Source organism: Malaclemys terrapin, chromosome 5, assembly GCF_027887155.1.
Source record: "Malaclemys terrapin pileata isolate rMalTer1 chromosome 5, rMalTer1.hap1, whole genome shotgun sequence".
Classification (NCBI taxonomy): Eukaryota; Metazoa; Chordata; order Testudines; family Emydidae; genus Malaclemys; species Malaclemys terrapin.
In genome coordinates, this window is record NC_071509.1 from 22,364,993 (window position 1) to 22,437,081 (window position 72,089).

Sequence of the window (72,089 nt, forward strand, 5' to 3'; positions counted from 1 at the left end):
AGTGGGCAGAATGATACAGAGGAATGAACCTAACAAGTGGCATGAAACTAGTGATCAACCTTTTGAAAAGATATAACCAATAACAGTAAACAAAGTATGTGATTTCACCTGCTAAGCCAGTCAGTGGATAGGCTCAGTTGTAGCCAAATTTTGAAGACCCCATGGAGTCTCTACGGCTAAGTCATGCCAAACAAAAGTTGCCTGAAGAGTGCACTTGGTTTATATTTTGGGTTCCCCTCACAACCCAGTTATTTCTGATCACATTTGGAAAAGTCTGATTCCTAGAAGCAGTAAAAGTACTGCATTTTAAGAAAAGGGGTGTCACAGGGCCAGTCACGTAGTCCCTCTCGGTCACTCACCAGACTGCCATGAGGGGACCCAGCCATTGAATTTCAGGTGTTTTAAGCCTCTAGAGTCTAAGCAGAGCCCAGGCATTGTCCTGGTCTTGGGATCCTTAGGTACACTTTCAAGGAAAAGCCTTTGTTTAGCACCCTGTCCTGAGAGTTGAGACCCACTTGGCCCCTGGGCCCAATACGGACTCCCCTGATCTCCCCCAAAACTTAAACACACCCTCTACCAGACTTCTACCTGAAAGTGTGCGCCTTCTGGTTTACCACTTCAAGGGACCACAGGGTAGACGGAACACACCACAAGCACATGGACACTGTGCACAGAATTCTAACATTGTTGCTCTGCACTTAATAGATAAAGCTCAGAGCGTACAGATCATATAGAAAACCACCATCATCCTGAACACAATGCCCCTCACTCTAGCTCACCCAGTTCCATAGAAGTCATCCATCTTCAGGTACACAGGGTTTCCTGCCTTATCAGGCTCTTGCAGCAATTTCTCTCATCTTGAAACTGGCCAAAGACCCCAAATGCTTCGGCTCCTATCCTTTATAACCTTCTAGTTTTTCTGTCATGTTACTTCTGGATCAGCCTCTTCAGGTGATCCCAGATCCTTACCAGTTAATTTCATTGGTAAGTAATCTCTCCCCTGATAAACCAGTTCTCCTGGTAGGATCCAACCTATTGTTTAAGCTAGTCCATTTCAATGGGAGAGCACATAAATGAATGACCCTCTCTTGTAAGCCCTGTATCACTGCCTCTTGGAATTTCAGTCCAGCTTGGAGATGACAGGACAACAGAGAATTAGATTCTGCTGCCAACAAAGATATGTATTTTGAGCCCCCCCCTCCCCACCAGCAAATGGAATTCATATGTTGTAGAGGCACATCCCACAAACCACCATGGGGGAGAGGGGTAAATTAACTTATATCTATTTCAAAATCCTCTTTTGTTCAACTCTATTTTTTCAGAAATAGGAAATGTGTATATATATATATATATATAAATGTGTCACTAAATATTTGTCTATTAAAACACACCTTTCATTAGATAACCTATTTGATATAAACCCAGAGGAAAAAGTAATCTCCAGAGGTGAACTTCTGGCTTCATTGAGGTCAATGGCAAGCTATTGACTTCAATGGGACTAGGATTTCACCTTAGAAATGTAGACCAGTTGCTACTGAATTTATCTAGTCAATCAATTGTTATTTCAAGATTAAAGCTAGGATTTTCAAAGGAGCCTCAAGGAGTTAGGTGCTCAAATCCCATTGAAATTAGATGTGAGTTGGGTGCCTAACTCCTTTCTGCCCCTTGGAAAATTACAGCTTAACATTCACACAGTTGTTAGCTAAGAGAGCTAGACCCTGCTTCTTCAAGGAGATGTCAGGTTTTTCAAATGTATGAGTTTGTTTTCTTTCCTTCTGACCTCTGTATAGTTGGCCTAATGATCCTTCAGTTGCCTGGCTTTCCAGGGTATTTTGGGATATTTTTGTAAATCTCTCAAACATTTGTAGGATCTAGATTGTAATGTTCGTCTGCCCTGAGAAATGGATAACACATAACTGCATCACCCCCAAAAGTAGACAGTCAATAATCATTAATAACAGCTGGCAAAATCAATGGTCCTTTGCATCAGAGGGGTAGCCGTGTTAGTCTGGAGCTGCAAAAAGCGACACAAAGTCCTGTAGCACCTTATAGACTAACAGATGTATTGGATCATAAGCTTTTGTGGGTGAATACTCACTTCGTCAGATGCATGTAGTCCTTTGCAGTAATCCATAGTGGATATAATGTCCAAAATATGCTCTATATCCCTGCCAAAAGTGGTCTGTTTTCATATGATTTAAAAGGAAGTTGAACAGAGGGGTTTATAATGGGAAGTGTCAGGTAACCTTTACTTTAGATGGTGCTACCAGCAAGTTCTTAATGTTCAAATGTAAACACGACAGTAAGAGCCAGCTTTTGCTACCCTTACTCATATTGTGCAGTATCTTGCTCTGCAAATAGTTCCACTAAAACCTACTTGTAGACTAAGGTATTACTCATCCGGAGTAAGGATATCAGACTCAGTCTAGTATCAGAATATTATGGGATTGCTTACTACTAAGGGTATCACAATCCGGCCCTCGATGAGTAGCCCCATTGACTTTAATGGCCCTGCTTGAGGAGTACAGTGACATTTTCTTCCAAAACATAATGATTAGAGACAGGTTTCTTTTTCATTAAAACTTAGATTCTGATGTACAATTCTATGCGGGGGGTGGGGGGGAGTAGGGAGGTGGTCTTTGGTAAATCCCTTGGCAGCAGGATACAGGGGGCCCTGCTGGTGAGAGACTATATGGTCATAGGCTTGCTGCTGTGGAACCTGTCCAATAGGGACTTGGCTGAATCTCAAACACGTTAGCTCTAGACCGCTGAAGGGTTTTTTCCCTGCTGCCAGGCATAACGGTTTGGAAAATGCAATATGACAGGATCCAGCCCTTAACAATTTTATACTCCTGTCTTGTTAACTTGAATTTTCCTCATTGAAATCATCTTCTTGCCTAACACTATTAATGGGATACCGGGGATTTATAAAGTGGATTTATTGTAAGACAAATACAAATACTCCTTTTGCCTTTAACTTACACTATTATACACCAGGGAAAAAGAGGAATTTCTGTCTGAAATCAGTTCAGTATTATCACATGGTGGTTTTTTTAATTGTTTGACATAGTGTAATAATCCCTTCATTAGAAGGAACTTTAGCTTTTTTTTTTTTTTTTTTTTTTTTTTTAAAACGTTTGACTTTTCTAGTTTTATTCATTTGTTTAAGACAGAAGATGTTTGCAACTCTTTAAAGGGCAAATACTGCTCATTGAGCTCTATTGTGTTCTCCTGTTGATCTATGCTGATTGGCAAACATCTCTCTAACACTAAAAAAAGAAGAACAGGAGTACTTGTGGCACCTTAGAGACTAACAAATTTATTAGAGCATAAGCTTTCGTGGACTACAGCCCACTTCTTCGGATGCATCCGAAGAAGTGGGCTGTAGTCCACGAAAGCTTATGCTATAATAAATTTGTTAGTCTCTAAGGTGCCACAAGTACTCCTGTTCTTCTTTTTGCGGATACAGACTAACACGGCTGTTACTCTGAAACTTCTCTAACACTAATATCACACACACGTATCTGCTCCAGAAGTGAAATCCTGGCTCCATTGATGTCAATGGGCTCTTCTGCTTTTACACAAATGAACAGAGATACAGCTTTACTAACACTGTGTGACAGGGCTTGCTCTACTCATCATGCTCAGCGACACCTTCTTGTGGCTCACCTGGGCAATTAGCTCTGCCACAGGGTCTGACACCCTTCCTGCAGTTACTCAGTCCACCATGCCCCTCAGTTACTCCATGGTCTCTCATGCACCAGGAGTTGCAGTGCTTTCATCTTCTTAGCCTTCCAGTTAAGAAGTCATGTTAAAGTTCTCCCCACTTCTGGGGTATCATCAAAGCCTACTTCCAGCCATCCCCAAACAGGCTATCCCTAGTGTGTCACACCCACAATAACTTATAGGGAAACATTGGCCCATGCTCTATGGGTTCCAGTCTCTCAACCCAGCAGCTCTAGGTTCTTACTCTCCCAGCCCTTATTGTTCCTTCCCTCTCTGTCCCTACAGCTTCCTGCTCTTCTCTCTCATATCAGAGAGTACAAATATCCCCCTAAAACCTACCAACTTCCTCTCTTTATAGAGCTCGCCCAGCTCCTTCCCCAGATGGTCTTCATCAGCAATTAGGTTCTAGGCCCTAGGTTTCTTCCAGGTGCAGCCTAAGGTTAATTGGCCTCATTCACACCTTATGTGTGGTGGACACCCCATCACAAACTGCAACTTGCAGAGCATATTTTACACTATCTGTGTACTGGGACTTGTTCTTATAGCTATTTCGAGGGGAAACTAGATGGTGCTCATACCTTATTAAAGCAGTAAATGAGACTGAGGTAAAACCTTCCAGGATGAACTAAACCCTGGATATATTTTACTGTAAGGGTAGAAGCATTGGACCCAAGCAACACTATGGTCCAGAGCTATGTGGGCATAAGTATTGAAGATCAGATAATGCTCCTAAACTAGGGCTGGATTAAGGCATAAACACTATTGGCCCAGCTACAGCTCCTGAAGTCCTATGATTACATCAGAATCTGAGTTTTCTTTTTTCAAAAATAGTACATTTCTAGCCCACCTGAATGCAAAGAAAAATCTTGAAAATGTGAACCAAGCCTAGCGGACGGAGTGACATCTGCCTGAATCTGCAGACAGCCTGCAACAACAGCTCTGGGGGTTCAAACTGCCCTGGGCACCTCCACAGGGTATTAATGCCAGGACTTGAGGGGCCCCTAAACAGGGCTCTGTAGAAGAAGAGTCAGTGATCCCAGCCCACCCTTCTACCCCTAAATAAATACACCCCAGTTGCTTGGGTAGGTACTTGGAAGGAGTCCCTTGATACCATGCTTGCCTCTCCCAGGAGCATTCCCTGGTTTTGCCCCAGCTGATGCTGAGGGGAGGGGCACCTCAGCTGCCAGTCCTGGGGGAAAGGGGGTTCCATGCTGTTGACCCTGCCTCTTTGGGAGGGTGGGGCACCCCTGCTGTGCCCACTCCAAGTAGGGGATGAGACCACAGCATGGGGGTAAGGTTGTTGGGGCAGGACCACAGGGGTGCCCATATCATGGTGACCCTGTGGCCAGGGCCCCCATCATAATCAGCCCTGCCCTAAACTCATCTCTCAGTCTGTGCTTGACACTTGCAACTCCCATTAACACTGATCTGATTGTTGTCCCTAAATCCCTACATACTCAAATCATGGGGCGCATTCTTCCCTTAGTTAAATGGGTGTGCTTCCCCCTCTCCCCCATAAATTCAATAGGGGATGCAGCTGGGAGCCGGGTGGATATAATCCTGCACTGTGGTGTCAATCTGGAGGAATTCTATTGAAGTCCCTGAAACGAGTGCAGCTCTGTAGAGCAGCATCCAGCCCCATGTGGCTGACTGAAAAGCAGGCTGAACTGAGCGATTCCCATCGAGGGGCCTGATCCAGCGTCCATTGAGAGGGAAGGCTAAACTCCCATTCAGTTTGGGGCCAACAAAAGGATGGGGCTCTGGAAATCATTTTTTCATTCATATAGGGGACAATTACGGATGCCTCTTTGCCAATTGCTTTTCTTTGACATTTTTATAACTCAATAATTTCCAGTTGTGTTCCCATGTTTGCCCCTTTTGTGTATTGCTTTCCTGTTTTTGAGTGCATGCTTCACAACATTTAAACAAGCACTAACAACAAATTACCTGCTCAACTGCGTTCTGTGAAAGGGGGCCCTGGAACTTATTTACAAAGGAAGCAGACGTGGGAGGGGGGGGAAGTAGTTACCAGTGGCAGACTGCTGGCGTGCTTTAAAGCACGCATGGTTTTTCCAAGAATAAAAGGCTTGCTCGGTATTGGGCTCCAATAGAGGGTTTCTCTGCGTCTTATTCGGGAGGTGCCTCCTCCTCCTCATTTACTTCTTCTTCGCAACTCCCCGGAGAAATAATGCATCAGGAGTGGAGTAAAAAAGTGTGTAGACAAACTGGTTGATTTTAATATAAAAACCGCGGATTTTTGCTCCTGGGTTGTTTGGGGGAGGTTGGGGTTGGTTGGTCCCTTCCCAATATGAAATACTTTGACTACGTGATTATAATCGCTGAGCTCACCAGAGCTCTGTGTTTTTATTTTGAATTGTGATTTTGAAAATGACACTTTCACTCTTTTAAATGCCTCTAGCCCCGTGCAAAACAAATAAAAAACAGACAGGATCTCAGGGGGGAACTGTCTCCTCATCAATCCTCCTTTGCTAAAAGTGTCCAACTGTTTTAACACATAGCACGGTTTAGTATATTTCAGCTCTGAGTTAATATATTTCCGTCTTCACTTTTAGCCCACGACCTGCTTTGACTGAGACATTTTGGAAAGAGAAAACGGCTGTGTGCTAGCAGATATTTTGCCGTCGTTTTCAGCAGATGGCTGAATGGAAACAAACTTCGAAAAACGCAGCTCCACCTAACGTAGATACCAGCGCTTCGTGTCATAATAATAATGATACGAATGCCCATGATCTTCACTGTTAATAATTAAAATTGTACCCATTGTTCATTGTATTTCATGTACTTCATTCTTCAAAAACAGCGAAGCCACCAACAGCTTTAGAACATGTTTAATCTCATTTCATTGCTTCTATCAAATCCTGTATTTCGGAAGGGTCTAATATTTTGTCCGATCGATATTGAACCAGTCCATATTTGGGGACACGTAGGTAAATTTCACTCCGAGGCCTGCAAATAGAAATTACAAATAAAACGAATATTTTTTCTTGTGCGGTGAATAAAAGTACAGTATTTTGATGCAACCTGCATAGGCATAGCCTCGGAATTCAGCGCGGATCAAATTTAGAGACTGGGTGTGTGTCATTCTTCCCCCCCCCCCCCCACTTCAACAACAACAAAAAACAGTTCATTTTTTTAAAAAAAATGTATTTAAAAAAACAATTTGTTTCCAAATTTTGCAACCCAACCCCTCCGGCTTTCTCGGGACAGCAAGGTGTTAGAAGATCAAAGGAAGATGCTAATGTCACAGTTGGCTTCTAACAGGGAGGGCAAATGTTTAATACCAGAATTAAATTGTGTGCCATTGGGGTTGGGATCGGCAAGCCCGAGTCCTCCACATGACTCAGTGAGTTGGGTTTATTCATATGAACAAAAGCCCGAGGGACCATGCCCGGCAGGATTATTACATTGCGAAGGATCCTGATCATTCATTTTATTTTCCACCCTGCGTCTGTGTGAGTGATGGGCTATAACAAGACTCACTTGTCGGAAAAGTGAAATGGGTACCTAGTGGCAGAATAGCTCAGATGTCATCTACTATGATGTAGCAGAGAACTTTGTACATCTTGGGGCTTGTCTACCGCGTCTTACTACTGGTCGTGTTTATGATCACTACGAACTAATAGGCCTTGCTATTTGGAGCACGATTGCTGTACTGAGCAGCGAGCAAACTATATCACTCATTAAGATACTGCACTAACTCTGTTGCACTAACACAGGCAGCGTTCAGACGTTTTGAAGATGTTCTGGCTAAACACAACCACCCCAGCCCTGTCTTTAGAAAGTCCCCTTTCTACAACTTTCTTCTGTGCCACTAGATCATAACTATTCTGTACATTCCTTTCCTTCTCGCCCAGGCATTCCTTACCTGTTCCCTCTCCTCCCCCCCTCCTGTTTTGTGGTGATCCGTTTAGATTATAAACTCTCCGGAACAGGGATCCTTATTATAATAATCGGTGTGAAGTGTCTTACACACTTGGAGGCACTGGATAACTAATAATAATCAATGCAAGAGAACCACTAGTGATTTATCCTTTTCTTAAACCAGATTCTGGGACCCTTCTTACTCAGCCTCAGTACTTCCAAAGGACTATTGGTGGAGTGAGGAGCCACGCACTGGGAGTAGAGGTCTCAGAGCCTTATCATAAGAACCAAATGTCTATTTGGTAGGAACTGATGAACCGCTCATTAACATTGGCGAGAGGTGAGCTGCAAGTACATACAGTTCTACTAGGATCTGTCTATCACTCTGCATGGTGTAGGTTTGTCCAGCTGCAAGTATCCTACGGGGTACCCTCCTTTCTCTCTGTGTTCTCACCCAGAATCAGGCCGTGTTGTAAATGATGGGAACTAAACTTTTCCGCCTTCTGTAGATTAACGTTATGTAACGGTGCAGGACTTAAAAAAAACTATAGGGAAGACCTGTATTGTTTGTTAATCGAGTTTTATGAGCCTTTTGCCAAAGGCGAGGTATCCCAAAGCATCTGCTACCTTCAGCGGGGGCAAAGGAGATACGGAAAGATCCAGGAGATTATTCGGCGAATGTATGTAGGCGGGAGTCTATACAGATTCCCCCAAATAGCACGGGAAATATAAACTGCTTTAGGATTTCAGACGCCAGAGTCCTGTTTTCTAGACCTTTATTATTATTATTTATTATACCGGGCTCTGTAGCAGACAGTGACAGATTGATAAGAGCAACGGGGTTTCCAGGAATCTTGGAGCGAGATCTGGTTTCAAAACCCTGAATTTCGCTTAATCTTTGTCTTAATCCGGCCAGATGCGACTTTCATTGTCCAGGGACAGTAGAAAATAAGGGGTTTGGAGATCGCGTCCAGGAAGAGGGAGTACATCTCATGGGCTTCTCTGCGATCCGAGTTCGCTATACGCCAAGGAATTTAAGAGGCCCTAAATGGAGGAGTTTGTTTCTGTTACACTCCGAAGCTAGTGACTAGCAGCAGCAGTAACAAAAAATCCTTTTGGTTTTGTCACAAACATTATTTCAGGTCTGCGGTAGGATGGAAGGAGAAGGGCCCTTGCCTTGCCATGGAAGAGGAGGAAAAGGCGATTGCGTGAGCAAAAGAAAGCAAACAGGAGGGCAGCCCTCCTCCAGGCAATCGTTCAAACAAGCCTCTTTCCGCTCTGCTGCCGCTTCCCCTTCATTGCCATCTCATTAGAGCTCCTTCAGCCACAGCCACGCCCGGGCTTCTCCCCGATATTCAAAGGCGGGCTTCCTTAAACAACTCTCAGCTGTTCCTTCTTCTTCGGCAGCCTTCCGCATGCGGAGGAGGGAGGGCAGCAACAGCGATGCAAAACGGACAAATCTTGCTTTGGCTCAGGGTGGGCGCGTGATAGCAACTTGTCTCCATTGCCCCACGCGAGAATGGGGTGCAATGGGGGGAGGATTCAGTCTTGAGGGGCTGTAATTCAAAACGAGTCTTCCCAGTTTGGTTGAAGATACAGGGTGTTGTCAGTAGAGCTACTGTCAAGGGCAGGGGCTGAACATGTATGTCAGGGTGAGCATGATTTTACCCTGCCTATCTACCCCACACATCTGCAGACTACTAATGTGACAGATCCCCGCAGAAATGTCTATGCACAAAACGCAACAGTGTAAATCAAATATATCCTGTAGCACGTATTAGAATATACATCATGAACTATAGGCAGTGTATGCTGGTTACTGTGCATTAGAAGTATATTTATTGTACTGTAAAAGGCATATTCGGAAATACATTCTATAACATGGTAGAATAAATACAGTGAAATATACATACACTGTATTAGTAGTATTTTTTTGTTTTATAGTATGTATATTAGGAATATATAGATAATTATATATAATACATGAGATATATGCATATTTGTGTGTGTATGCGATAGATCATGGACACAAGGGATCCTCTCTGCCAGGTTCTTGAAGTCAGTAGCAAAACTCCCATAGTTTTCAATGTATGGAGGAGAATTGGGTCCTAGACTTGAGTGTGAGAATTTGTTGGGCGAAGTGTCTGCCCTGTGTAAACTACTGCTACAGAATTCTTGTTCGTTGCTTTATAATTATCTATTTCTAGTCTAGTTTATTGTTAAAAGCAACAGAGGGTCCTGTCGCACCTTTAAGTCTAACAGAAGTATTGGGAGCATAAGCTTTCGTGGGTAAGAACCTCACTTCTTCAGATGCAGATGTTTATTGTTGTTACTCTGTAAATACTTTCCCATTACATAGTCCCTATTTTGTGCCTTTTAGAAAATCTCGCTCCACCCTATTTTTGTTTTCTGTCGTCTAATAAGCAAAAGTTTTAGCAGATTTTAATTTTTCAAGTGCAAAATAAAACAGTTCCTCTTTGCGGAGCCTTTATTAGGCTACCGTTTGCAAATGAGCAAGAGGGTACAGCTTTTCTCATTAAATAAAGGAGCTTCGATCATTCCTTTTAAAATGTTTCTTGATTAGTTGCCCATCAAATAATTTAAAGCAACGAATTTGTACGTCAAGTCAGTGAAGGGTTAATATATAGATTACGAAGAGCCTGTGTGTATCAGCATCACTCAATCTGATGTGGCTGAAGCGATATAGGGCCCGATTCTGATCCCACAAAAGCCAATGGGAGCTTACAATTCGGTCCTACCAAAAGAATGGGAATGAGGTGGCGGGAAGGAGAGGGGAGGGGAGTTTCCAACGGAAGAGCATTAAACAGTTTACAATGAATAAAGACACTTAAATGCCACAGTCGTGTCTGTGTCAGAGACCACTCATCCCTGGGCATCTTTTAGACATCACTTTTCTGGGAAAAAGAAGCAAAATAAAACTACTCAGCACCTTCTCTGGAAATTAATGGCAAACAAAGATTTTGGTTTTTTTCATCTTGGCTTTCGACTTGTTTTGTGTTTGTTGCTGCAAAAGAGCAAACCATGGGCTCACCCGCTTTCCCGGAATCCTTCCTTAATGGGTGATATTGATTAGTTGTCCAGCGTAGCCTAGATATATATTTAAGTTTGCCCCCCTGTAACTGCTCCAAGCCTTTGAAATGCAAAGAGTTTTTAACAGCAATTCTTTCCAAACCAGACACTGCTCTCGAGACGCCCCTTGCTAGGGTTTAGGGGGTGCATTTGCCGCAATCAGGGCAGGGTTCAAAACAAAACCAATCCGGCTGCCGTTTGCGTGGAAAGATGGGGACAGAGCTTGTGTGGGTCGGGTAACCGACTGATTTCAGGTATTCATTTGTTTGTAGTCGTTTGCATCAACTTTATGGTCCTGTCCACCTCCCCCCCCCCCCCCCCCCCACCGCAGGATGCCCCACTCCGCAGCATGCAAATACCACCATGCCGCTGACCACCAACTCCCCACCCCCACCCCCGCCACACACACACACACAATGCAATCTAGGGGAAGGGCCCGGAGCGAAAGATCCTTTCTCTCGAGAAAGGCAAGAAATCCAGAACCGAACCCAAACGATCCACTCCGGCAAGGAGTGCCGAAAAATCTCCCCCATCGCCCAGGCTGTCCGTAACTGGGGGAAAGGGGGCTTTAGGAAGGGCCCCGCTCCCCCTTGCGAGACCCAGGACCACAGACGCCTTGGCCTTTGTTGCCCGGCGGCCTTTTACCCACCTTCTCCTCCATCAAACTACTGAGCGCCAGTGGCAGTCCAGGGAGCTGTGGGGTGGTAGCCGGCCGTGGATTTCAACCCAGGAGAAAATGGGAGCTAGTTGCATCCACACAGGTAATTTCTGTGAAAGCAACAGAACAAAGGGCTCGAGTCCCGTTAGGCTCGGTGGGATGACAAAGCATGTGCCGGCTCTGAAGCTGAATAAGTCAGGTCTGCCACCCCCACCCTCCTCTGCACTTTCTGCACCATCTACTCTGCTAAACCTCAAGCGGGCTGGCTTTGGGGGCAAGGGACAGACCAGACCCTGCCTCTCGTTATCTGTCTCTCTCCTTCTGAGTTCTCTTCTAGGGGGAACCTGGCGCACAGACCCAGCAGGGGCCGGCTCATTGCTTGATCCCCTGAGCGCTTGGCGGAGAAATGGCCGGTCTGTGACATGAATGGCTCCCCTCTGCTTGTATTTGTTTCCATGAAAAAAAGCGTTGAGCTTTGCTGGGGGTAAGATCTGGGGATGAGGACGGGAGGGGGGACGCAGACACCAAGGATCTGCACGAGTAAAGAGAAAATCTTTCCTGAGTCTTGCTTCTTCCTTCCCCCACCCGGTCCTGCAGCATTGCTGCTTGGAGCTGGGCGACGCTCGGAATCAATACTCGACCTCCTTGGGTCAGGGAGGTCCCAGCCCAAGGTCTTACTCTGGTTAGAGAGAGAAAGGGGGAACCCCTGGAGACGCGGCTCGAGACATATGGATCAGCAAATGGAAGGGGCAGGTGCGGGTCCAGCCCCAGCGCAGGGGAAGAGAAGGCTTCCTCTTAGATCCAGACCACGGCCTCCCTAGCATAAGGAGTACCAGCTTCTTTGCCCCGCGCCCGCAACTGCTGGGTAAAAGCCACGTCTGCACGCTGAGGGGCACTCTGTTGCCCTTCGGAACCCAGGACTCCTGGTGCATCATTGAGAAGCACCTGGGTACCCGCCGGTTCTGTACTCCACGGGGCCCTTCGGCGCCCAGAGGCACTAGCCATGCATCACCCTGGGGGTACCAGTCTCTCCCCTCCTCCACCACCCCAGCCTGCTGCTTCTACTGAACATTGGGCCCCAAATGATCCGTTTTCGAAGTATAATCTGTGGGGTGGGTTGGTTTCTTTCTTTCTTTCTTTCTTTCTTTCTTTCTTTCTTTCTTTTCCCACTTTTCTCCATCAAAGCGCAACGCCAAGCTTGGCTGGTGGTAGAGGGTAACTGACAAGGGAGAGATGCGAGCCCCCTGATTAGCACAAGTTCAGGCAAAAATCTCTCCCCTGGCCTCCCTGACAACATCTCCGGTTGGAGAGGCCAATAGTAGCTGATCCAAGATGCCAAAGTGCAAGTTACTCAGAGGTCGATCGCTTCAAGTTTGTCTCCCCGGAAGGGATACAACCCATTTGGATTTCTCCGCCTGTTGTGTAGAAGGAATCTGCCATTACTTCAGTGTTAAAACTGATTTAGTAAACACCTTCATTCTTTAAATAGCAGAAGTGAAAGGGCGTTAGCTTTCTTAGTGGGATGGCACTGAAAAGGCATTAGGGACTCTCTGTGCCTGCTATTTATATATGATTGAACCAGTTAGTATACAGGCTGTAGTATCATGGTATTCAGAACTGGCGCCTTTCTTGTGATAGAATGCAGAAGACAAACCTATTCAAATCTGATCATATCATGCTAGGGCTGGAGAATTCAGCGCAATCACTGTCTAAAAATCCGATTGATAGAAATGTGCTCAAACCATGATGAAACTCCATCAAGACGTTCAAGAGGCGGTTAGATATTGAAAACAGTCTCTACAATGGCTATAACTAAAAGGCTAACTACACACAGATATAGGTGATCTCCAATACGCAATACTCACACCGTAATGCAACGTGTCTGCCTTTGATATGAACTCATTTTCCAAGTAAAATGCACATATACTATCAGTCACATTTAAAGCTATTGAGAAATGCTATTATGTTTTCTGTAAATTTCATACTGGTCGGTACAATCGAGGAAAAAATTTAACTTTGATTGTTAAGAGAAATACAAATCGCTGGAATTTACACTGACATATACTTTGTTAATGTAGCTATTAGGGCAGTAATTCGATTCCTAGGGTGGAAGAGGATATTTACAGTCAGTTTTATTATAGGATAATTTAAAAAAAAAGAAGCAGTCTCGTAAAATCAAAGTTTATCCATATTAAGTAAAAACATTAGAGTTAATAATAAACTCTGCAACTCATCGAGCGCCACGTGGGCCATTTGACGAAATCCTCATCTCTTCTATGTTGCAGTTTAATGATCAGTAACAATATAGGGCAGCACTGAAATGCTAATATTTCCCATTCTGTCTTTGATTTTTAAACTGCAGGATTAAGGGAACATAATGCTAGAAAATCATAAACAGATGTCGTTTAAGATCCTGCCAAAAGCTCTTTCCTGAGTTCAGTACTGTCAATGTGCGCCCTAGAAATACCTTTGAGAATAGAAATAATGGAGGGAAAGATTTTTAAATGGAAAGAGAGTATGCAAAAGAGGGGGGGAAATCCAGTTTATACATACCCGAACAGAAACAAAGGCAACCCAAGTGTTTGTGATGAAGAGAAAATGACTTATTGCCAGGTAAACCGTACCAGAGCGAGGCAGAGTTAGTTGGGTTTTTGCGGGAGACTAGCTTTGAAAATGTAACGTTCATATTTTGTTGATTCGGGATTAGAGCCCCTAAATCGTGAGCCTTAGAGCTTCGTGAAAGGCATAAGAGAGAGGTCAGTTCTTTTAAAATTTGCTTTTAACGGTACAGAACATCTCGCACCTCTGACCTTATCTGCTTCAGCAAATGGTTCGAGTTGTTTGATATTTATAGCTCCCCAGTAACCCCGCGCCGGTTTATCGTATGAGCCACACGATATGATTCAGAGCGTTTGAGGTAGAGTCCAAATCCTACCCCACTTCCACACCCGTAATTCCCTTTCAACGTGTAGGGGGATTCTAGACCAGATTCTTCATCCTCCGTATTTGCACCGGCAAAAATCTCTCCCCTGGCCTCCCTGACAACATCTCCGGTTGGAGAGGGCAATAGTAGCTGATCCAAGATGCCAAAGTGCAAGTTACTCAGAGGTCGATCGCTTCCAGTTTGTCTCCCCGGAAGGGATACAACCCATTTGGATTTCTCCGCCTGTTGTGTAGAAGGAATCCGCCACCACTTCAGTGTTTAAACGGATTTAGTAAACACCTCCATTCTTTAAATAGCAGAAATGAAAGGGCGTTAGCTTTCTTAGTGGGATGGCACTGAAAAGGCATTAGGGACTCTCTGTGCCTGCTATTAATATATGATTGAACCAGTTAGTATGCAGGAGCTCGACTAGGTTTGCAATTAAATAGGGGCAGGTGACATTCTGTTTTGGCGCAATGTCTCTGTGCGGGGGAGGGAGAGAACTAAAAGGAAGTGACCCTAAACATGTTCATAGAATCATAGGACTGGAAGGGACCTCGAGGGGTCATCTAGTCCAGTCCCCTGCACTCATGGCAGGACTAAGTATTATCAGACCGTCCCTGACAGGTGTTGTATTCTTTAGTGAACATGTATTAGGGGTAGAAGGGTAATTGGCTATCAGGCTGGGGCGTTCCAGGCAACTCAAAACCTTTTAAAAATGCATCTGTTGATGTGAACATGTTTGTAGAGGGGGAGGGGAAGAGGGGGGCTATCTGCAATTAGAAAGAAGAAGGTTAATACTTTGCAAGGTTTCAGGGACTTACTTGCTACAATTATTATACAACAACGCTGCGCTCCTTCTTTTGTAACGTAATGGGTAGAGAAGTGGCAAAGAGATTTAAACCGAAAGCCATTTATATTTAAAGACACAGTATATAGGAGGGCGTTCTTCTTGGCATCTACGAAACGAGGACAAGGGGAACAAACAAGTTTGTTATTGTGTCAGGAACGTACCCAGCTTTACCGTGGGACATCTTGACAATAACATCATGATGCCTGATTGAAAATGTTACGGTCCCACTGATGTTATGTGCATTATAGAAGTAACATATGTCCGTGATTCCGTTCTGGATGTAGAGACAGAGATGTTTTTCTTGCCGTTACTATTTTTTCCTTCTGACACTCTGCACCACGTGTGCCAAGAACGAGCTATAAGGCTGATCCTGATTACAAAGAAGTCTACCCAGGCCTCAGGAGATGCAGCTCCTTTTTCATGATGTTGCTGGGGGCCGATATTGGGTGCTGGCTTTTCGGGCTCGCACGCCTCTTTAAGAATTGCTCGAGAGGCAATTTGCTGCGATAATTGCCATCGATCTCATGATGACTTCCTTTCCGTTTTTGTTTTAAACTCCCGTGTGTACCAGTCCGAACTGCAGGTTGCTAGTGGTGCATTAGGATGGGATTTGGAGGCTGGGAGCAGGTTAGGGATTGTAGAATTGCCAGGTTAGGAGAATCATATACTTCGGGTTTTTGTGTGTTTCCTGGAGGAGGCATTATCATTTATTTAAGCAGCCGGTCAGAAGTAAATCTTGTGTAATAATTCAGCCAGTATAATCTCTTAAACCTTGGGGGCCGGCCGTTTTTCAGAAGGCTGGCGGTGGAGAGCACGTGCATTTCTGCCAAGGCCTTGTCACGCAATTGCCTAGCGCAGCGGGAGTTCACATAGGCACGGAGAAGCTCTCAAAGCAACTGGTTAATTGTCACATTTAATAGTCTCCGGGAACATGCGAGGAGAATTGAATAGAATTAATGTAATTTCTAACTGGATAAAAAACTCTGAAGAGATCCTTTATTGTGGAATCTGTTTCCTGGCACGACACAAGGCTGGCGGGGACCATGGCCTAGCTGATGAGTATGGAGTCTACTGAGAACAAAAAAAGTCTACTACTAAAGTAAAAGAAAATAAACCAGAGAGCTTAACCTGCTGCATAAAAGCCACGGGGTCACCGGGAAGCCAGCATCTTGCACTCCAGTCTCCAAATGCACGTACAACTAAGAGGGCAGAAAATGCAATCATGTGAAATTTCAATATGTTCAGGTGATCATAGGAATTAAAAATTAAAGGGCTGACCCAACACCCTTTGAAAGCTATGGAAAAATGTCAATTAACTTCAGTGGAAGCTGGGTCAGGCACTAAGGCCCAGACTCAGGAAAGCATTGTAGCCCATGCTTAACTTTGAAATCAATGATAGTATTAGTCTTGTTAATACTTTTAACATTGCTAATAAGCTTGTTGCTGAATAGGGATGGGATTGGCTACATGCTCAAATCGAAATAAGAAAGAAAGATGAAGGGAGAGGGGATGTGGAAGGGAAGGAGGGTGTGGGGGAGACCCGGTAAGAGGGACAGGTGTGGAGTGAAGCTGAGGTGAAGACATGGTGGTGGTGGTGGGGAGGTTTGGAGCAAACAGCCAACTAGCACAGGGCACAACTGCTTCTGCTCCTCCTAGCTGGTGTCTCTGGCTGGTTCCTCCGCTGTTTTCCCACAAGCCAGCTGGGGAGGGACGGGAAGGGGAGAGGAGAAGGCAACAGCTGTATCCCAGTGCCCAGCCCATGTTAACTTAAAAGTTAACTCTCGTTCATTGGAAATAGGGGATCTATGGGCAACCCAATATTTTTGTGAAATATTCTGAATTTTTCAGTACAATGGGCCTTTTGTGTGTGTGTTCATAAGGGAAAGGTGGTGATCTCTATTTCAGGTAGCTGATCTTTTTCAATGAGAATATTTCCTACACTTTTTTTATCCTAATGGTCATGCTAGGCAGATAGAAGGAAACACACAGATACTTTAATAGCTGGGCATTGACAAGTAGCCTAATTTGATTTAAAAGGAAAGGAAAGACATTCCTGATTTATGATTTTCTTACTTGTATTGAATTGCATTGTAATTGCTGTGGATTATTATTAAAAACACAAGCAGGGGTTCAATCTAATTACCTCTCTGTATTTGAAGCCACTGGGGGAGACCGTGGCTTGCTGCCAGCTGTTGATACTCCGCTATACATCTTCTATTGCGGGGTGGCCAAATTGTGGCTCGTGAGCCACATGCGTCTCTTTTACCATTAAAGTGTGTCTCGCTGAGCCCTCCCCCATTCCCCCCCCCCATTCTCCATCTACCAGACTGGGGGCGGGGCTTGGACCTCTGCCTTGCAATAGGGTGGTGATGTAGGGGATTCTGCCCAGCGGGGAGGGGTCTTGGGGCTTCAGCCCTGCGTGGTGCAACTGCCAGGGCTCGGGGCTTCAGCAGGAGTGGGGCTGAAGCCCTGAGCCCCCTCAGGTGCCTCCCATGGGGCTGAAGCCCCGAGCCCCGGCAGGTGCACCCCGATTCTCAAACTTCTGAAGAATGTCATATGCGGCTTGGAGGGTCAATAAGTTTGGCCACCCCTGTTCTATTGTTTGAGAATGACCCTGTTCTCTCAGAGCCTGATTCTGCCACACCTAACTGCACTGAGTAGTACCTTACTCCATGCGCAGTCACATTGTTCTTAAAGGGATTACTCACAGAAGGCCTGACCCAAAGTGCAGTAAAAACAATGATTCTACTAAATGTGAGTCACCAATGGCACCTCAAAATTAGCTCTGGCCTATGTTGCCATGGTACAGTATCATGTGCAAGGACAACAGAAATGAACATGGATTCTCACTTCATCAATTTAGCCCTGCTTGAGCTGGAACTAAAAACAGCAATGAAAGCCAGAGAAGGTCAGTGGACAAGGGGCAGAAAGAAGTGAAGAGAGAAGAAAGAAGGGTAGCAGTAAGTAGAAAAGGGATCAGAAGGAGAAGAGAAAAGAAATGAATCAAATCAAAACAAAAGCAAGCATAGTTTCAATTGCTTCAGGGGAAGTAGAGAGTAAAAATAGATTTGGTTCTGTATTATCTGTGAGGCACTTGGATTCATAGGTTATAAAACCAGCAGGAACCACTGTGATCATCTAGTCTGACTTCCTACACCGCATCAGTCATAGGATTTCCCTGAATTAATGCCTGTTTGACATAGAGCTTATTTTGGGGACAGAGGGGGGGGAAGCTAATCTTGATTTTAAAACATTTTTTGGTAATTTGTTCTGGTGGTTAATTACTCACTGTGAGAAAAAAATTGCACCTTATCTTGAGTCTGAATTTGTCGAGCCTCAAATTCAAGCCACTTGAGCTTGTTACAACATACTGCAGTGAGAAGCACAATATAAAAAGCCACATCGATTGAACAGATTTTAGCTAATTATTATGATGTATTATTTATTTGTTTTGAGATAGTGCCTGGGGGACTCAGTCATGAACTAGGGTTCTGTTGTGCTAGGGACTGTACAAACACAGAACAAGAAGACAGGCCCTGCCCCAAAGACCTTACAATCTAAGCAGACACTGAATTTTCCCAGAAAATGTGGGACCTCTGCAGGGATTTCTTTTCATTTTCCTCTCGGCTTGGTCCATGTCAATACCACTGTATCTCTGATACCATTGTATGATGCAATGGAAGCCATTCAAAATTGTCAGCAAAGTACTTAAAGTGAACTGCTGCTTCCAGAAGAAATGTTATAGCAATCCCACAATCCATATTGCAATAACCCAACATTCTGTCGCTGTCCAATCTGTATATAAGCTGAACCCTAATATCAAGGGTGTCAATTATTTGAAGGTTCTCGGTTATCTAATGGGTGGCCTTGTTGCTCTGTGGTTTTGTGAACTTGACATGCAGCACAAGAAGCCTGGGTTTTATTTCTTGGCCCGTTGACAGGAGTACTTTAGAGGCAGCATGATCAAGCCTTATTGAGGCGGGAGCACCTCATGCCACATGAAAGCAACCCTAATAGCCAAGAAAAGAGCCAGATTGATTAACTCTCCAGGGAGTCTGCAGTGCCTGCTCGCTCAACCAGGACCCAGACTCAGGCCTCCCACAGGAGAGTGTAAAGGGTGGTGGTGTGGGGTTCTGACTTTCCGACATGAGCACATAGAGTCAGTTTTGATTGAGTCTAAGTTAGGGAGAGTCTTTTGCTGGAGGAAATGATACAGTGTGTGCCTGCAGCTGTTCCCCACTTTGCTGCAAACAGAGTTCCTACAACTTTTACTCATCTGGCTAGTTTCATAGTCAGCAAGGGGACTTTAAATGGGACTGAGATCTACTGAACCTGCCCAAGACAAGAGACTGCTGGGGTACTTTTGAGCTTCAGGGATGTGTTTTGCTGCTACTAATGCAGCTAGAGAAAGAGGATCCCATATTAATGTTCTGTCGTCTTGAAAATTCAGGACAAATCCTCAGCCTTTTTTTTTTTCCACCTGTGCAGCTGGAACCAGAGTTAACCATGGATGGCCTCTATGGGGACCCAATGGAGCAGGCCAGGAGGAGACAGGAGAAGAGGAAGAGCCTTGTGACTGAGCCAGTGTCTCCTATTCACAACATCTTGCTGACCACCTCCCAACACCAGAACTATTGTGGGTAGCCAGCAGGCCTAGCACGGGGAGAGTGCATGTCTGTGGTGCACGCACGTTTATGCAGACTAACAAGGAGGATACAAAGCGTTTTTCAGATCATGGGAAGGCTACAGTTCTTGATAATAATTAATGGCACATTGTCTGCTGCCCAGCAAGCCCAAAAGAGGACAGACTGGGTTTTTTCAGTGATCCCTTTGAGATCAGTCACAGCAATAGCATCAGAGGACAGCGTGGCATTGTGGGGGAATGGAGTCTTCATTCAGCACCACAGACAGAGAACACCCATCAGAGACAGTGCCCAGTCAGCCGGATTCACGCACTGAACATTTCCTGTTGTTGTTGTTGTCTGATAATGACCGTACCATCAGCACTGAGCGGGAGCAGCAGTTATACACTGAATCTTGCAGGCGTATGAACTGCTATGTAGTTACACCCTTGTATACCCTTGTGCCATCACAGTATGCCTTTCAATAGACACATACAATCAGCTTTGACAGGTTGTGAGGTAGAAGGACACACAGTTTTGTCAATCCAGTGATTAAAAAAAATAAGCAAAATAAAGGGAACTGGTAGAAATGAACCTGTTTCTTACAGCAGAAACATCTACAACATATTTAACAGTCTCTTCCAACACGATTTCTTAATAACTACGACTAGTTATGATTTTTATTTGTAAATAGACAGTGTTAATATTTTGTACATCTAACCCACGTGAGTATTTGTACTGCAGGATGCCTGATTCTGAGAGTTACAATGATCCAATCCAGGAACAGAAACCATTCCATTTCACCTACGTAAACAAACCAACAGAGCTCCCATTTCGAATATCACCCACTCAAAATGACATGCTCCTGAGACATCTGCAGGATGAGAAATTGTTCACTTATCAATCACAAGCTGGTCACAGACAAATTCCAAACTGCAAAAAGGCTAATCAGATAAATTATTTGCTACGGCTTATTCACTCAGCCTTTAGGATTAATAGCACCCCAGCAACATCTCAGAACTATTTTAGACAAACTGTAGCATGATCTCACACATTGAAAAATGATTGAGGCTTATTAAAAGGAGCAAGGAGAAAGCATAGGAGTGTATTGCCTGTGTTAGGGTTTTGTACTGCTGCTCATCAGCCCAGTATCTGAGTGTCCCATATACCCCACTTCAACATCAATAAAAAAAGCAAGATTCTATTTGTTAGAGGATCACCTGCTACAAAACGATACAAAAGCATTAGGTTACTTCTCCTTTGCACTCACTTTATTGTAAAATAATTTGTTTGTATGCCAGATTTCAGAAAACATGGGTCATGTGGGAAACAGAGTACATTGGGGCCCTATCTGGATATCTTTCTGGTCATGGAGCTGCCAGTGCAGCCAATAAACACGGGTGTCAGGGTAGACTCCTTGTAGTTAATACGTGGCTGAACCCTGGCCCATGCTTGTGAAAGCACTGAAAGAGGCCTCAGACAGAATGAGGCATTTGAGTGGAGAAGAGCACATGGCAGTACTTCCTCAGCTGCATCCTAAGTCCCCAGGGAGGTGGAGTCAGGGACTCTCCTTCCTGAGAAGGAGGCTGGGTACATTTCTAAACTGTAACTCCAGGCACCCACCCTGTGTTCTGGGCCTCTCCCACATACATTACAATCACACAATAAGCAAAGGGCTGCCTATAAATACATCCACCTCAGCCCACTCCTTCCTCAACAGCCTTACAGGAGAAAGAATAACGTACCATCACCAGCCACAGCATCTGCTTCCCCCTGTGGCCCTTACCTCTTAGGGTGCCAACTTCTCTGTGGGACTCTTGCCTTCCCCCCTGCACCACTTGCTTCTCCATGGCTTATTCCCCATCCCCACGGCACCTGGTTTCCAGGGGGTTCTTGTCCTCTCTGAAGCAACCACTTCATTAACAAAACAAATCTGGCAGAGGGGGCTATCCAGAGTGTTCAGGGGAAGGCCTGGGTGAAGCACCAATAGTAGAGGAAGGGCTGAGCCAGGCTGCAGCTGGAAAACCAGCCTGGCCTCTGGTTCTGTTGGATGGTGGTAGGGGCTGGCGGGCAATTTATGTCTTCTGCTAGCAGCCCTTCTGGGTGTGGCAGGGGCCAGACCAGTTGCAGGAGGAAAAGGAGCATTGGCTTCTGGCTTCCTCACAATCCTGCTGAATGTAGTGTTGTCAACTCTCGTGATTCTTTCGTGAGTCTCACAATGTTTGCTATTTTCCCAAAGCCCCAGCTCCTGGAAAGATGTCCTTAGGGGGAGAATCTCAGCTTTCCTTACAAAAAAGTAATTTCTAGCCCTCCTGGTTCCAGAGAAAAGCTTGAAAATGTGACCCAACTGCACCCTAAAGGCTCAGAAACCAGAGGGCAAATAAAAAAGTAGCCCCCCCAAACTTTAGTCACATGGTTTTTAAGCCAATCTCATGATTTATACATTCATGACTTGTGATTTATGAACACGTGAGGTTGGCAGTGCTGGAGATATAGGGTGGGGTTGATTTCTGCCTTCCTGTGGCAGCCTATCCAGGTAGGGCAGGGACTGGATCAGGTTTCAGGTGGAAAAGCAGCACTGGGCTCTGGCTCCCTCACAACCAAGCTCTGTGGAAGCTCTGGGATGGCTCGTGAGGACAGTGGTCTGTGAATGTGGAGTGTAACCAGGAAACTCCAGCTGGTCTCCATTGCATCCAGGGAGCAGGGCCAGGATTTGGTGCTGTTATTACATTTGACTCATTGTTTTAATTCATTCCATTTTGAGAGAAAGAATAAGACATAACTAATTGGGTTCAAATGAGGAGTGACTGAATGAGATTCTAGATCTGTGATATACAGGAGGTGACTAGATAATCTAACAGTCCTTTCGGGCCTTAAAAATCTATGAAAAACAAGAACAAGCAGGACTTCCAAAGCTTTTGGCTGATAAAGGATCATAGGAAATCCAAGATTCAAAATTCTCTTTGCAGCTGTTCCACACAGCTTGGGCTCTGTGCTGAAAGGACAGTGACATAGCTGTAGCCTGATTTGGGGTGGGTTAGTAGTGTTGATTTAATTTATCCACTTAATTAACTGTTCTTTAATTAATTAATAATTTTATTAATTTAATAGTTTTAATAATTATTGTGAATGTTAATTAGTATGGGTATTTGGCTCACCAATTTGTTTAATCAGAAGATAGAGTTCGTCCTGAATCAGGATTCCCAGAGTTTATAAAAGGAAATTGGGGGTTGTGACAGGAAGTTTACACAGAAACAGATGTAGTCATAAAGACTTTTTTATTAAAATCAATGAAGATAGTAAGTAAATGGTAAAACAGTTAGAATTACAGGGTCACAGTTGTATCACAGTTCTTTAAGAGAATATAAGGTTATACACTGCAAAATGGATTAATACTCACACCCTGTTCTTGATAATAATCTGGTGCTAGCTTCACCTTGGGCATTTTTCACACTTCTAGTAAAGGAAGTTACTGCAAAGTTACTTGCTTTCTAAATTAACTCTATATGCCTTATCTAAATGAAATGTAAATGAGATTAAATCCCTTTTAACTTACAGTCTTGAAAAGAATGAAGAACGACCTATCAATAGTTAATAGTCGTGTGGAAGATGAGTAGTATCGATACTTAGTTGAAAGGTGGAGGCAATGAAGAGTAGACAGGAGCAGATAGGTGGGTAGATTGCCTGTCTAATGGCAAGCTGCCTGCCTTTTTATAAGGTATTTAATCAGAAATCCTCCCTCTTATGCCCATATTTCATTCTTCCCCCATGGAAATGTTAGGGTACACTTACCCATAGGCTAGTATGCATGTGCGTATGGATGACAGATATGTACGCACTTGTGGTAAATACGTTAGAATGTGGGCAAAACCCCTCATTTTCCACCCCATTTTACTATTGGTTTAGGTAAAGGTCTCTAGACATCTGCGTGGGTGTTTTGCCTAATTTTACTTTTTCCTGGAAAGGGTCTCAAAAAGGTGTTAACTACGCATTAGCTTTAACATACAGAGTTTAACCTGTAGGTAGGTCTCTTGCATTACAGCTAAACTTACTTTTAATATAAAATCTATAACTCTAATACATCAAATACGCATTTTATAACAAAAATATATTTATACAGACAAGCAGATTAATCCTTAGGGCTACATAGCCACTCCAGGGAAAGCTAGAGGCTTGAATAACACCAGCACAGAGGACTGTTCTTAAAGGGAAACTTACTGCTTTTTGATGGTACTTGTCAGGGAAGTGCTTAGAGGAATTTCTAAGCAATTGTTTAATAAATGCCAAGACTCCATGAATTGAGTCTATTTATTTACCTGACTGTATCTGCGAGCAGAGTGATCTGTCATCCATGATCTTGCTTTTGTACATGATCCAAACATTGATATCACAGGTAAGCAAAAGAAAAAAATCAAATGAGCGGCATTTTTCAAAAACAATTTCCTCACATAAAGAGTTATTCACAACAGTGCCTGAGGCTGGGAATCCACATTCAAGGGTATGCAGTTTAAAATAGAGTCCATCACCATTATTATTTTGTGTCTATGCTTGTTCTCTATTACTCTTCTGGAAGTTCTGCCTTTGGCATGACAGGGGAACTTACAGGTTCTCTATTTTAAACACATTTGATCTGTGATGTGATCCTCATGGGGTAGTCAGATTCCTACTGTACTGCAACCACAGTTGTTTCCCATCAGAAGGAGCTTAGATAGGTTGCATAGCACTTTCCTAATGCTCTTCAGCTAAAAAAAGGATTTGGTCATATCTAGATATTTTAAAGTATTTCAGGAGTATGACAGAGGGTACATGGCCTTTGCAGCTCCCTACATGATACCCCATGGTCCTATTGTACTCTTCCCCAGGAAAGGAGGAGTGAAGTTGGGTCTTCCAGGTCTGTCTAGGGAGACCTCCTGGAAGCAGCCAATCAGAGTGCAGTAAGATCAGCTAAAAGGAGCTGCCGGGGCTTAGCAGGTCAGTTCCTGGCTGAGACCAGAAGGGCGCTCTCTTCTGGCCCAAGGAGCTTGAGGGACAAGTTTTGACCAGGGACAACCAGAGTTTGTTTCTGGCTGCATTTACTTAATCTGGGTTTGCTGGGAGAGAGAGAACCTTAACCCTGAGGTAAGGGTAAAGCTAAAAGCAGTCAGGTAAGAAGAGGCCCAGAGAAACAGCAGCAACAAATTGAAATAGAGCACTGAGTAGCTGCTGTTTATAGAGTCCGTGGGTTGGAACCTGCAGCAATGTTCCCCTACCAGCCACAGTGGCATAGACCCCAAGAAGGGATGTCAAGCTGTGTTGCAGTGGCTCAGGAATGTGAGTACCAACTTCAGGGCAGACGGTTCAGAAGCAGGCCACAAACCCCGAACTGGTTGTATGTTCTGTACGTACATTTCACCAGCCAAGTATCAAACATAACCCCCACCCCCACCCAAGGCACTGTAACAGCCTAACCATAGAGTCACATAAAAAATCACAACAATATTGAAGTTACTCCCAGTCCCAAAGGACCAGTCACTTACCCCAGGTTCATTGCACCTTAGACATGGGCCCTGGATTCAACATTCATCAGCAACTTTTGCAGCCCGTAAAACTGTGGATTTTTTTAATTTTTATTTTTTTATTTTTTGGTCACAGATGGCTGCATTTACCTCATCTGTAACCACCCATAACAATCGCTCGAGGGTCATCAGATCAAACAGTTTTCCGCCCCCATTATCTGTTTTCTCATCAAATGACTATGTGGATAAAATATGTAAACATGAGTGACAGTATTCTAAGCTGCAATATTTGAGCACCTGTGGGCCCTGCTCCTTAGCTTCCTCATTGACTTTGACTAGTTGTTGCATGCATCTTGGCTGGACTCTCTCCTCAGCTGCCTTTGCAGCTGTAATTCTTTGCTGTAATTCTGCTGGGATCATGTTCTTCCTGGGCACTTAGGTACTGCAACTGGGCCAGTTCCTCTGCGGTGATCTCCTCTGCAGTGCCTGGGGTAAGAGAGTCCTCGGGGCCTGGTCCAAACTTATGAGCAAAGCTCTCAGCTTCTGATCTGGGCTTTTCATTTTAAAGGATATTCCCCTCTCCTTGCATAACTGTTCAAGGTCTTTTCTGTCAAGACCATCATATGACTGTGGTTCACTTATTGTGTCTATTCTTTAATCTTTAAAACTCTCAGTATCAAGTTTAAAGTTCTAACAGAGCTGGGGTTATGATCTATAACTTTAATTGACCTATGGTATGTGAATCCTGCCAAGACTATGCCAGTGTCAAGCCATCCTGCACTGGCTCAGAAGTGTAGGTACCAATTTCAGGGCAGACTGTTAACAAGCAGGGCACAAACCCCAAATTGGTTGTGAGTTCTATACTTAAATTTCACCAACCATCAAGTGTAAACTCCTCAGGTGTTATAACAGCCTAACCATGGAGACAATTTACAGACAGTCCCCTTGGGGACTATCTTGGCAAGCTTGCTTTTGTGCTAGATGGTCCCTTACATAAAAAATCACAATAATATTCAGGTTACTCCCAGTCCTAAAGGACCAGTCACTTGCCTCAGGTCAGTTCTATCTTAGATCTCACAACAAAGACAATGCTTGTCACCAATCCTATAATAAGCTATCTAAATATTTATTAAGTAAGAAAAAGAAATTAAAGTTTTTTACAAGGTTAAAGCAAGTAAACACACACAAATGATTTACAGTTTTAAGTTTCAAAAGGTAATAGAAGCTTCCATAATAAGCAGGCTCTATGTGTCCCAGGCTAAACCCTGGGGATCTCTTGCTTATGCCTAGAAAACGTTGCCCTTGAGAATCCAAAAAGCATGGAGATTAGTTTCTTCTTGTTAGGGGTTTTTATCCTGTTCTGCCTTGTGCTTCTCAGCCAATGAGAGGAAATCACTTGCACGACTTATCTCCAAGGAAGAGGGAAAAGCACTCAACAGTCCTTTGTCCCCTTTAAGTCTCCACAATAGTGTGTCTCGCAACGTTGGGCCTTCCCCGTTGGACAGGACATAACATCTTCTGCTGGAAGCCAATGTTTCACACTAGCTAATATCTTTCTCCTGTTTGGTGATTTACATACAGATGCTCCCCGACTTACGCAAGCATTCTGTTCCGGAACGCCTTGCGTAACTCGAATTTTGCGTAAGTCGGGAACGTATACCCGACAATTATGAAAAAAAAAACAATCCAACTATTTCTAGCTTACGGAACTTTTTCCGTTAGTGTGGATTTGTGTAAATCGGGTTTGCGTAACCCGGGGGGCGTTTGTAGTTACAGAGGCTTACAATGCAAACACTTAAATATTACCTTATAACATGGGATACAGATATTATAAGTGAGATTAATGCATGGAACAATTTACAAGCATTTCATAAGGTATAATAATAATTCTAATACCTGTCTTGCAGACTGGTTCCAGCTATGTATTGGTCAGTGTTCAGCTGAAACTAGGGGCCTTGGCATGAGCTGGCACCTGGTATGACAATGACACACCCATTACCATAGTATCTGAGCAATTCCCCTTTTTTAATGGTATTCACTTATCCTCACAACACTGCTGTCAGGTAGGAAAGTACCATTATCTGCATTGCAGAGATGGGGAACTGAGGCATGGACAAGTTATGTAGCTTATCCAGTGTCACACAGGAAGCCTATGGCAGAGCAGGAATTAAACCCATGCCTCCAAAATCCCAGATTAACACCCTAGATCATTCTTCTTCTCTTCTAGTGATTTCACTAGGGTTACTCATGTGCATAAAGTTAAGCACATGCACAAGTATTTGTATGTTTGGGGCCATATATACTAACTCACAATATAAATAAAATGTATTTCTCTATAATAGCTGAATATTAAGAGTGGGATAATTTATGTGACATCTGTTTGCATTTCTAGAATACAAGACATCCATATAAGTGCTAGCGCTGGGTTAAACCTCTATGGCGTCTTCACTAACTATGCCTCAGCAATACAGACATTCTGTATTGAGTAAAGTTTTAGAAAATTCAGTTGATGTATTCAGATTTAGTATATTTGCTTAATGGTATTTCCTCTGGGTTTCAAATAATGGGCTGCTGTCATCCCTGATGTAATTCAAATGTATCTTAAGAACTATCTTTACTACACAGCAGCATTCTTATAAAACTGACCATAAATTCATGTATAGATGCATACGGGTCAAATTTTGTGCCCAGATTAGATGGGTGTATGTGGAGATTAGCCAGGAACATAAATAAGAAAGCTGCTTCTGTTTCTCTCTCATTCTATTACTCTCTCATTTTTCCCACCCTGTTCTACATGGCCAAGGGAGGGTTCGGTGGGACCAGAGTGAAGGAGGAAAAGGAATGAGATGGAGATTGTGTTAAAACAGAAATGCTCAAGGATCATGTTCTACCTACTCTCTGCTCAGTAGAGTACTGAGGCTTAGTTAAACCTATGCATTGCCCAGGTTACTGTAATTAATGCCCAGGGAACTGTCCACATGTTTTGTTACCAAAATTCACCCAGACCTGCCTGAAATTGCCCTCTCATTGGCTTCCAAGAGTTTAAACCTCAGAACAGTTAACGGGAACTACCTCAACTGGGCAGAAGGAAGGTCTTTCTAAGGCAGCCAGACCCCAGATAGTGCAGGGCTTTATAGATTAAAATAAACATCAGGAATTTCACTTGGTAGCAAACAAAGGAATTAGTGCCAGGTCTAGGGCAGATGTGTAGTGTTTAAATAGCTAACGCTGGTAGCATGCTGTGTTCCAAGCTAACTGGATCTTGCAGGGGATGTTCAAGAAGTGCTCTGTTCCAGAGCCTCATGGTCCATGCTAGAAGTAACAATACCATGGTTATCTATGGCTAGGTTCACACTGGAAAGAAAAATGCAAAGGAGTCTTCATTGCCACCCACCTCTACTAGAAATTTGGGAGCAAATGGGAATCCAACAAACCTATACATTTTGAACATACTTGACAAAAAGTGGGCAGATTCACCTCAAGAGAGGTAGCAGAAAGATCCTACCAGTTCATCCAGGAGTTTTCCCTACTTCACCAGCATCATGTCCATCTTGCCTTGACTGAGCTTTGGTGACCCTGTCATCATACAGGCCTATATCTCAGGCAGGTTAAGTAGGGAGATGACTGCACTGTCCAGGTCTGATGTGGGGTGGGGAGAAAGAACCATGAAAAGGGTTCCAGGCAGGCAAAATGATCTGGTCATGCAAAGCCAACTGCAGAATTGGGGCCTGAAATTGTAACAGCAGCATAGTTTTCAAAAGCAGCGCTACATTTGGCAGGTGAGCTGGTTTGGTACAGCAGTGACAAAATGTTCAACCAACCAAAATTATCCCAGCTGTTCACTTAAAGTGCTTCCACTACAGCAAACCAAATGAATGTGGGGGTATGTTTTTAGCCCTAGTAGCCTGACCAGTGCTTTTTAGTAGTATCAATAATCGTTTGGTGCCCATAACATTTTCATCCCAGCCTCTCAGCACAAGTGAGAGTGCCATCACATCAGAACAGTAGTTCAAAGCGATGTTGCTACAGGAATAGCTGTTTGGCCCTCTGGTCCGCAGCGAGCTGTATAGCTGCATGTGGATTCAGGCATACGAGGCAATACATTGGACACTGACCTCGCCCGCGCCGCTTCCCTCCGCCCCCATTGGCCCGGGACGGCGAACCACGGCGAGTGGGGGCCGTGATCGGCTGAACCTGCCACGTCAGCAGGTAAATAAACTGGCCCGGCCCGCTAGGGTGCTTACCCTGGAGAGCCGCGTGCCCAACGTTGCCGACCCCTGATACAGAGGCTGATCCTGCACAGAGTTAAGCAGTGGCTAAGTGGCGAGCAGCAGAATTGAGCACCAGAGCAGGTGCTCAGGCTGGTCCAACAGGCATGGAAAGTAAACTCTTCTTTCTACACGTGTTTGTTCACTGTGGAGTCACATCTCTCCTGCCCGTAGGTTCCTTGAAAAATGCACTTATGATAAAACTACTCTCAGAGTAAAAATTTCAAGGTGCCGGGGCAGAGGAGGTATGACTTTAAGGAACTTCCAGATCCTGGGCACTGCCTACACAGATGGGAATAGTAGTTATGTTAAAAGAAATCCCTACTCCTGCTCTTAGGGAGAAGGAAAGCCTCCTGTTCTTCTCACAGCCCTGCAGTCAATAGCTTGTAGCTGGAGAATGGGGCCTACAAATGAGACATCCCACACAGCCACATCACCCTGCTCCCTTTGAAAACCTTCCCTCTCTCTCGTTTCAGACTGCTGTGTAGATTTTGAGAGCTATGTTAGAGACCTACACATGCTATTCAATACAGTTAGTAGAATGGGTAGGTGGTGGGCTAGACCCACATCTCAGTAGATGCTGAAGGTATTTGTTGTTGCTATTGCTCATGGAGCACTAACAATATGCTCAGCAGTGCACAGAACAAAGCAGAGGAGTCCTGTCTCCAAAGAGCTTACACATTAAGACTGTCTAATCTTCCACCTGCTCTATTGGCAGGAAGCCCTTGGCAGTTCCATGGAAGTTCCTCATCTGGAGTGCTTGGACAATCAGGCCCTGAGTGTGACTGGATCAAGAACTATCACATGTAGGGGGAATGAGCATCTCCCTTTTTCTTAAGACCCACTAACATCCCTTCTGCAGATAGGTGCTCACGTGACTATATGAGGGTTTGCTACATCTAGAATGTGGAATAGGGCCATGATATATTGTCATGAATTCCTCGTTCACAGTAGTGAGCACAAGCCATTTTTTTAAGTAAAAGATCAGGCCCACAGAGGTGGCATTCTGTAAATTATGAAGGGAAGCAGCTTGATCTAGTGGACGGGGCCCAGGAGCAGAAGCTGGGAGATTTCAGAGACTTGAACTTCCAGTCCCCATTTATCTGATTTCAGTGGGACTATTTATGTCAATAAGGGTTTCAGGATCACCCCACATCCCAGGTTCCGCTCCTACCTTTGCCACTCACTTGCTGTGTGTGTGTGAGATTTTGGACCAGTTTTTCAACCATTTTGAGTGTCAGGTTCTTCAGTTTCAAAATAGGTGCACTGATGCTTACTGACCTTTTGAAAAACTTTGTACAACGTGGAATGAAAGTGCTATGTTTCTATTACAATTATATTAATTCTGTGCTCTACATTGTAAGCCCATGACAGAAGATGTTATTACTGTAAATTTAATCAGAACACAATTTAAAAAATAAATCCAGGCTTTTCTGTTTTGATTCTAGATCCCTGGTTTTAGACATGCTTTATATTTAGCAGTTTAATATCACACACACACACAGCATATTGCCCATTGCAATGCTCTTCTTTTACTTCCACTTCTCTTCTTCTTTGGCTATCCCTCGATGCGAGGATGATGTCCACTAAGGGAGTTCATCGGTGAGTTTTTAAGTGGCTGAGGAGCCCAATTCTTGCCCTGCAGATTTTCCCACGGAAAGGACAGGTGTAATCTTGGAGGAGACATAGTGGTTGACTGGAGTGTTGTGCCCTTTCTTTCCTCCTTTGTCGCTTCTCTGTCTCATGAGCACGTCTGTTCTCCTCAAAGTGAGCTGTGGCTTGGTGTCTGGTGTGGCACCAATGTGTTCTGTTCCACGCCAAGTTCTCCGAGTTTGTTGGGTTGATGCCTCCCTTGCTGGCCTCTATCCCATTTCATAGAACTTCTCAACATGGACAGTCCAATTTACATCAGTTTTCCAAACATTTCAAACAGATGCTTTTTAATTCATCTCACAGAGGTTCTCACAACAAATGTTTTGGTGGCCTCAGAGTGCGGCGACTAACTCTTGCTCTCACTCTATGCATGTATACATGTTCAAATCGTAGTAACTTACTTATGTAGGTTTTTTGTGCAGGCTCAATAATAAAAATAATGCTGTGAAAAGTGATATTTGTATCTTCTTTAATATCACTTTTCACAGCAAGTCCTGGCAAGTTAAGACCTGGATGGAAGGGTGGGGGAGTGAGGCAGCAGAGGCCAGGGCAATGGATGGGCTGCTTCACGACACATGGTTGGGGGCATGGATTGGCACCTGGAGCTAGGGGTTGGCGCCATGGGCCAGCACCCGCTGGAGCCCAAGGTCGACATCCGCAGCTGTGTGGCCAGGGATCGGTGCCCAGGGCTGGGGATCAGCACCTGCTGCCACATGGCCGGAGGTCAGCACCTGGAGCTGGCACCCGCTGCTGTGTGACTGGGGCTGAGAATTGGCACCTGGGCTTAGCTCTTGTAGTCTGTGCCTGCTGCCTCACAGTCAGGGCTAGGGGTCAGCATCCAGAGCCACCATCCACTGGAGCTCAGTGTCCAAGGCCAGCGGTCTCCAGAGATGTGCAGGGCGGTGCATCCAGGAGCAACAGGGAGGGAGGAGGAGGAGCTGATGCTTTGCCCTACCCCGCCATCCCTCCCCAGGAAGCTGTTGTGGCCTCAGGGAAACCCCCTGGTGGCCGCATTTGAGAAATGCTTTAGCACAGGGGTTGGCAACGTTTGGCACGCAGCTCGCCAGGGTAAGCACCCTAGCGGGCCAGGCCAGTTTATTTACCTGCTAACGCGGCAGGTTCGGCTGATCGCGGCCCCCACTCGCCGCGGTTTGCCATCCCGGGACAATGGGGGCGGTGGGAAGCGGCGTGGGTGAGGGATGTGCTGGCTGCGGCTTCCCGCTGCCCCCATTGGCCCGGGACGGCGAACCACTGAACAGTGGGGGCCGCGATCAGCCGAACCCACCACATCAGCAGGTAAATAAACTGTCCCGGCCCGCTAGGGTGCTTACCCTGGCGAGCCACGTGCCAAACGTTGCCGACCCCTGCTTTAGCAGAAGGAGTAACAAAAACAAAACAGAAAAATGATTGCTGGGTTCTCACAAATAAAAGACCTCTGTGGTGGCTTTAGTTCTATAACCAGAACACATTTTAATGTTATTTATGGGTAAAATGACTTCTTGCTCCGTTCTGTGAGAAAAGAACATGAAAATCCCAAATTCTGCTCAGATGTAGGGTTTAATTAGCAAAAAAATTATTTTCTTAGAATGGGCCAAACTCTGATACACTTATACTGCATAACAGCTTATTCAACAAGTTCCATTGGAGTAAATGGAACTAAGGTGCTACTCAGGGTGACTAGGTGTATCAGAATGTGGTCCATTTTCAGAGTCAGATTCTACTGCCCTTGATCATGTTGAGTAGTACCTTATTGCACAAATAGTTCCATTGGAATTCATGGGATTACCTGAAAAGTGAGTATTTACTCAATGCAACTATGGGTAGCAAGATCTATCCTTAAATTAATATTTGTAAACAGTTTGGATTTTCAAAGGATATTAGGACAAGAAAAGAAAAGAAACAGGGGAATAAAACCCCAATGTTCTCCAAAACCACAAATATTAGAGAGGGATTTTTACAGATGACCAGTCATCGCAATAGAATTTTATTGTGGATTATTGCTCCTTGTTTGCCTGAATTAAGTACCATCCAGTCAAAATGCCCTGAAATCCTACATGCAGATACAAGCACAGGTATCCTCAGCTGGTGCAAATTGGTACAGTCCCATTGCCTTGCTGTGCAAATTCACCGAGAAGAGTAAATCTCATAATATTTTAAAAGAAGTTTATAATGGACACAGGGCATTTTCCCCAAAAAATGACTGTATTGAGGGCTACTTTATGATAAGAGCTTGTTCATAAATGGGGCAGGCATTCTTAGCAGACAGGAACAAAGAAAAGAGTTTTATTAGCAGCAAGAACCACATGAATGGCTTTGACCTCAATTTAGGATTTAGCTTATCAGTTCACACAGAGGCTTGCATCAAGAATTTGACACTAGTGCCCTTTTCTAATTTGTAAAGCAAACTAAAAGGAAAATAATGGAGTAAGGATAAGTACTGTTCATGAGCCACTGAGCAGGCTGTATTCCACTCTATCCAAATTACTCAACAATCAGTCAGAAATCCCATCATACACTCTGTGTTTTGGAGGGTGGGAGGGGTTTAAAGGAAAATTAAGCCACAAATGGCAAATCTCTCTAGTGATCAAAAGTATTGCATGATCCTCATTCTTATTCACATTCATCGTTATGTTAGCACATGAAAACATTTCTGCAGTGAGGAGAGAGTGGCTTTTGCCTCTGAATTTTAAAGCTGCAATCCTGCAATTGCATAATAACCTCAGGTTAGGTTTTACGTGTCGTAAGCTTCCACCGCTTTACCCCTGTTGACTCAATGACATTCTCTGCTCTATAGTGAGCCTAATATCTTGAGACTGGCTGAATTCTTCTAACCTAAGTGATTAGCTCTTTAATTTTGTAGAATTGTGATGTTTTTTGCACACTGAGGGTGTGATTTGTAGATAACATTTAAATAATGGTGACTGTGCTTTACAAGCTGTCTTATGTATTTAGCAATGACAGAAATCCCCATCCTGCTCTTACTGTAGTCAAAGTTGTGCCAGTGACTACAATGGAAGCAGGATCTGTCCCTATCTGTATTTATTTTAGAAAATTATAATTTTTCATGTATGTCGAGGATGTGCAAGAAGGAAAAAAGTACATCAAATGCACTGTTACCTTTCTAGCTAGACAGAATTTTACACCCGTATTGCACTGGGTGTGAATAACAACACAAGGTGCAGGGCAATGGAGAACAAGGCCTATTGTTTTTATGGCAAAGTGGAATTCTTGTATTTTTTTTTTTAAGCTATGGACAGTTCAAAGAAAACATTTAAGCCAAGAAGTGTATTATTTGAACCTCACTGTAAATGAGGGATGCACAAACCACACATATTATACCATCAATATGTTACTCAAATATGGCAACACAAACCTACAAATTATGATGACCATTTATCATTATTTATTATTGGTGTTATCATACCATCAAGGAGTGCTAGTCATGGACCAGGTCCCCGCTGTGCAAGGTGCTGTTCAAATAGAACTACAAGACAGTCCCTGAATACACTCCTGGAAATTAGCAGTCCAATCCTGCAGCACTCACACATGGGTAAGAAATACCCATATTGGGTATTCCCATGGAAGTTAATGGTTGTTGGCGTGAAGATTATTTACGTGAGTTGAGGCTGTCTTTGTGTCCTGATCTATATGACAGAGTTAGGTTGACGTAAGGCAGTTTATATCAACCTACCTCTGTAAGTGTCTACACTAAATGCAACTCCCATCGACGTAACTCACCCACTACATTGACTTAATAACTCCACCTCTGTGAGAGATGTAGCACTTAAGTCAATGTAGTTAGATTGACGTAGTGCCAGTCTAGGCACTGCATTGCTTACATAGACTGTTGCTGGCTTTTCCCACAATGCCCCACACTGACAGTTAAATCGGTGCAAGTGCTCCTGGTGAGGAAGTGCATCACCGACACAAGGAACGTAGCGTGGACATGCAAAAGCGATTTAATTACTGTGATGGCTGTATGTCAGCATAACTTAGGTCAACTTAATTTTGTTGCGCAGACTTGCCCTACATCTCTTAGGATTGTATATCTATTTCCTTGCATTTCTTTCCAGTGAAAGTTGGGGTGCTAGACACCATAGGCGCCGACTCCATGGGTGCTCTGAGGCTGGGGCACCCACAGGGAAAAATTGGTGGGTGCTCTGCACCCACTGGCAGCTCCTTGCCCCACCCCACCCCGCCCTAGCTCACCTCCGTCTCTGCTCTGCATCCTCCCCTGAGCCTGCCGCGTGCCCGCTTTTTCACCCTAGCTCCCAGCGCTTGCGCCGCAAAATAGCTGTTTTGCGCAGCTGGGAGGGAGGAGGGAGAACGCGGCGCGCTCGGGGAAGGAGGGCCCAGGGCAGGGATTTGGGGAAGGGTTCCAATAGGGGCAGGGACTTTGGGGAAGGGGTTAGAATGGTGGTGGGGCAGAGGTGGGGAAAGGGTAGAGTCGGGGCAGGGCCGGGGGGGCACGAGCACCCACTGGCACCGGGGAAAGTTGGCACCTCTGCTAGACACCATGGCCCCAATTCAGCAAGGTACTTAAGCACTTGTCTAAACATGTGAGTAATCCCATTGAAGACAATGACTACTTGAGTCAGTGGAATTTCTCCCACACTTAAATTTAGGCATCTTCTTACTTGCTTTGCTGAACTGGGGCCAAGTGATATTACAGTTCCAGAGATAGATAAATAAATAAATACTTATAATGATGATGATGATGATTATACCCAGAGGACAAGTTCTGCTTTCAGTCACCCCGTGTAATGCAGTGAATTTGGCTACCTGTGTATGTGTGCACTCGTGCACACAATCACATCATTTCTTGGGTGGGAGAAGTATGACAACACTGGAACAGAATCTAGCTGTCACTGTGTGCTTAGGAATTGAAGGTAGGGACACAGGAGAGGGAACATTAATATGTTTAACCTAAAACTTTTTGAAAATAAAACAGATGCAAGTGTTGTTTTAGGTTGCAAACTCAAGGAGATAGGCATGGGTTGGAGAGATTCAGGTACAAATGTGCTGGTAAGAGAAGAAATGAAGGACAAAAAGTTTAAAAATAAAAGTGTGTGCATGCACATGTGGATGTGTGCCAGCGCGCACACACACACTTCCTATCATTATATCTTGTGTTTATATTGCGGAACCCCAGGACATGCACACAACCAACCTAAAGAACCGTGTGACCTTTCTGTTCCTTTCTCACCCTTCCTATAGTCTCCAGCCTCCCAGGGTTTGCTGACTGTCACTGAATATCTACATTTAGACTGTAATCTCTCAGGGAAGGGGCCCTGTCTTTGTACAACACCCACCAAAGTGGAGTTGTGATCCTGACTGGGGCTTCTGGGTGATACTCTCATGTGCTTGTGAAATACTGGGCTACGTTACACATAAAATGTGTTCTAGAGGACAGTACAGTGGAGTAGGACTCAGGAGATCTGGCTTCTGTTCCCAGCTCTGTTGCCAGGTGATCTTGGGCAAGTCATTTCACCTCTGTGCCTCCGTTTCCCCATTATAAAATGGTGATAATGATACTGACCTTCTTTGTAAAATGCTTTGAGATCTACTGAAGTGGCAACTGCCTTACTCAGCAGGAATGAGTTGTGTCCTCTCCTCCATTAACCCCAGTATACATGCAAATACACAGAGGGTAAGTTTGTTTATTTATTTTCCATTTGGCATCACCTTTTTACAAAGCAGGCCTCTGGCTTAGCAAAGCTGGTTAAAAAAAACCAAACGCGCACACACACACACACACACACACACACACACGAGAACACAAAGGAACTGCAGTTGTTTACCCAGGATATGAAAACTAAAGTATGTGATGGAATGTGGCAGTTATGACAACATTTCTGCTTCCTGCCTATCTTGTGCTTCTTAGCCTTTGCAGTTATGCCATGTCTCAGTGATGCAGCACAGTTTAGGTGATGTATCACAGCTGAAAAGCAGGTGTGCATAACATGCAGTTCTTTACTAACATATATGCCTGATGCCACCAAACGCTGGGGTCCCTACTGCTTTGCTTTGGAAGCTAACATGACTTCACTGCGGATCCTGCAGAAGAAGTTACACCATCTTGAACCTTTTTGTGATATGTTCCATTTTCTAAATGACATTGTGATGATCCATCACAGAATAATCTTTTGGCTTGTTCCTTGTGACCCTGCACAAATATAACCAGGATTCACATAATACTGGTCAAAGCTGAGATCATATTCAGTATATATTCAAGGAATAGCTACAATGACCATGAATATGAGATGCATTTGATCTGGGAACTCCTCCCAGCACAATATTTGCACAAGTATCAGAGGGGTAGCCGTGTTAGTCTGAATCTGTAAAAAGCAACAGAGGGTCTTGTGGCACCTTTGAGACTAACAGAAGTATTGGGAGCATAAGCTTTCGTGGGTAAGAACCTCACTTCTTCAGATGCAAGACACTTCTTAATGTGTCTTGCATCTGAAGAAGTGAGGTTCTTGCCCACGAAAGCTTATGCTCCCAATACTTCTGTTAGTCTCAAAGGTGCCACAAGACCCTCTGTTGCTTTTTAATATTTGCACAGAAGTTCAGGTTGGCAGGCAAGCAGGGAATCCTTTTGAAACCTCAGTTTGCAAAATCAATGAGACGTGCAAAAGCACATGGCAAAACTTTATAGGAAGATGAATGAAACCAGTGGATTTCAAACAGCCTTGTATGTAAGAAACGTACAGAGATAGGGGTAAAACTAATACTTTTTACTAATATGCACTGCCAGATCTGTGTCTCTGAGATGGCTGACACCCCCACTGCATAGAAACCAGTGTGAATGGTGACCTTCAGCATATGACTATTTCATCACCGGCATTGGAACTGAGTAACAGGATCTATACGTATGACGCTGGTAGGGCATGTGCCAGCTATGGCCAAGGCCTAGGCATTAGCTGAGAACTTACAAACTCACAGCTGGAAGCCAGACCAGCTCACTTGTGTCTTAGTATAGTTCAAAGTAGACGTTAATACACCTCTACCCCAATATAACACTGTCCTCTGGAGCCAAAAAATCTTATCGCGTTATAGGTGAAACCGTGTTATATTGAACTTGCTTTGATCCGCCGGCGTGCGCAGCCCCACCCCCTGCACTGCTTTACCGCGTTATATCTGAATTCGTGTTATATCGGGGTAGAGGTGTATGTATAAGAATGTGAGTGTTTATACTTCATGAAAAACTGGTGGGCTGTTGCATGCATTGTTTTCACTTATCTGTATCCTTTTATAATGTACTAGCAAACATCTGCATTGTCTATAAATCCCTATAAGTAAGTAACCCATCAAACGAGAAAGAAGCCTTGTATAATGCAAAGTAAGAACTTTAACGGGAAAGTGCTAATTCATGTGCGTGGAAAGCAAATGGTCATTGTGTGTGAGATCAAAGATCACAGTCTCTACATGCATTCCTCTCTCCCCATCATGATAGAAAGGACCCACGTGGGGACCATCTTATCAGCTTGGTTTCTGTGAGAGGAAGTTATAAATATGGTCACAAGGAAAAAATCTTCATCTCTGGATTGTTTGGATTCTAACAGGGCAAAATAACTGAACGAGAAGACAAGATCCCTAGAATTATGCTGAGAAGCCCTAAAAGACTTGTGGGAAACTGGCAGATTACTACATCTCTGCTGCCTCTTGAAATTACAGACTGTGACTCACCTGTACATATGTTTTTACCTATTTTAACCTTTCAATAACTCTCATTCCTTTTTCTTAGCTAATAAATCTTTAGTAAGTTTACTATAGAATTGGCTACCAATGTTGTCTTTGGTGTGAGGTCTAGGATGCAAGTTGATCTGCATGAGTGACTGGTCTCTTGGGACTGAGTGTAACCTGAATATTTTGTGATTTTTGGTGAAAGTGACCATTTGTTGCACAGTCCAGCTTGCTTAGATGGCAAGATAGACTAGGGTGTCTAAGGGGACTGTCTGGGACTCCCTTCTAAGACTATTGTAGTACTTTGAGATTTCACGTTTTGTACTAGGTTGGTGAAATCTAATTATAGAACATACCACCAGTTGGGGTCCCTTTCTTGAAGTTGGCACTCACGTGAGTCACTCTAGACAGCGTGACACATGTCAGAGGTAAAAAGACTTAGTCTGCTCCCATTTAGAAATTCACATACAAAACTTTGGGATCCACACACAAATTTTATCAAGTGAGACCAGCAATCCAGTTTTGTGGTCCAATTTACCACTTTTATAACAACATGCATGTTAACAAAAGAGATCAAACCTGAGCCACTATTTAAGAAAACTGATAGAGTAAACAGAGATAAGACTGGCTTCATTCCCCTAGCAGAGAATTTTTCCTGCATGGGCCAGCCAGCATAGCCAGCTCCCTCCCAACCTTTTTCCTAATCCCTGAAGCATTCTGGGAGGGGGGGAAGAGTGTGTCAGAGAAGACATGTCCAGAGAATGCTGCTATATGAGTACAACTTCATATTCCTTAAGTACAGGCCAAAGTATCCAAGCATCTGGTATTGTTTAATGTATTTATCCTCACACCACCCCCATGATACAGGCAGTAATATTATCCCTATTTTACATATGGGAAACGGAGCCACAGAGAGAGTAAGTGGTGTCTCAAATCACATAGGGAACATGTGATAGAGCAGGGAATTGAACCAAGGCCTCCCAAAGTCTAGGTTAACACTCTAACCACTGGACCAACCTTCTTCCCTAAGAGTCACTCAAATGTACATAAACCTCCCAGCAGATGGAGGCTAGGTCCATCAATGGCTATTAGCCAAGATGGTCAGAGATGCAACCCCATACTCTGGGTTTCCCTAAGCTTCTGACTGCCAAATGCTGGAATTAGACAACAGGGGATGGATCACTCAATAATTCCCCGGTTCTGTTCATTCCCTCTGAAACCTTTGGCATCAGCAACTGTCAGAAGACTGGATACTGAGCTAGATGGACCATTGGTCTGACCCAGTAGAGCCGTTCTTATGTTCTAGATGGAGCACTGAGCAGCCTTCAGAGCCCTGGCTTTCTTGGACAACTGGGCCCTCCAAAATTTTTCCAAATATTGATAACTGTGCAGGTACCTTGAGCTCCAATAGCGTTTTTTCTGCAGCTGGAGGCTGGTAGAGACCTGAAAATCCTCACACCATCTTTTCATATACAATGAATGTTATGTTCTTGGACTCCCTAATCCACCTAGAAAATCTCTGGGCTGGTACCCCCATTGTCATGCAATTCCATTGGACAGGACTTAGTTACATTTCAGAAGAGGCGGTGCAGGTCATTATTTAGCAGGCTTACCCAACAATGCTTAGGATCTAATGTTCAATCGATGCATTAGAAATGACAATAGATTAGATAAACTGAGCTAGTATTTTCTGGAATCAAAAGGACCATGTTTCTTCTTTGTTTCTAAATACCATATACGCTTCCGTTTGTATTTGTCAGATTATCCTGTTACTGAGGGAGCCAACATTTGTATTATGGTAGCTCCCTCATCCATGATTCCCCGTATTTTCATTTGTATTCCCCAGCTACACCTCCCCACGCAGGGATGATGGCGATGGCTTCTGCAAAAGGGTAAGAAACTGTAACTATATCGCATGGATAAGTTAGACCTTTAAAAGGGAGGTGGAAATGAAATAATTAGATGTACTGCAACCTCCTCATTTAAGAGAGCAGCTCAGCCCTTCTCTGAGCTTTCAAAAGTGGCTGCTAGTAGCAGAGGCGCCGACTTTCTAATTTCCCCAGGGTGCTTGACCCCTGCTCCACCCCAGTCCCTGCACGCACCCCACCCTGTCCCCCAAGGCCCCAGTCCACCTCTTCCCGCCCCTGCTCTGCCATGTCTCTTCCCGCCCCATTCCGCTCCCTCCCCCGAGCATGCCCCGCCCTCGGTCCGCCTCTTCCTGCCCCTGCTTCTCCCCCTCACCCCGGCTCCTGCCTGCTGCTGAACAGCTGATCACTGGTGGGCAGGAGGCACTGGTGCGGAGGGGGAGGAGCTGATTGACAGGGCTGCTGGTGGGTGCTGAACACCCACTATTTTTTTCCCGTGGGTACTCCAGCCCCGGAGCACCCACGGAGTCGGCGCCTATGGCTAGTAGACACTCCGGGGACTTTTTGTGACGGAGAGAGTGGTAAGTTCTTGAAGATCCGTCTGTACACCAGTGAAGTACTTAGACTATGCTAGAGCTCTAGTAAAAACACAATGATATTTCACTAAAGGAACAGTGAGGTCCACAGGGATTTCTTAAAACTCTCCTGCAATAAACATCTGCTGTGGGGATGTTTGCATTGTGCACTTGATTGTCTTGTACACATATTGAACTGTCGTATTGAATGTGCAAAAAGAATGCTATTAGATGCACTTAAGGCTCTTAAGAATGGGGTGACAATGAAGTATTTATTAGACTAAGTAGTACATATGCCCCTCTGTTGAGTTTTTATTGAGCTGCCTGATGGAATCAAGTGGAATACCGAAAGGTTGCTGCAGGAAAGGAGAGGAATGTGGTAGGGAAGGTGATCCCACTTTCAAAAGGCCTGCAGCCTGAACTGGGCCTACTGGTGGGTTGCACAGGCCACAGGCAATGATCTATAAGGTAGTGAAGGAGCTTAGTGTGATGTGCAATTTAGGGGCTATAGATCTGAGTATGATGGTTAAAGGTGAAAGTCTATTGGGCCGGGCTGGGAGCTGAAAGAACCTTTGACATTTTATCTGTGGGAGGATGTCAAGTCATGTCTGTAGTTGTGTAACTAACTACATCAAACTAGCGATTGTTGAAGCTTTGTGAAACAGAACAGCTTTCCACGGGGAGACACTTTTAACAGTGCTTCTGAAACACAAACATTTTAAATACTTTTGTGCAATTGTTACAATAAATTGCCTCTCCTCATCTTAGTGTCCTTGGGAGAAATCGAGGTCTCCCTCATTAAAAACCATTGCAGGGGACTATCGTTCTGGGATGCCCTTACAGAGAGTTTTCCAATTACCCCACTGAGGGTGGATTTTGTTCCCTCACCCGTGATGATAGCCTGGAGGTGCAGACCCCTAGCCCATCCATGTGGAGGCCCTGTATCTCTGCTCCAGCTCTGACCCTGAGTGGTTACACCCTATTTTCCCACATGCACTCCCTGGAAGCTACAAGGGACTTACTGCAGACCCTACACACAGATATCAAAGGGTGTCACATCTAGCCTACTACGTCTTTCACTTTCAGAATTAGAAGAAGGAGACCAGGAGCTTGGGGGCAATCAGATAGTGTGTGGATGGACAGTGGGCATCATTGTCACCATTAAAGTTGGTCAAAGCTTTTCAACTAAAACATTTTACAGACAAAAATAAGGGGGGAGGTCAAAAATCAGAAATGTTTGCAGGAAAAATTTGATTTTTGACAACTTTTTTTATGGGAATATTCAACGTGTTTCAAATTGACCTATCAAAACAACACATTTCTATTTTGAATCAACATTTCAAAATGTTGATGTTTCTAAACAAAATGTTTCATTTTGATCCAAAATGCCAAAAATTTTCATTTCACCATTTCCAAAATGACATTTTTCAGAACTCTTTATTCCATGAAAACTTTTGATATTTTGACTTTCTGTCCCATTTTGAAATTAAAACAAATGTCTAAATGTAAGAATTTTCTGCAGGAAAGAAAGTCCATTTTCCAAGTATCTTCAGCCACCATTTATGGTCATCTTGGGAAAATGCAACAAAGTGCTAATTGCCAATCAAATTAAAATGTATTAGTCAGTTATTCATTTTAAATATCTACATTTGGAATAAATTCCCCTTCAATTTATTCTCCTGTGCAAGCCCATTATGGTTGCACTGGTGCTATTGAAGGAAGCCCTTGATTTTTGTTCTTTATGCTGACTATACGTAGGCCCAGTGTGAACAAACAGAACGTATACAGAAGTTGTTTGCTGTGAGTGCAGTGTCCTGAGGGACGAGGCAGCAATTCTTAGAGGGCATCCCAGTTCCACTTTGACCTGGCGAAGCCAGAGAATGCATGAGCAGCATCTTTGCTGGCTCGGCACATTTTTTAAAAACCAAAGTTATGCTTCCTTTTCAAAATCTACATGAGCGCTCAGACCTTGTGGGTTGGCCTAGTTTCCAGTGGAATTGTGAAAAACAAAATGTGCCCTAGGCAGCACGACCATATTTTTCCTATCCTTATTCCCTGCAACTCCTCTAGACACTTGTCACCCGTGTAATATATTAGATTATTCACAACTTCATTTAGTTATTGACTAATTCAAACATTGAGAGCACATTTAAATTGGGCTGGTTGGAAGCAGAGGGTAATAGATTAAGATTTTTACATTCTGTCTTCGTAATATCTTGTTTTAACAAAAGTTTATTTATTTCACTCTCCAGCAAGATGCAAAAGATTAAATTAAATTCTAGGGCCTAATTCTGGTTTACACAGGGAAATCGAGAGTAACTCCACTGATGTTAGTGAGTTAATTGGTGTTGGATAGGCACATTACATTTCATCATGCCAGTATACTGCTGGTATAGATGATGGCTTTATAGATAAGGTACTAGACTGGGACTCAGGAGATCAGGATTCAATTTCCAACTTTGCCACATCCATGTTTCTTCTGTGTCTTTGGGCAAGCCAAAGGCAAATCTCACTGTGCCTCAGTTTCCCATTTGTAAAATGGGAATAATGAACTTTTCTCTTGTCCTTTGTCTTTTGTGTGTGTGTGTATTTAGACTGTAAGCTGTACCAAGGGAGGGACTGTTATGCTTGTACAGTGCCTCGCCCATTGGATCTTCAAGGAACTATTGTAATAAAATAATAAATATAATAATGATAAAAATAACACTCTTCCATTATAACAGGATATTTCAAGAGGGATGGCAAAATCATCTAACCTTGCTGAAATCTCCTCCTGGCTCCATGCCCAATGCCTTATACATTCCCAGTAGAGATGATGACTATATATTTTCACTACCCAAATTTAAACTGGCTCTTAGTGTTATTTTTTGTATTAGCTGATATCATTGTGCACTTGTTTTAAGTTCAATGTATATCAGCATTAGTAATTGGTTTTGGAAATGCTGATGGGAACACATGAATTGCATTATCTTGCATATGTTGAGGCGAAAAACCTTAATTGCACTATTCCAGCAATTTCTATGAGCATTAGTACTGTTCAAATCAAAATATTGATCCAGTATGTGGTGGCAATGCAAACTAATCAATTTCTTACTAGCTTCATTTTACTCAGAAACAGTTGTGTTGCTGTTAACCTTTTCATCTGGAAAATGTGTGTGTGTGTGTGGGGGGGGGGGATCTGAACCTATAAACACAAAATGCTACTAAAGGGCCAAATCCTCAGCGTTGTAAATAAGCAGAGCTCCGCTGACTTCACTTTGACACCATTTTACACCAGCTGAGGTCCACTGTTCAATTTGGTCCATTGTTTTGATTCTGTTTTTTAAACTTGATGAAAGTTAATGACAATCTTGAAATGCATTATGATAAAATTAAAACAACCATCCATTGCAAGAACTGTTTTCAATTTGACTGAAACAGAGAAAGATAAAAGCTTCTGAGGTATTATAAAAGAAGATATTTAGCCTCTATTCCTGCTATTCATAACCTATTCCCAGGTTGTGTTAAGCAACTTAGATTCACTCTGTCACCCTGTACATCATCACCTCATGAAAATAAATGATCTCCTGGTGTGAATTTTCAAAATTTTACCTTACCAAAAAAAAAAAAAAAAAAGAGAGAGTTAATTAAGTAAACAGATCATGACAGAATAATTTGTTCTTTCAATTCATTGGTAAAATTTTAATTCTTTGGTATTTGCAGTGAAGATTCATAGATTCATAGATTCATAGATTCATAGATTCTAGGACTGGAAGGGACCTCGAGAGGTCATCGAGTCCAGTCCCCTGCCCGCATGGCAGGACCAAATACTGCCTAGACCATCCCTAGTAGACATTTATCTAACCTACCCTTAAATATCTCCAGAGACGGAGATTCCACAACCTCCCTAGGCAATTTGTTCCAGTGTTTAACCACCCTGACAGTTAGGAACTTTTTCCTAATGTCCAATCTAGACCTCCCTTGCTGCAGTTTAAACCCATTGTTTCTGGTTCTATCCTTAGAGGCTAAGGTGAACAAGTTCTCTCCCTCCTCCTTATGACACCCTTTTATATACCTGAAAACTGCTATCATGTCCCCTCTCAGTCTTCTCTTTTCCAAACTAAACAAACCCAATTCTTTCAGCCTTCCTTCATAGGTCATGTTCTCAAGACCTTTAATCATTCTTGTTGCTCTTCTTTGGACCCTTTCCAGTTTCTCCACATCTTTTTTAAAATGCGGCGCCCAGAACTGGACACAATACTCCAGCTGAGGCCTAACCAGAGCAGAGTAGAGCGGAAGAATGACTTCTCGTGTCTTGCTCACAACACACCTGTTAATGCATCCCAGAATCATGTTTGCTTTGTTTGCAACAGCATCACACTGTTGACTCATATTTAGCTTGTGGTCCACTATAACCCCTAGATCCCTTTCTGCCGTACTCCTTCCTAGACAGTCTTTTCCCATTCTGTATGTGTGAAATTGATTTTTCCTTCCTAAGTGGAGCACTTTGCATTTGTCTTTGTTAAACTTCATCCTGTTTAACTCAGACCATTTCTCCAATTTGTCCAGATCATTTTGAATTATGACCCTGTCCTCCAAAGTAGTTGCAATCCCTCCCAGTTTGGTATCATCCGCAAACTTAATAAGCGTACTTTCTATGCCAATATCTAAGTCGTTGATGAAGATATTGAACAGAGCCGGTCCCAAAACAGACCCCTGCGGTACCCCACTCGTTACGCCTTTCCAGCAGGATTGGGAACCATTAATAACAACTCTCTGAGTACGATTATCCAGCCAGTTATGCACCCACCTTATAGTTGCCCCATCTAATTTGTATTTGCCTAGTTTATCGATAAGAATATCATGCGAGACCGTATCAAATGCCTTACTAAAGTCTAGGTATACCACATCCACCGCTTCACCCTTATCCACAAGGCTCGTTATCCTATCAAAGAAAGCTATCAGATTGGTTTGACATGATTTGTTCTTCACAAATCCATGCTGGCTATTCCCTATCACCTTACCACCTTCCAAGTGTTGGCAGATGATTTCCTTAATTACTTGCTCCATTATCTTCCCTGGCACAGAAGTTAAACTAACTGGTCTGTAGTTACCTGGGTTGTTTTTAGTTCCCTTTTTATAGATGGGCACTATATTTGCCCTTTTCCAGTCTTCTGGAATCTCTCCCGTCTCCCATGACTTTCCAAAGATAATAGCTAGAGGCTCAGATACCTCCTCTATTAGCTCCTTGAGTATTCTAGGATGCATTTCATCAGGCCCGGGTGACTTGCAGGCATCTAACTTTTCTAAGTGATTTTTAACTTGTTCTTTTTTTATTTTATCCGCTAAACCTACCCCCTTCCCATTAGCATTCACTATGTTAGGCATTCCTTCAGACTTCTCGGTGAAGACCGAAACAAAGAAGTCATTAAGCATCTCTGCCATTTCCAAGTTTCCTGTTACTGTTTCTCCCTCTTCACTAAGCAGTGGGCCTACCCTGTCTTTGGTCTTCCTCTTGCTTCTAATGTATTGATAAAAAGTCTTCTTGTTTCCTTTTATTCCCGTAGCTAGTTTGAGCTCATTTTGTGCCTTTGCCTTTCTAATCTTGCCCCTGCATTCCTGTGTTGTTTGCCTATATTCATCCTTTGTAATCTGTCCTAGTTTCCATTTTTTATATGACTCCTTTTTATTTTTTAGATCGTGCAAGATCTCGTGGTTAAGCCAAGGTGGTCTTTTGCCACATTTTCTATCTTTCCTAACCAGCGGAATAGCTTGCTTTTGGGCCCTTAATAGTGTCCCTTTGAAAAACTGCCAACTCTCCTCAGTTGTTTTTCCCCTCAGTCTTGATTCCCATGGGACCTTACCTATCAGCTCTCTGAGCTTCCCAAAATCTGCCTTCCTGAAATCCATTGTCTCTATTTTGCTGTTCTCCCTTCTACCCTTCCTTAGAATTGCAAAGTCTATGATTTCATGATCACTTTCACCCAGGCTGCCTTCTACTTTCACATTCTCAACGAGTTCCTCCCTATTTGTTAAAATCAAGTCTAGAACAGCTTCCCCCCTAGTAGCTTTTTCAACCTTCTGAAATAAAAAGTTGTCTCCAATGCAGTCCAAGAATTTGTTGGATAGTCTGTTCCCCGCTGTGTTATTTTCCCAACATATATCCGGATAGTTGAAGTCCCCCATCACCACCAAGTCTTGGGCTTTGGATGATTTTGTTAGTTGCTTGAAAAAAGCCTCATCCACCTCTTCCACCTGGTTAGGTGGCCTGTAGTAGACGCCTAGCATGACATCTCCCTTGTTTTTTGCCCCTTTAAGCCTAACCCAGAGACTCTCAACACTTCCGTCTCCTATGTCCATCTCTACCTCTGTCCAAGTGTGTACATTTTTAATATATAAGGCAACACCTCCTCCCTTTTTCCCCTGTCTATCCTTCCTGAGCAAGCTGTACCCATCCACACCAACATTCCAATCATGTGTATTATCCCACCAAGTTTCAGTGATGCCAACAATGTCATAGTTGTATTTATTTATTAGCACTTCCAGTTCTTCCTGCTTATTCCCCATACTTCTCGCATTTGTATATAGGCATCTAAAATACTGGTTTGATCTTTCCTCCCAGTTTTTTCCTGACTCTCCTTTCTCTCTGATGATGACAACAAATCACTAGAGACTTATTTTGTTCTCGATCTCTTCCAGATAATAACATCATTGTAAAAGGTATCTAATTTGAAAGCAGTTTTACCTATTCAATTTTTGTGAATTTTCCCTTTGATCATTTGTATGGGGTAAAAGGAGAATCAACATGTACAATCAAAATAATCATGTTAGGTGTTTATTGATTCTTATAGCTGAATGTATCCTTCCCCAGTCCATAAAATTTAAAATCTAACAAGATCTAAGCAGCCCAACCAATATCATTGACTTCTCTATTGTCACTATGTAACATCAGATCTATTAGTATTATCAATTCACTGTTAAGCCATCTATCAAGTGTCTAAGATAAACAATGGAGTATTAAAGTTTGCCTGTGGAAACCAGCATCAGAAAAGGCAGAACAACCACACCGGTGTAGCTTTCTTTTGATAACTACTGGAGGTGAGCTCTCTCATTTTCTTTAACACAAGCAATGTGGGCCAAATTCTCTACTGATGTAACTCCACTAAAGCCAGTGGGATCTCTAGATTTGTATCAGACCCAGCTGAGTGGTCATTTATTAATTCAATAGATCTAGTCTTTGTTCTGCAGGAATAAAAATGTGTATCTTGTACATTTCAGTGTAACAGTGAATTGCTCCTGGTACTTACAAAAAATATCCTTTCTCTCTCTCAAATGCTGAAACCACCCCTGGGCACGTGATAAAAGGAGGTGGCACAGGCTCCAAGACATGCCTCCCATCCCACACTTGGGCATTGTTTCGGAGTGATTTGTTCTTTATGACAGGGTCAAGCTGCTGTGAAGAGGTTAAACAAATGGACCTTGTAAGCGTCACTTAGAGAAAGCTGGTCAGAATGCGCCCTTAATTGCCAGACTCCTTGTATTCCTGGGAAAAGGGACCAACAAAAGCTAATAATGTGTCAGCAAAGAGGTGGGGGTTAGGAGGGGTAGCGTTGGGGTTTGGGGTTCCCCTCCCTCCTACCTTGATGTTTGTTTAAGAGCCTAAATGAGAAGGTGCTTGGCTGGATGTGTTCATGTGCGGCTTCCTGTGCTGACGGGCGGGCTGCACAAAACATTCCCGTGGGGCTGCAGTGTAACCTGGCCTCCCTAAGGCTGTCTGCACCCATCCCGTCAGGAGGTTAATGAAGGGAAAGTTTCCCAGATGAAAGTGAAAGCACCTCAGCCCTCAGTTCTTGGCTTGGAGAAATCCAGACCTTCCACCTTCTCTCGGCCATAGCTGCAGGTCTTTGGAAAGGAGGCCTCTTCCGTTAATGCCCATACACAAGAGCATTTAAAAAACATTTATTTCCTGCCCCACTTTGAGAGGGGAACATCTATTGGTTATCCAGTGACCTGGGCAGCATTGTCTAGAACTTTAGCAACCCACGGACCCCCATTTTTATTTAATTTTTTTCACAGACCCCCAAACTCCTGCTCATCCCCAGGCCATGCCCCCACTTCACCCCTTCCCCCAAGACCCCATCTCACCCCACCTCTTCCTGTCCCCGCTCCATCCCTGCCCTTCCTCCTCCCCGCCTCTTTCCACCCTCCCCCTCGCTTCCAGCACCTGCTGCACACTGGGGAACAGCTGTTCCTCTGCATGCAGGAGGTGCTGGGGGAGAGGTGGAGAAGTTGAGGGAGGGAGGGGAGGAGTTGATCAGAAGTGCCTGTGGACCCCGTGGAGTATGGGGTCTGCAGATCCCAGTTTGAGAAGTGCTTTTCTAGCAGATTCCTTGGCGGTGGGACCATTTCCTCTGCTATGTTATTTACAGTGCTGAGCATACTTATCAAAGGATACTGGGCCTGCTCCTGTTCCCACGTAGGGTTGCCAGGTGTCCGGTTTTCAACTAGAACGCCTGGTCGAAAAGGGATCCTGGTGGCTCCACTCAGCACCACCCCCTGCCTGCCTTGGCTCCGCGCAGCTCCTGGAAGCAGTGGCATGTCCCCGCTCCAGTTCTTACACATAGGGGCAGCTAGGTGGCTCCACACGCTGCCCCCTCCCCAAGTGCCAGCTCTGCAGCTCCCATTGGCTGAGAACCGCGAAGCTGCAGGGGCAGTGCCTGTGGACAGGGCAGCGCGCAGAGTCACCTGGCTGTGCATCCATGTAAAAGCTGGAGGGGTGGACATGCCACTGCTTCTGGGAGCTGCCTAAGGTAAGTGCTGCCCAAAGCCTGCACCCTCTCCCGTGTCCCAACCCCCTGCTACAGCCCTGATCCCCTCCCCCAGCCTCCAAAATCCTCAATCCCAGCACCCCCCTACACCCCTGCACCCTCATCCCCAGCCACATCCCAGAGTCTGCACCCTCAGCCAGAGCCCTCCTCCCTCTGCAGCCCAATCCCCTGCCCCAGCCTGGAGTCCCCTCCTGCACTCTGAACTCCTCATCCCAGTCCCACATCAGAGCCCGCATCCCCAGCCAGAACTCTCACTCCCCCTTGGGGACCAACCCCCTGCCCCAGTCCTGATCCCCCTCCCGCCCTCCGAACCCCTCAGTCCCAGCCCAGAGCCCCCTCCCACACCCTAAACTTCACATTTCTGGCCCCACCCTGGAGCCTGCACCCCCAGCTGGAGCCCTCAGCCCCTTCTGCACCCCAACCCCCGAGCCAACCAATGAAAATGAGCGAGTGAGGGTGGGGAGAGCGAGCGACACAGGGAGGAGGGATGGAGTGAATGGGGGCTAGTGCCTCGGAGGAGGGGTGGGGCAAGGGTGTTCAGTTTGTGTGAGTAGAAAGCTGGCAACCCTATTCCCATGGGAGTCAAAAGCACTAGCGGGGGCACGCTATTCCTTCTGCAGGGTGTGCTGTACACCCAGTGCGAGGGAGCAGATTGGGAAGCTTCTGCCTGTGACATGTGCAATCTGCAGCAGGGGATGTCAGGGGGCTGCCTCTGCCTGCCGCAGTCTGGTGGCGTGAGTGGGGGAGGGGCAACAGGGACCAGGAGGAGGGCCAGAGATGGGGATCATTTATGGACAGTTACAGACATCCCCAACTCCTGCGCTGCTTTGTCCTTTACCCTTCAGTGACTAACTGGGGCCCCCCCATCATCCCCTTCCCCCTGACCCCAAGCCTTCACAGCCCTCCCCCACCAGAATTCTCCTTCACACAGTCAATATCTGCAGAGAACCCTAAGGCTTGTTATAAACACTCATTGCTCTGCCTCCCCTGCTCTCCCCAACTCCAGGTCTCTGCTTTCCCCCCCAGTCACCAACTCCCCCCCCAACTCCGAGTCCTGCTTTCCCCCTTCCACCACACCCCTCTCTGAGTCTTCCTCCCCTGCTGGTTCCTAATTCCCTCACTACCACCACTTCCCCCCCCCCCATGCTCCTCTTTCCTCCCCCTGCTACCACCAGTAACTCCTTCCCCCTTCACTACTGACCCATCCCTCTGCTCCCTGCTACTTCCTTCTCACCCCTACTCTACCCCCTCCCCAACATGCTGCTCTTTTCCCCCAATCCCCACTTGATCCCTAAAAGTCTTCCCTCTTATTTCGGTTAAAGTCCAAGGTACAGACAGACAATCGCCCTGTACAGCAAGATAGGCTGCCACCTCTACGTGTAAGCAGCAATAGAGGGGTGCCAGAGATTTCTCTGCCCACAGCACCCGGCAGTCTGGGGTCCCTCATATTTCTCTGATTCAGAGTTTTCCAGTTTTCACCAAAATCAGTGTGCCTAAAACAGTTCCTGAAATTTTGCAGTTGATCAGTGTGGTGATAAAAACTTCTTGCATTGCATACGGCTAAACAGCGAATTGCCAGGAAGTTGAGTGTAGGGCCTCACTTCACTCGGCCTTTAATGGGAACAGCGCACAAATGGGAAGTAGTCCCATTGCCTTCAAAAGAATTATTCCCTTCTATTAGAGGCATGTAATTCCCCTGAGTGTGGATATGCAGCCCCATGATGAAAATCTCTTCACTTCTACAGTGTGATCAAGGCAGGCACATTTACAATTTATTTATTTCAGAGTGGTAACCATATTAGTCTGTATCAGCAAAAAGAACGAGGAGTACTTGTGGCACCTTAGAGACTAACAAATTGATCTGAGCATAAGCTTTTGTGGGCTAAAGCCCACTTCATCAGATGCATGCAGTGGAAAATACAGTAGGAAGGTTTGTATATACACACACACATACAGAACATGAAAAAATGGCGGTTGCCATACCAACTCTAATGAGACTAATCAAATAAGGTGGGCTATTAGCAGGAGATAAACTTTTGTAGTGAGAATCAGGATGGCCCATTTCAAACAGTTGACAAGTAGGAGGAAAATTAGCATAGGGAAATAGTTTAGTTTGTGTAATGACCCATCCACTCCCAGTCTTTACTGAAGCCTAATTTAATGGGGTCCAGTTTGCAAATTAATTCCAGTTCTGCAGTTTCTCATGGAGTCTGTTTTTGAAGTTTTTTTGTTGAATAATTGCGACTTTTAGGTCTATAATAGAGTGACCAGGGAGGTTGAAGTGTTCCCCAACTGGTTTTTGAATGTTATAATTCTTGACATCTGATTTGTGTCCATTTATTCTTTTGCGTAGAGACTGTCTGGTTTGGCCAATGTATATGGCAGGGGGGCATTGCTGGCACATGATGGCATATATCACATTGGTAGATGTGCAGGTGAACAAGCCTCTGATAGTGTGACTGATGTGATTAGGTCCTATGATGGTGTTCCCTGAATAGATATGTGGACGGAGTTGGCAATGGGCTTTGTTGCAAGGATAGGTTCCTGGGTTAATGTTTTTGTGGTGTGTTATGTGGTTGCTGGTGAGTATTTGCTTCAGGTTGGGGGGCTGTCTGAAAGCGAGGACTGGCCTGTCTCCCAAGATCTGTGAGAGTGAGGGATTGTCCTTCAGGATAGGTTGTAGATCCTTGATGATGTGCTGGAGAGGTATTAGTTGGGGGCTGAAGGTGACAGCTAGTGGCATTCTGTTACTTTCTTTGTTGGGCCTGACAGAGCCAGAAGAGTATCCAGAAGTCACCTACTACAGGACAGGCCCAACAAAAGAGCCCCAGGCGCACTAGCTCACTACCCGTCCACACTGGCAAGGCACGTAGAGCGCTCTGACTCCACAGCTAGAGCGCTCCTGGTACTCCACCTCGGCGAGAGGAATAACATTTGCTGCGGCTTGGCTACACCATCCAGGCGTCAGTGTGAATGAGGTGTTGTGTTACTGCGCTCTGATCAGCCTCTGGAAACGTCCCATAATCCCCTTAAGTCAAGTGGCCACTTTTGTCATTGTTTTGAACTCCTGTAGGAATGCGGAAATGCCCTTTCAAAGCTCCGTTTCTGACAGCTGGGATGCAAGCCGTTACTGAGAGAGGTGGGGGGGAGGGGGAGGTCTATTGCTGTCTGAACTTACAAGACAGCACGCTGACATTCTCTCAGCCTCCCAAAAACCCACTCTCTCTCCCCCGACATACACACAACACACTCCCTGTCACACTCCACACCCCCCCCATTTGAAAAGCAATTGCAGCCACTTGCATGCTGGGATAGCTGCCCATAATGCACCACTCCCAATGCTGCTGCAAGTGCCGCAAATGTGGCCATGTCAGTGCGCTTGAAGCTGTCAGTGTGGACAGACTGCAGCACTTCCCCTACTGCGCTCTACGAAGGCTGGTTTAACTCAAAGCGCTCTACATCTGCAACCAACCAATTATCAAGTGGAAACTCCTCAGGCACTATAACAGCCTTAATATGGAGTCAGAGACAGTCCCTTTGGGTACTCCCATCTATCTTTGCCATCCAGGTAAGCCTACTTGTGCTAGATAGATATCCTTGCAGAGCAGGAGGAACATTTACCATGAAGCCTCGATATTGAAAATGGTGCAATCAAAGAGGACACAAACCTTTTACCTGATGACATTCCCTTCCTTGCTGACGCTGATGCACAAGACGGAAAAATAGGATCATATAGCCTTTCGCAAATGTGTTTTTTGCAACGCAATACGGATCATTTACCACAAAGAGCTGTGGAAGAACCCTATCCCCATGGCATATCATATGGAAGGGTTATTACTTATTTTAATGAGCACTCATAAAAGCTCACTTTGCTAACCCCCGTCTATACATTGGCAGGGCAAGAGTCCACTGGAGGTAAGAAGGGCCACGTACACCAAATATTTACCGACAGGAAATGTAATCTAATCGCCACTCCGTGCAATGGTGCAAAATGTGAGACCACCTGGGACCCGAGTCTGCCCTCATCGCAGAGACCAACTGTCCTTCGACTTTAGATAGGACTGAAAAAAGGTCAGGCCCACGAATTGGACAAAAGACAGTTCCGAGTAGCGCAGGGCATCCTGAGTGGCCTATAGCTACCTTGACTTCCTGCATTTCCTTTCCTTCTGACATGTTGCAGTCAGACAGGAAGCGCACATTATAAATACATGCAGCTAGGTAGGGACATGCGAAATTCTTTTCATTTTTCTAAAATACACACATTCCTTATTTTACTCCTTTTTTCTTTCCTCTCTATAAGAGCCTCTTTTACCCCTAGACACTGAGTTGCAGGAGCAGAATGTATTAGGAAGCGTTAAACGACTTCTTGTAAGGAACTTCTTACGGGGGGGGGGGGGGTTTATTGTTATTTGTCATGATTATTATTTTGCCTGAGTAAGGATGGCAGGAGCGGACTCCGGATGTTAGCACCGGGTTCAAAAGCCGCAAGAAAATACATAACCTCTTGTCACTGTTCTGTTTGTGTTTCCCACATTCGCGGCGTTACAGTAACAGGAGGGCACCGTGGTGATCAGCCCAAATACAAACGCCCAGCGTGTTCCACGTTGTTTTGTTCATTCCGTTTTATTTCGAAGCAGTCGCGTTTATATCCAGCGATGCTTCCGGCCAACATTCGTGCATGTCACTGAACTGCGCTGGCAATCCGTCTCGTTTGTTTTTATCCGCCCTCGCCCTGGCTTCTCACAGCTTCCCACTTCGCTCACCACCGAGTGCGGCATAGCTCCAGGCCGGTCGTGTCCATGCTTTCACAATCGACCATCTCCCAGCCCTAGTGAATAGTGTTTCCAAACTGAAGTCACTTTCGGATTTCCCACTCGCTGCGGTCGGTGTATTGTTTTAAACGGGAGCAAAACAATCCGACGGTCAGCAAACAACAGCCCCGCTGAAGTTCCATCGGCCTCACGGATTTCTGGGGAACTGCGACGTTACTTACCAGCAAGGTTCAAGTGTGTAGGAAACCCACCGAACAGAGCTCACCGCCAGTTTGTGAGAAAAGCCCTAAACCTTCGCTGCTCAATGAATCATTGCTCTCGGAATATTACATCAGGACTGGTCCTTGTCTGTCTCCGCACCTGCTCTTTAATTCTTGCAAGAATATGTTAGCGATTTAGTGTTTGTGAAATCCCTGAGCTGGTCCAGAAGTCACAAAATGGCTCTTTACTGAGCCGGATCGAGCTTCTCTTGTCCTAAAAAAACCCCAACCTAAGGCACGTGAACACCACGTCTAGTAACTGAGGGATCTGGAGGGTTAGAACTCAATTAGCGATCACTTTATTCAATACGGCCCCGTACCCTGGCGTCTCGCTGTCTGATTCCCACCCTCCGCTAATGCGCTGGGCCCATCGCAGCTTAATGAGGAGTTCTTCCTTTCCCTCATTTTTGACTGGGATAAAATGCTTGGCCTTCACCGGCTAATGGTCCGCTAATGCAGGGGCTCTTGGAAAGGGGGCATTGGGACATGGGGCTGCTGCGGCGCGGATGGCCCGCTAAGGAGCGTTTAGCCTGGTGGAGCTGGGTGCTCCAGGGGTTGGTTGTTTCCCGGGAATAATGTAGCGCTATGTTCTGCCCATGCAATTATGAATGTGACAAATAGTTCAGTGGTGGAGAAGGAAGCGAACATTCCTGGAACTCAGCAAACGAAGCCAGAAGGATGGGGAGGGAAGCGTTTTTCTAAGCCACTTCTAAGATTGAAGAGCTGACAATCGCCTACTTCCTTTTCCCTCTGGAAATATGCAACCCATCACACCATAGTACGGGGCTGCTTTAAGCGGATATAACAGGTCCACCCCGCCAAGAAGCAAACGCCATGTTTTGGCAACCAAGTGAGGGCCCCATGCCTGGTGTTAGGATTGATTTCCCCTCTCCCAGTGGGCTAACATTCTCTTAGGAAGTGTGGTGGTGGAGGAGGGGTTGAAAACCACGAGGACACACATCGCTTTCAAAGAGTCGGAGGGAATTTGAACTCGGCAGAGGCTTTAAGATCACCTGCGGACCCCAGACCAAAGTCTGGATCGTTGGGAGGAGCGCGTGGGCTGTTTCTGCAAAACACAGGCCGGACTCTCCAGTCTATAGGCCTGCAAAGGTCCCCCGGGAAACGGCTGAGCGCCCTGCACGAACAGAGACTGCGGTTCTATTAAGGAACAGAGGGACCAGGTTCGGGGAAGGCAGCGCGCTGGGTGGAGCAATAACGGAATCGGGGCGCTTACAGGAGCTCTGCTCAGCAGCAGGTTTTTGGCTCGTTGCTGTTTGCATTGCGCCACGCCTCGCTAATAGCGAATTCGGCGTGTTATGAACAGGCTTCTGCCCCTTCGGCTGGGAAGCCGGGTCCACTGACTTCGATAGCTGTGGGTTTCCTGCAGCCGGCCCCAATTCGATTCGATCCGGTTTCCCATTTACTTCGGCCACTGATAGCAGCTCCTGGAGTCGATTTTTACACTGGTTTTAGTTTGTTTCCTTGCCCCCAGTGCCCATGGATCCGTTTTACACACTTGCTTTCTACCAGTCCCTACGATTTCACCAACACTTGCTTTGGGGCTTCTACACACATGCGTTTGGCTGACACATTCTTCAGCTTTTTGCATTTTATGAGTATAGGGGAATCCATTCAGTATAAGCCTGAACCAAACCCCATTGAAGTCAGTGAAAGGATTCCCACTGAATTCAACGGACTTGGGATCATATACTCAGTATATTTACACGTGAGTATAAGTCACTACATTAACTATAGGAATAGTCGATTTCAGTTCACGGACAGTTAATCGAAGTGATCAAACCCTGCTTTAAAAGAATATTTCCAAAACATTTGTTCCAATTTCCCTCTAGATGATTTGGGTTGGATTTAGCGCCAGACCTGAATCAGGAGTGGTCAATTAAAAAAGAAAAAAACCAAGAAGGGAAGTTTGGCCTGATTAAAGGTGGAACGGACCCTTAGCCTTGTTAACATGTTCACCAAACTGTCCAGAAAATGGCTGTCGCTAATGCCCTTTATAAAAGGGATGACTCTGCAAAATCCAGCTAGGTTTATAACTCCAACAAAGAACACCCAGGATTAATTAAAAAAAGGAGCCAAAAAAGGGAGAGCTGAACTGAGAATAATACTGAAATGTTAACAAGTTACAATCTATAAGCAAGTGTGCAGATTAAAACACAGTAAGAATCAAGAGGAAACAACTCAACTTTTAAGGGTCCCAGAAGGAACCCTTTTCTCCATCATTGCTGAGAGGGAGTAAGTGGTCCAGTAATAGTACTGATTGCTCTAGAATTGAGGCCAAGGGGTTGTACATGATGAATATCTGGCTAATCCAGTGGTTCTCAACCTATTTACCATTGTGGGCCACATATGCAGGTCTTCCTGTGTTATGTGGGCTGCATCCATCCACCCACCCACAGTGTTTGGCCCTAAGGATGTCACATGGGCTGCAGCGGTGTGCTGATTGGGCCACAAGTAGCCTGTGGTCTAGTCATTTCCAGCACAATAGCTGCTCACCTCTAGGTGTCTATTTTGGCCCCACCTGTCATTAGCTCCAAGGAAGTTCTACCCTTGACTTTGCTGGGAGCAGGCTCGGGCTTATCTTTAGGGCCCTCATCCAAAGTCCATAGATGTCAGTGGACTGCAGGGGGTTTTGGAGCAGGTCCCTGGAGAGGGCGCAGACCATAGGGACCCAACCCTGCAGTCTTCGTTTGCCCCAAACTCCCTTTAACATTGATGTAAATTCCTCATTGCGTTTGTAGAACTTATTTGCAAGTAAGAGTTTGGTATTTTAAAGTAAGCTAGCAAATAAACCCATGCAGCTCAGGGGAAGGACACCCAGCCTGGCTGGCTTCCCCTTTGACTCTTTCCCCTCACCCCAAACTCTCCCCCCCCCCCCAATCAATCTCTTCCGTTTCCTTAAATAAACGCACAAGGGAGATCTCACCCAAAACTAGGACACCGGGGGGGGGGGAGGGGAGAGGGGGAGGAGAAATGGAGGATTTTTGTTTGCTGTTGGCTGCAAGCGATTTAAAAGTTTTTCATTAGGAATATCTCAATGCCCCCTCTTAGAAACAGGGACATCTGAAATCACAGGTAATCATCATTCCTCAGAATGGGTCCCTTTAGTAGCCCATTTGGGATCAGAGTTGGCCTTTGGGCATTAAGCAGTCAGAGCTATTTGACTGTCCCTAACAGCCGCTTAAAATAATAAATACTGTTTTAAATTTCAAATATTTGCCTTGTCAGATCTACATTTTAACTAACACTCACCTAGTCCTGTGTCAAGCTGGAAGGATCAGCGAGGACATTTTGATTGTAGCTATTGCAACTAAGATCACGCCCCATGCCTCTTTAACCCACATGTTCTTACACTCATGGCTGTTGCCTTGAGATGCACAAATCTGGACTTGGTCTTTTTGAGTGTTCGTGAACCCCTTCATTCAGCTGGCTCTTAGTGTGTTTGGGTAAAAAGAATGTCCTGGTGATCTGCATTTTCTTGGAGTGAAATCTACATATTCTAGCAGCTAAGGCCTTAACATTAAAAGAATCCCTCATCATCTCACAGTAGGTCCCTATCATTAGGATAATGACAAGTGGTGACTAGAAGTGACCAGAGACAACCCATGCCTGCCGATAGTGGGGGGCCAGAACGAGGGCAGCTGGCTTCAGCACTGAGCATGCTCAGTACAAACTAAGCAGCAAATGGAGGGGGGCAGCACATGACTCCACATGGCTTCCCCACCTCTGGAAGTGACATTTAGTGGCTTTACACAGAAACCCTCTCACCTTAATGTAGGGTGACCAGATGTCCTGATTTTATAGGGACGGTCCCAATTTTGGGGTCTTTTTCCTATATAGGCTCCTATTACCCTCCATCACCTGTCCCAATTTTTCACATTTGCTGTCAGGTCACCCTACCTTAATACAGAATAGACCATGTGAAACCTACAAACAGGGGCACTTGTTTTAAAAATGGCTGCCTTGCACCTTCAATATACCACTGCTGCTGCTGAGATTGCCTGTACCATCTTGGAGCCATGGGCATTCTCTCAATGCACATGCTTTAAAATGAGCAAATCTACTATAATCCCCCCAAGTTCTGTAGAGAACTCCCTACGCACTTGTAATGTCCCTTTAATACTATTTTAAACAGAGGACTCCAGAAAGAAGACACCAGATGCTGTGCTTCATCATTCCCTATACTGCAAAGGGAGATGTGGAGATTGATTTGCAAGTGGAAAGTAAGATTGTCTTTGTTTTGTGCAATTAAAAATAAGCAGGAGAAGCAGCCATACAAGCCTGACACTGCAGAAAATCCTGTTTCACCCTAATACCTTGGATAAATAGTTCAAGAACAGTCCATCCATGTGAAAACATTGCCCTGTAATGCTGGCAAGGTCAGTGTCAGCTTAGGTTATGTGTCTCCTAAGTGCTGGTTGTGCAAATTGCCAGAGGGCTGATCTAACCTCCATACTCAACTTTTCAGAAGCCTTTCAAAGTTTGCCATTTTTGAAATCCCCAGTCTTCACTCACGTGTTTTGGGTTCCACCCCATTTTGCGATTTGGGCAAATGTTCACTGCACAATGAGAAACTCATGTGCATAAAATCCCAGATTCCTGAAATATACATGAGAGTAGGAAACTGCAGGATGTGTGTGCGCAACTTTTTAATCACAAAGTATAAATGAAGTGGTGTACACAGTTCATAAGGGGATCCACTTTAAAAATGAAATGTTAGCCTGAAGGCATTTTCTCTAACTAGTCATAACAAGAAATCCAAGTCATCGTAGATTACAGAGGCTTCCCTCCCCCCCCTTAAAACAATCCAAGAATGCTGAAAATATCTTAATTTATTGTCAAATTGTTTGTCTAGGAAGACTGAGTATTAGCCATGTTGTCATTTACTGCTCTAAGGTTATATTCTCAAAGTAACTGAGTTTTCTCTTCACACAATTTAGAGCCCAATCCTGAGATCAACAGCAGTTTTGCTTGGCTTATATCCTGCGGTAGGGGCAAAATACAGTGCTTGTTTCAAAATGAGTAAAAGTATACAGAACAAGCAGACTACACTCCAGACTATCAGATGATTAAAGTCAGCACAATCAGGCCCCATATCAAGAATATTCAACAGCATCTGAAAGGACCTGTTCCAGACCCTATTGAAATCTTTCCACTGACTTCAGTGGATTCTATTCAAAAATAGAATTAAACAAGGAACTGTAACATCAGTTAGACTAACATTTAAAATGTTGTTTCAATACATGACATTCATATTATAACAAATATAAATGTGCATATACAATGCTATTATAATTTGTTGCATATTATAATATTTGAGTTATTTTACAGACTAGATATGGATATGATATACACTACATGGATTTTTGTTTTAAAATACGGAATTAAGTGATCTTGCTGTTCAATGGGATATATTGAAAATGGTAGTCTTTAATGCTGGAGAGTTTAGTTGTAGCAGAAACAAAGGGCCAGATTCTGACATCCATTACAATAGTGTAAATCTGGAATAATTCTGCTGAAGTCAGTAGTATTACTCCAGCTATACTCCATCAGTCAGTGCCTGTCCCATAGTCAAGTCCGCATTTAAAGTGGGATAATGCAACTATATGAATTTCCACATAAGTCTCTTTTGATATATGCAGCATAATCTTCATCTTTCATTTAGATGAAAATAAAATCTGTAGCCCATATAGTTGAGAAATTCTTCAAAACATGAGTCAAATGTAGACCAGTACTGTGAAATGGGAATTATAATTGCATATTGAGTCAGCAGGAAGAGCAAACTAACAGAAGGATGAGAAGAACAGCATGGCGTGTGGTGCTGAAGAATAGAGGGGCAGATGAACTTTTTCTCGGGGTGCGTTTCACAGGATAGATCTCAAAGATTTACTGGACTATAAGAAGAGGGGGAACAAACCTCTGCAGGAGCAAAAAGAGCAGCACTGTTTACATCCGCAAAAGCTGGATCCTGGCTGGCCGGCACTTCTGACACAGAGGAGACTTTCGGTGAGCAATCCTTGTCTAAGGCAGTTTTAGACGGTTACGGTTAGTCACTAGAAAGCATGTTAGACTTCTGGTTTATTTATAACCATTTTCTGTTTTTATTAGCCTCGCTTAGTATCACCTGAATCGCTGTTTTTTATTAATAAGCTTATTCTTGGCTTTACCAAATGTTCCTCTCAGTACAAGATATTCAAGTGTGAATCCTCAGCTGAGCCAACAGGAAGGTGTGTTTGCTGTCGCTCTGGAGACAGTGGACTTGGTCATTTCTGTGACGGGCTGGACCCTGCACGCCAATGCTCTTTCAAGGGGCTCAGGCACTGACTTGCCCCAAGTGTTCTCTGCATGGTGAAGGAAGGGCTGGCAGAGTCCGGAGGACCGTAGTGCTGGTAACCGAGAGCTGATGCACAGTCTAGCAGCAGCAGCAGCAAATCTCTCGCATGCCACGGCAGAGGAGGTAATTTACAGTTCTGGATGCCCCCAAGACAGTGTCACAGGAGGTAGATGAAATACAGTGACAATATCTATGTTTCACCGTAGGGCTAGGAAGGGTTTTATTAAATAGGGTTCACGGGGCCTAATTCTAGTGTGGTACAGCGATGTAAACCGAGAATAACCCCCCAGGTGTGCAGTTTTATATTTAAATGAGTAACAGAGCAGAATGCGTCCGAGTCTAAGATTAGTAGATAAAACCCTGATGACTGAGCATAGGTCAAGTGTTTTGGCAAATATTTGCATATTCAAATGAGAATCGCGGCTGGTGGGGACATTCATTATTACTCAGCTTAATGAATGTACCACCACCACCGGACAGTTCCACACAGCTGTTCCATATCAAAGCCCAACTAACTCATCCCCACAGTTCCCCATGTGGCAGGTTAATGGTATTGCCCGAACCCTACGGATGGGGAAAGCGCGGCACTAAGGCAGAGGGACTTGCCCGAGCCGGGATTAGAATCTCAGTGTTCCCGACTCTGCTCAGACCAGGAGACCACAGTTCTGTCTCCTTCCCCGACAAATGGTTGCAGACAACTGACCTGACGCAGTACCGGCCACATCCTCAGCTGGCATCACTTGGCATCCTCCACTGAAGTCAACAGGATTGCGCTTGTGCTTACAACCAAGCACGTGCTTAAATACTTTACTAGATAGCAGGCCAGTGCGCTCAGCATCTTGGAGGATCAAGCCCTCGGGGCTTGCACCGAAGCTCAGGGAAAGCCTTGGAAAGAGTCTCATGGACCTTAATGGGCACTGGGACAGATTATTATTTGTATGGCAGTAGCACTTTGAGTCCCCAATCTTCAAATTTAAGTTCAAATACCTCAGCAGCACATCCAGTCCAACCCCCTCCTTTGCCTCCTGGCTGCCAAAACACAAAACTCTTGTGCCCTCCTGGGGGCAAAAAGCCCCAACTATCCAATTTGCCAGTGGTCCAAGCTTGCAGCTTTCCCCTGACAGCTTGCACAATGGCCTATCAATACAAAATGCTGCAGCACATTGAACCTTTGAGGGCAGTGAGAAATAAAAGGGCTGCTGATTGCAATGTATTGGACTCAGGGGCAATAATGGGGAGATATTTTAGGAGGGCTACATACAGTTGTCATCCTTGCCATATAATCCAGAGGTCCCCATTAGAAATTTTATATTTAGTGGGCCACACTGGACATTGGCTATTGACAAACTATGGGCAAAGCACAGTCTACAAAGTAAATTAACAGTGGGAAAAAACTTGAGGCATTTTTAATGGACAATAAAAAATACTTTAGCAGTATATTAATGTAATTGCATTGTAAAGACTATCAAATATGACCTTGCATTTAAGTAGAGGGATCAAACCATGCTTTATAGTTTGTTTTCAATCTGAATATCAAGAAAGAAATAACTAGTTACCTAGAGCAAGGGCCTGATAGGTTAACATGTTGCCTGAGAAATGAATGCCCTAACTAGACTTTTACCTGCATAAAGATTGCATATCTGGGTTCTTAAAGAACAGGTTCCATTCCACAATGTATCTGTTTATCAATCTTCACACATTTTGAGGAAATAATATGTGTAGAATAACAAAGTCAGCCTACCAACTAGAGAAAGGAAAGATATTAGTTGTGACCTTAAAAAAATAACTCAAATTCTACAGGATAGTGGTCATAGAAAGACATGTATTATGTTGTGCAGGATGGAATGGATATAATAATCCTATGACATTTGTACAGTGAGAGTTTTGGAGTAAACCTGATCAGCGATTTGATCATACATAGAACTAGGAGGGTATGAATGCAATAGGAAGGATCATTATTATTTATGATTAACAAGTGTTTTAAGTTAATATGTACGTTAGCATCACTTTTTCCTGGCATGCTGTGCTTATTCTTTGATGCCATTGTGATTACACCTTTTCAGAACTTAGTTGCAACTCTAGAGTCACCTGTTGTAAAAACCCAGTTCAGGGTTTACATTCATGTGCTGGAGCTAGACTTTGTTCTATGTGTCAAAGAAGCTCCCTGTGAGAGGAAAAGAATTATAATAACAAAAAAGCAGGAGTAAAAGAATTACATTGCGAATGACAACATAAGAAATTCACTATTGATAAAGCAACTTGAAAAGTTAGGAATGACTGAAGTCCTGATTAGTTACACTGATATGTTTTATAAATTACCTGAAGATGGTGCTGTTTAGATGTCTGAGGCAAGGCCTCCTCAGACTGATACACTAAAATGAAATATTCGGAAAAGTTTGTAATTCACACCACATGTGTACTGAGATGGCTTGCACTATGTCAGATTTCAAAAGCTAACTAAAAAATGCTTAAATTAAGAAAATTGCTTAATAAGGACCTTATTTTTATAAGTTTCAGAGTAACAGCCGTGTTAGTCTGTATCCGCAAAAAGAAGAACAGGAGTACTTGTGGCACCTTAGAGACTAACAAACTTATTTTTATATTACATTTAACTGCATCATACACACAAACTCTAGTAGAGAGAACTATTGCCTTATCTCCCTTCCCAACTCTGCTGCACCTTCCCCCCCGCCCCTCTGTCCCATTGATGTCCCATGCAATGTGGCTAGAGGACGCATGCAATTTCATTCCACTCCCTCTAGCTCTCCTCCTCAACTTTTACAACTGTTCTTGCACCTTTGTAATTAATGAGCTAAGAAAAAAGAAAGTTGAATGGAAATACTCATGGCTGATTTTCATTGAACAGATGGTGAAAGAATTTAATGAGGAGAAGTCATGTTCCACTGTGTACAATCCTTAAAATGTTAAGTTCGATGTTAATGTAAATGCAAAGTGATCTGCTGCAGCTTAGCATGGATGATAATCAATTCCACCCTCTTGGCCAAATTGAAAGCAAGACTCTTATTTTTAGAAATACCTTTTGAATCCAATAATCAGCTTTCTGGTGTAACATTTTAGCATATTTAAGACATTTCCATTTACACCACAATGAACATTATGAAAAATTGGCACTTAGACAATATATTCTTTCTAAGATTCTTTGGGCATTCCCCAGCACTGCATTTTAATTGCTAATGCCATTTGCTAATCTAGGAATGACAACCTATGATAATTAGCACTGAGCTTCTGGAACATTTAATCATGATCTGGATTTATCCTATTGTCTGGTGTCAGTTGCCGTAAATTAGAAACACAGTATGCTGACTTACCAACCAATAACTTGTTCAGCAATGACCATATGTTGCATACTAGTCTGTGTATAAATCTACACATAACTTTTGCCTGTCTTAGTGAAAGAAAAACATCAAAAAACATACGTTCCTGATGCAAAGGAACACATGCTTCATTTTACATAAAGTTAAATAGCTTCAAATGATGTGCTGCAACCCAATCCCAAGAGAAACTGCAGTGCTGACAGCTCCGGGAACACCCAGGGCCCAACCCTACATGTCCTGCCCCCGTCACTCCCCACAAAAAAATTGAGCATTAACTTCACAGAGTAAGATTGTTGAATATGAATAAGTGTAAACCTTCTGCCAAATGGCAGGAAACCCAGGTTCAATATAACTAGGGTCCCTGTTGATAAATAACTGAACCCACTCGAGCCCCCACCCAGAAGCCTGGGAACACTAAACACACTCTCCCTGGGTGCCCTTAATAGGCAGAACTTCCCCACTTGCAAGCAATAGGGGCCTGTGTACAAATGAGGGAATCTTTATTAGAGGAATGGGAACACAGTCATAAACTTGGGAAAACAGTGAAGAGTGGACTTACCACTGGGACACTAACACAAGCAGACTCACCCCTGTGGCGCCTCCTGCTGGTCTCTCAGGGAATTAGCTCAACCCAGCCTCTGGAGCACCCTCTGCAGGCCGGTGATCTACCTTGCTCTCTACTTCTGGGCCCCATGTCCCTCCCAGGACCCCAGTGCCCCTTGCTCAGGGTGCTGTGCCCTGGCAGTACCCACACGCTAGGTCTCCCCTCCCAGGGGAACCCCCACCCACTAACCCCACCTCACCTCAGTGTCAGGCTATTGCCAGTCACCATCTAGCCCCACTTCCTGTGGCAGACCGCAGTATCAGCCTACTCATCACAGGCAAGGTTGGGTTTGGGCCTGCTGCCTTGGCATCTCTCTGGGCTGTCCTCTGCAACCCCCAGTACCTCCTAGCTTAACACTAGGCCGCAGCCTACGGCTTTCCAGGCTGGAGCTCCCCAGCCCTGCTCCACCCAGGTACTCTGCTCTAGTTCCCTACAGCCAGGCCCTTCTCTGTGTGTGTGCAGAGACAGACTATTAAACTCCTGGCTCCCAGCCTCTTATATAGGCCAGTTGGGGACTGATTGGGGCGTGGCCCAGCTGCCACCGCTTCTCCAATCAGCCCAGCTTTTAGAGCTGCAGCCCTCCTCGGGACTATTTCAAACCCCTCCGGGTAGGAGTGGGGTAGCCACCCTGCTACAGACACCCTCTTCTTCCTGTGTGTGGAGTAGTGGGCTCTTCTCATCTGGCACACCCTGCTGACAGCTACAGCAGTCTGTCTCTTGTCATGACTCAGCCCAGGTCAGTTATAGTCTCTCCCCCACCTTCTGGAGTAACAGAAAATCTAACAGACAATAGTCCCAATCCTTACATCCAGCTTTAGGCACCAACTCTGGACCCCATGGTCCTTGTATTCCTTCTCTTAGGGCTTTCAACTTTCCTTAGCCCCTTCTCAGGGGGTTCCATGCCAGTTTCCCAGTGGTTGATAGGAGAACTTATACTACATTGGATTCCAGTCCATGGATCTTATAACAAGTAGACAAGGTCTGTTCCCTCAAGCTCCTTGCTGCTGCCTCTCAACTTCTTCCTATCAACAACCCTCAAAGCAGGACTTCTGCAGGCAGGCCCCTTGCAGCATTCCACTCCCCAGTACCTCCACTGGTAAGTCCAACCCCTCCTCTTGAGTGCAGCCTCCCCTGACTAAACCAGTTCTTCCCCCTTATGTCAGGGCCTCCACATGAGCATCCTACCTGGCAGGTTTCCCCAGCTGTAGGCAGTTCTGCTACACCCAGAGAAAGAACACAGAGTTCCTGTCCCTCTGTTCCCACAGTCACCTTCTACTCTGGCTACCCTCACCTGCACATCCTCTATATGCCTACTACCCTAGCTGTGACTCACCTTTAACTGAGCCTAGCCCACCCTCCAGGTGCACTAATTAAGCTCCCTAGCTCCCTTTCACCCTTTCAGTGCCTGTTTGGGGTTTACTTCCCATCACATACAACAACAGAATATATATGCAAAAAGGTTAAAATACATCCTCCTTTCAATAATTTTGGTATTAGTCCATCTAATTCATTTCCTACCCACCAGAAAGAATGTCCTACAGGTTGCATCTCCTCACCCATCCACCAGACCCCACTCATGGCTGGGATCAGAGAGTACCAGTAGTCCAAGCATCTCTTTGTCGGTTTGTCTCCTATGCCAAGGGAGCTCCTTGCTTGGTCCCTTGGAGGCATCACCACATAACTCAATTTAGCGATTCAGCTTTATTTAAGTGCTAGGTAAGCAGGGATGCACTGAAATCCATGCAACTCTGCTGCTGCCCTGTGCATTGTCTCTCTCTCCCTGAATGCCTCTGTGCCAGCTCTCACAGTAGAGTCCTTGGTCTATAGTGATAAAGGGTGAGTTGACCCAGAATATTTTGGAATCTTTGGTTCCAGAAAATCTAGAGGTCAGATGCTGATGTGAGCTGGTGTAGTTCCATTAAAGTTGAGGTTGATTTACATCTGAGGGTCTGTCTTAGATGTTTGAATTCTGAATGGAGAAGAGCTACAAAAAAGATTTGAGGTCTGGAAAACATGTATTACGATGAGAGATGTAAGGAACTCAAGCTGCATAACTTATCAAAGGGGTGATTCAATCATGTTCCATAGGTATCTGACATGAAGATATCTGACATGAAGGAACCCTTTAAGCTAGCAGACCATAGTGTAAGGTCTAATGGCTAGGAGCTGGGAAAAATTCAAATCAGAAATAAGATGCCATTTTTTAACAGTGAAGGGAGCCAAGGGAAGTGGGAAATCGTTATCATTTGAAATCTTCAAATTGAGATAAAATGGCTTTCTGATAAAATATATGCTGTACTTCAGCCACAAGGTACTGGACTCAGTAGTGTTCACTGCTGTCTACTGAAGAATAATTCCTTCCACTTCAGGAATTACCAGGTGGAATTCTATGACCTGAGTTATGCAGGATTTGATTATCATAGTTGTCCCACGTGGCCTTAAAACCTATGAATCTTAGACTACTAATCCACTGCTCCAGAGTTCATAGCCTTTATCCCAGATATCAGGTACTTCCACACTCCTGCTTTTGGTAGAAACTAAGTAGTACACAATCATACGAACAAAAGAGGCTAATTAAACCATAACGTACATACAATAGCTTGTTTCTGTTATGAGTTTGCACTGCACTTTTAAATGACGAGATGTTCCCCCTCTCTGTTGCCATATGCAGCCTGTTGCAGAGGGGACAGACACTGGGCACTCCCTCATGTGGACCTTACTTTAGTTCTTTCTTGGATTGCCTCCTTTTACTATAAAATTAAGGTCATTCTGACTGAAAGGGTACAGATGGCCATCATGTATGGATAAACCATAACAAAATAATCTTGTTGGAATCTCAAGAAAGGCTTGGTTTGAGGTCAAAGGTATGGCCCATTTTTTACTTTATCCTAATTGGTTCACCCATCTCTGCTCGATACTTCTCCTTCCCAGAATCCATTGCTGCCATGCTATGAGTCTTAAGAGAAGTGCCTGGAAAGTATTGTCTCTCTGTTGCTCAGTTTGCCCTGAATAAGCCAACATTTAGCATTCCTTCTGCTAAGAGGTAACTTTACATATCTGAAATGGGGCAGCTGGGGATTTTCATTTGAAACTCGGGGTTTGACTTGGGCTGACAATCCTTCCCAAAATGTTGCTTAGCTGCCAAGGTTATGGCCCCAACATTCCACCACAAAGACACTCTCCTGCTGCAGTAGAATGTGAGACAGAGGGTGTCTCCTGTGATTTGCTACACTGAAGCTGCTTCTTTTCCGTATAAAATCTGTTTCCCAAAAGAGTTTTTGAAAGGTGAAGAATGTCCACTTTTCCAGCAAAAAAAACCTGAAACAGTTTCACAGGATTTTTCTTTTTTCTCAAATAAATTGTTTTGAGATTTCCCATAAAACATAATTGGCATTTGTTGACCAGTTTTATTACATAGCCAGATAACATGAGAAGGAATGTGGTGCTCTCCAGGGCCTGGCAGATTTCATAGCAGCAATCAGCCCTGCAATTACTGCTGGTTGGAAGAGGCGCCACTCTCCTTCTCTGACCGCAAATCCCACTGCTCCCCAGGGGAGGATGTGGACCTAGCAGAGAGTGTGTGGCAGTGTGGATCTTGAAGATGTCATGAGGAAAGTGGGAGCCCTTTTGGGGGGGGGGGCATATGCTGTACATCTAGAGGTGTCCTGAGAGCCACATGGATCTTGGAACATCTGTTGTTTTTCGGGTTGCTAGCCTAGATTCCATGGGGAAGGGTGTCGGAGGAACAAACCCTTGAAGGAAAAATTAAGGAAACTTTGCGAGTAAGAGGTCATGAGTTTTCTGAGCCTCCAACTGTTAAAAATCTATGACGGAGGAACCTGTAGTCCCCTTTTTAAGAGTTAGAAGCTTTTTTTAAAAATGCATTTTCCCATGTGGGCCCATTTGTATGTTAGTTATATCTGAGTTCCACTTAAATGTCCCAGCTGTGATCAGTGCCCATTGTGCAAATGCATAGTAAGATACAGTCCCTGCCCAAGAAGCTTACAGTGTAAATGGACAAAAAGTAGAACTAGTCTCATTTTACAGATGGCAAACTGAGCCCGGAGAGATTCAATGATTTGCCCAAGGTCACAGAGGCTCAGTTCCTGGCTCTGCCGCAGAGTGCCAGCCTCCCAAGTGGTAGTCCAGTGCCTTAACTGCACAACCAGCCTCCATCGTTATAGAAATAATTTGGTTTGGCAGCACACCAAGTAGGGGCTCTTAGCATGCATAGAGCGTTTGGAAACAGTAAGTTGCTACATCTGTGGGGACACAAGCCAGAGAGTTGTAGGTCCCTATGCAAAAAGTCATTCTTCTGGGAAAAAGCTTTCTTTAACTTTGGTAAGTGAGCTATATCTTCCAGCCATCTACATCATTTTGAGCCATGTCTGTTTCCTACTTTCATATTTAAAGTGTTTAAACTTACTGTTCTGCCTTGTGTGTTAAAATCAATATCTGAGTAATTAAACACAAGAGAACAATGAACAGTTTAATTATCCTTGAAGTTTGGCGACTATTAGCTATTAAAACTAAATAGGAACAACTGCTTGAGCCAAACTTTTTTGTTTGTCAGTTACAATTTGGCAAAAGTACAGATCTAACTTGAGCATGTACTTGGATTGAGCAATACCGAACTGTTAGGAAAATCTGAACCCGTCCACAACAATTGTTTTTAGTTGAGGTCAGTCACATGAATGTTGTGCTAACAACCTTTGTAGGCAGTCAGCTAGAAGTTGTCCTAATCAGTTTTCTTATTTCTAAGAAATAAGTAACACGGTGGGCCCAACCCTGCACTCCTTCACTTTGACACTGATGTAAGTCTGTAGGCCCTACATTGAGGTTTTGCAGAGCTCTTAGCTTAGAATAAAGATATTTATGTAAAAAGAACGAGGAGTACTTGTGGCACCTTAGAGACTAACAAATCTATTTGAGCATAAGCTTTCGTGCCTCTAGGTGGCAGTATGATAAGGTTAACTAGGTCCTGTTCCAACTAGCTTCTTCACAGGCAGTATTATGTTTATGATAGCGTAATGTAAGCTTTGTGTGTGGAGGATGTTTTTATATTACTGCATTTCACTTTCATACTTCTGGGGTAAAACATATAGAAATTATGAAATGTGAGTTGGTATGTGCATAACATTTTGGAACAGAATAAACTAACCTGCTACTGCAATACTATATGTTACATGACAGTTTTACTAAGTCATAGGGAGGGAAATCATAAGTGATTTTAATCTCTTTCAAATATGATTCCATCCAGACACCTCATGGTTGTTTTTTATATCAATTCACAACATAAGATTCTAAATATTTCTATTATCTTTCAGGGTCTATCTTAATTTCTTCCTTATAAATCCCTATTCTCAGGGATTTATCACAAGTTCACCCATGACTGAAACAATATGTAAATGTAATGGTAATATTTTATATTTGAAATAGTGTTTAGACTAATTTTGGCATTTTTATTCCTGTAATATTTCTACATATGTTGTTTCATACATAGCCAGCTTTCCTTGGTGTAGAAAAGGAATTAACTTTCTGTGAAGAAGGAACCTCACATGAAATAAGAGAAGAGAAATACGCCCAATCCATACTCCCACAACAAACCCCAGTTCTGGACCTAAACTCAGTTCTAAGCTGAAACAAAGTCTTGCCATGGGCTGAATCCAAACACTTACTCCAAACACTGCAATGTCAGGAAAAGATCCAGATTTTTAACTCACTGTGTTCAGAATCGGGGTGAGCTTCTCCTCCCTCTAAGTTCAAGCCAATTTATTCCTGGTAAAAGGGCCAGAGTGGCACAAGGAAACCCTGAAAGTCCTGGTTCCAGCCAGGAGAGAATTCCCCCAGTTCAAACACTATGGAGACAGCTTCAAAGATGCCTTCCAAAGGGGCAAGCTAGGGGCAGAGGGTTGCCATATGCAGCACTATGGAGATTCTGGGAAATGCTGTGACTCATTCTCTAGACTGGGGTAGGCAACCTATGGCACTTGTGCTGAAGGCGGCATGCGAGCTGATTTTCAGTGGCACTCACACTGCCCAGGTCCTGGCCACTGGTCCAGGGGGCTCTGCATTTTAATTTAATTTTAAATGAAGTTTCTTAAACATTTTAAAAACCTTATTTACTTTACATACAACAATAGTTTAGTTATATATTATAGACTTATAGAAAGAGACCTTCTAAAAACGTTAAAATGTATTACTGGCAGGCAAAACCTTAAATTAGAGTGAATAAATGAAGACTCGGCAAACCACTTCTGAAAGGTTGCCGACCGCTGCTATAGACAGTGAAGACTGCCCTAACTTAGACAGGCCCCCAGGACTGTCCAAGTCACTGTGGCAGCCTGTAGAAGGGGATTCCAATCACTCCGTTTAGCTGAGCGTGGTTCTGCTGTGGCCTGCCTCAGTTTCTCCTTATGGAGGGGACAAGCTCACTTCAGTGAGCTTCAGTCAAAGAGAAGCCAAATACTGTACAGCAGTATATCTCCCTATAAGGAAGCCTTCTGACAGGAGTACTTGTACAAGGATTTAAAGGCTCTTACCTTAGAGCCCAGATAAAACTTAAATGCCCCCAAAGAAAAGTCTCCAGGTTCCATCAGCAGCCCCTTGTGCCCAGATCTCTCCCAGGCCTGTCATAGGTCCATTCATGGGGGAACGACTTAC